This window comes from Haemaphysalis longicornis, unplaced genomic scaffold (genome assembly GCF_048455015.1).
Source record: "Haemaphysalis longicornis isolate Haplotype H1 unplaced genomic scaffold, Haemaphysalis longicornis Haplotype H1 scaffold_1, whole genome shotgun sequence".
Classification (NCBI taxonomy): domain Eukaryota; kingdom Metazoa; phylum Arthropoda; class Arachnida; order Ixodida; family Ixodidae; genus Haemaphysalis; species Haemaphysalis longicornis.
Window position 1 is genome coordinate 201,011,822 of NW_027526203.1, and position 72,089 is coordinate 201,083,910.

The following is a 72,089-nucleotide window of genomic DNA, read 5'->3' on the forward strand; positions in this document are numbered from 1 at the left end:
TCATAGTGTTGTTCTATCCAGTTCTAGATGCAGCTACAGCAACTGTTTGCAATACTGGACCCATGAGTGAGCGTCTATAGGGAGACAGGTTGAGCAGACACAGGAAGAGTTGGTGAGAGTAAGGAGGGAATTTATTCTGCCGAAAGCAAGTGCAAAATTCAGTTTCACTCATCCATAAAAAAGCACTCGCCGCAGCCACGCGTTGCAATACTAAATCAGCAAAGCATTGTCAAGTATAACAAAAGCAAGAGTGCGAACTTACCATGAAGGTTTTAGAACTTTTGAGGGATAGAGGAGAGCAAATATGCGTATTTCATTTATTGTAGTGTTAACGCGCCGACGCAACGCAGGCGACAAGGCGCGCCATATTGGAGAGGTCCGGATTAATTTGCCCACCTGGGATTCTTTAACGTGCGCTAAACATCGCACACACGGGTGTTTCTGCGCACCTCCATCCGAAAAGCTCCCACCGTCACCGAGAATTGAACCCGACCCGCGACCTCGTGCTCCGCAGCGCAACGCCTTAGCCACTGAGCCACCCCGGCGGGTTAGCAAATAAGCGTACTATGCAGTGGTAATGTGTGCAGGCATCAGCAGTCCCATGAGTGTATTTATCGTTCAATGCAAGAGTGACTGTCGATATATTGGTACCAGGATTTAGCTTGTGGCTGCCTAACTGAATTACCATTTTTGAAACAAGGATACCAATGGACGCAGAGTGCGTTATACAGAAACCAACAAAATGGTTACTGTAAGTGGTGAACACCTGTACGCTAGGCTACGTTAAAAAAAAAAACATTAAAAGAACCACTAAAAAGCTTACAGCTGTAGAGTGGAGTTCTTTCAACCAGCACGTGCCAGCACAATGTAAACAGCGGAAGAATATCTGATTAACAAATAACAGAAGCTTCTCAAAACAGCGAACACACCGCATGGCAATATAAAGCTGCAGTGAAGAGCAGAGGGTGGATAAAATCTGAAACTTGGTAACAGCCAGAAGTAGGTGACGCAGCCGCTAGCCCGTCGATCAGAATCTTTTGAGACGTTCTACCTGTGCAAGATGGGAGAAGGCATCTTAAATTTTTCAGCAGATTAGGTGCAGGTATATCATCACCATCATCAGCAGCAGCCTATTTACGCCCACTGCAGGGCAAAGGCCTCTCCCATTAATCTCCAATTACTCCGGTCCTGTGCTAACTGCTACCAATTTATCCCCGCAAACTTCTTGATCTCATCTGCCCATCTAACTTTCTGCCGCCCCCTGCAACGCTTGCCTTCTCTAGGGATCCACTCTGTTACCCTTAATGAGCAACGGTTATCTTGCCTTCGCATTACATGCCCTGCCCACGTCCATTTCTTCTTAATTTCTACTGATATGTCCTTAACACGCGTTTGTTCCCTGACCCACTCCACTCTCTTCTTGTCCCTTAATGTTACACCTATCATCTTCCGCTCCATTTTCCGCTGAATCGTTGTGAAGTTAAGTTGAACACCTCTTAGTGAGCCAAGTTTCTGCCCCGTAGGTGAGTACCGGTAAGATGCAGCTGTCATACACTTTCTTCTTCAGGCACAATGGTAGGCTGCCATTCATTATCTGAGAATGCCGGCCGAATGCACTCCACCCCATTAGTATCCTTCTAATTATCTCTGCCCCATGGTTGGGATCCGGAGTCACTACTTGGCCTAAGTATGTATGCTCGCTAACCACTCCACTGCCTCACCATCTATCTCAAACCGCTGTGCTGTCTCGAGTTTATTGAACATTACTTTAGTTTTCTGCATATTAATGTTCAGGCACACGATTCTACTCTGCCTGTCCAGTGCGGTAAGCATGCTTTGCAATTCATCCCCCGAGTTACTTAGCAAGGCAACGTCATCCGCAAATCGGAGGTTACTCAGGTATTCTCCATAAACCCTTACGCCCACCTGATCCCAATCTAATGTTCTGAATACCTCTTGTGAACATGCTGTGAATAACATTAGAGAGATTGTGTCTCCTTGTCTCCAGCTATATCACAGGGTCATAAACAATGCACTCCAGCCACAGCACAGGATGTCCCTTTTAAGCGACATTCGCACGGTAAAAGTGGATCTCCTGCTTGACGCCTTCATACATATGTTTGTATGATGTTTCACAATTGTATGATGTTTCACAATTTTCACAAAATTCTGAGTGCCGGTAAACTGCTCTCCACTGCTTCAGTTTTAACGACGTGGCGTCTCTTTGCCTGTCTTAGCAAAAAGCGACGGTCATCTGTGAGGTTGCGGTGAATGACGTACGAATACCTTTTTGTCGTGCGGCCTGATGAGGTATCTTGCATCGCACGTTCATCGTTCTCAGCAAATAAAATTAACATTTGTTCACAGAAACGGCTTAAGGTGCTTCAGATATAAAACAGGCATAAAACAATACACGAATTGTAAAACAAACAAACAAAGAACCCGGTGAAGCACCCGGTCAATAGAGATTTTTAGTATAGGGTACGGGCGTTAGCGGAACGGAATGCAGCGGCGCAGCGGAACGCAGCGGCGCGATGCGGGAAACGAGTTTTAGTAAACAGGAACTGTCGCGCTTCGCAAACGTTCGTTAATTATGGTGGCGCCGTCTGCGAGAGAAAAGGCGAAGCACTTCGCGTGTGGCTACCTGAAATCATTCGAAACCAAGCAAATTCATCGGACAATTCGTGCGCTTCGCGAGATCCGTGTATCCGTGAGCGTTCTACATTCCGCGTATCCGTTGTTGACCTGCTTCTGTGTGCTGATTGCTGAACTGCTTCTTCGACGCCACCTGTACGTGTGCGCGAATCGTTGGCCACTTCGGTTATGTCTTGAAATGATTTGCACTTAATATTTCTGTTAACAGGTTTGCGTCGTCGCCTGGCGAAAAATGAAGGCGCTGTGTTTTCTCCGTTCCCGTCGCAATGTTGCCCTTTGAAGCGGGTCTCGCGCTCCAGATCTCGCGACAGCGGCTTGCAAGTTCCACAACGTACGTTCCATATTTTGTGGAAATAGCGCACGTATCATGATCGTACGCTAAGCACAAAAGTAAGTAGCAGTGCAGCGACGTAAGGAAATAACGTACGCTATTTCTTTACTTAGTGCTCCGTACGATTATTAAACTCTCTATTAAAACGTAGTCTACGGATCAGCGACAAACAGCGGTGGTGCCTATGTTCGAGTGGGCCGTTGTCGCTCCTTTGAGGCACCGAAGTAAACGATCAGCTGTTACTCAGTGCAGACGAAGCGCCCTTTCTAGATTTTGCCAGCATGTCGACCGCACGCCGAGTAAGGCGACAGCAGTGAGGCGTTTGAGCAGAAATGAAGAACCAACATGGTTGCTTACTTGGGGTTATATGACGTGCTGCTTCCCTAATGTTAGTTTTAAAAAACGAAATTAAACACATTACAGGCGCCCTGCTTCAGCCGCACGCCATTTCCGATTCGCAGGCAAAAAAAAAAAAAAATTACGCTTTTCCGCCGAATCGGCCGAATCGCCAGCTCCGCTAAACTCAGCCGTTTGGGTAGTTTACAAGTTTATTCCCTTCTAACAAAAAGATTATTCTAAGTTTCAATATAAAATAATTATAAAGTACAAGTTGTGTACACGACTAATAAATATTACACTCTTCAATATTACTGCGAAGCAGTATATGTCTAACCCCCCCAGTTTTCATTCCGGTGAAGCCGGTTTACTCGGCGCCACTCCGGGGCTTCTCCTCGCCACCGCTGGCCTCTGTTTCACTAGTATTTTTCCATCGCCTCCACCGATGCCTCTTTGACAAGTTGGGCATTTGGCTGATAACAGCAGTAGTTCCGTTAACAGATAATTGCGAAGAATAAACAAGCGCGGATGGGCGTAGAAACAACTGAAACCCGCTGCCGCCGCCGAACATGGAGCAGCCGCCATTCCGTTCAAATTCTACCTCGTCCAGTTGCTGCGAATCCCTTCCGCTTGAAGAGCAACTTGCCCAGTTGGAAAGCTGGTATGAGCCCATAACTTATCTTCAGGAGCTTGGAAGTCCTTCCGAACACATTTTCGCCGGCGTCTTTCACGCCTAAGCATGCGATATCACCGCTTGCCCGTTTATGCGTGCACCGTTTGGGGTGGAAGGAGGGGGGCGCGCACACGCAGCTTGGCTTCATGCCGCTACCGATTAAAGGCCGGTTGGGCTGGTTGGGAGATTTAAACGCCGAAATGACATGGCCCAATGCGCTTTGTCGGCTGTCCTCCTTAATCGAGTGGTTCGGGTCTGGGTTGATGTGTTACACAGACAGTTAACATTCCCTGTCTGTTAACAGACAGTAAGGATGAGAAACGGACAGCCACATGTTTCTACGCGAGAATAGAGCTCAAGGGCTCCAGGTTTTAAATCGTTATGAGACGGATTCACGCCGTTCGTTTGGAGGAATGAGAGCTATAATTGAAGAAGCGTCGGCCTGAACAGAAGCGCGTTAGGGCGCGAAGACAACGGAATGCTGCTGCCACCGCCATTACCGCTCCAAGTTCCAGCTCGCCGAGTAGCGGCGAATACCTCCCGGATGAACAGCAACTTGCCCGCTTGGAACACCGGCGTCAGCCAATATCACTTCAGATTAAGGACTTTCAGAGGAACATTTTCGATTGCGTCTGTTACTTTTAAGCACGCGCACATGACCGGTTGCCGCGTTATGCGTGCACGGGTTTGTAGTGGAGAATAATGGGAGGGGGGAGGGAGGTGTGCACGCGAGGCTATAGGTTTCATGCCCGTACTGATGAATGACCTGTCCGTTGTGCTGGCGCGAAGTTTAAACACTGACGTCAAACGGAGCAATGGGACCTGTCCGGTGTCGTTAGTGGTAAAGCGGATTTTGTTGGTGTGTTACATAAACTGTAAAATGCTTACGACGCGGGAGGGACACAGGCAGCTTCATGTTAGTCCACAAGAACAACGCTTGAGTCCTTCGAATGTTCATTCAGCTAATTGCCTAGATAGTATGCTCCATCCCAACTTACAAACAAATGTGTTTTGTTTCGTGCACTCCGTGTACTGCGTCCAGCTTCGCAGGTCATCCTTCTTCATTGAGTGAAATGGCACCAATTTTTATTGATAGCTTTTGTATTTCTAAAAAAAGGAAACTTGAGTCAATTGAAGATGACAGCTGGGTCAAGCCAAGTTTCAAAATCACGTATCCTCCAGGCATGGCCGCCTTCCTGGGGGGCTGAAGCCGCATTCGGCGGCTGTAATAGATATTAGCGGCAGTACTGCCCCTCTAGCGTATATTAGTATGAAACTATGGCACGGAGCAAGAATAATACAGGAGGGGAAACGAGGCTTCCTAGCCCGGCCAGATAATGTCACAAGCGCTCGTGATAGGTTAAGCTAGCGGCATCTGCCGCGGGTGAAGATCGCTATTTCACTGCGCAGACGCGGAATGAATTGTGGTCGCTCGCCTGCGCTTATAGCGATGGCCCGTTTCGCCTCTTGCTCCGTGAACAATGGTGAACACCAACATCTGAACAAGACATCTAGTGTCATGTTATAACGGTCGGTCTGTGCAATCTGCTCTAACGTCAAAAGGAGGCGCTTTTCTAACCACTGAAATAACATCTGTAGGCGGCTGCAGAGTCAACATTGCGACCGAGTCTCGAGCGTTTGCTAACACGGCGGAACAGAAGAATTTACATGTTAAAAGGAAGATAATATGCTTGGGACTAGATGAAGACAAAAATTTTGGTCTGCCTCTGCATCTGGCCCTGCCCAGTAAAACGTCAACTAAGAATATATTCGACATCATAAAGGGATTGAACGTGGGTCGCGAGTCTACGCGTCTAACGCGCTACCTGCCAGCTACTAAAGCTCGTTCCTGGAGGTAAGACAAGAGTTGACATAAAGCGTGTGTCGCCGAGGTCATATCGCGCGCCAGGTGGACGTGATGGCACGTGAGTAAAATGGGTGCACGTCTGCTATGAAGAAATTTGATTGGGTAATATGTACCGTGAAATGTTGCCAGCTTGTCTAATTCGCGCCCAGATGCGAAGAAACAAAAGCAAAGAAAAAGATGTAAGCACACCGTAACAGTGAAATAGTCTTCGATAAGTATCACCACGGGAAGGCGAACTTAATTCCGCTCATTTTATGCGCAGAAGCAACACCTGGACTACGAGGCACGCCTTAGTGGAAGGCTTCTAGTTAATTTTGACCACCTGGAGACATTTACGTGCTCCGAAATCTCGACACACGGGTGTTTTTACTTTCCTCCGCCATCCGAAAAGCGGCAGTCGCGGCTGGAAATCCAACACAAGTCCTTGGGCTCAGCACCATAACGCCTTAGCGACTGAGCCATCGCAGCGGGTCCGGAAGCTGTAATGCTTTCGCATTGAAATGTACAAAAAAATGCCCCCAGTATTTTGACAACAAATTAAAAAAAAAATAACTGGTTAAAATGCGATTTGGGATACCGGTGAGATAAAAGCGAACACTAAAACAAAACACATCGGCTCGAGCTATTCTAAGCAGAACTAAACAAAAACTGAAATATGAATAGGACTATCGTCGTGGGAGGAGGACAGGGAAGGAGGAGAGCATGACAGGCGGGAAACATTCGGCTTCCAGAAGCCCTATGATTAAAGGCTAGCATAGAGGAAGTAACTTCAAGGCTATCGAGGGTACGAAAAGTAGATTAGAATGCTGGTGGACGAAAAGCAGAGAGGGGAATATTGCCTGGGACAGTCACCACCTGTAACAGAAAAAAAAGTATTTTGTGCCTAATGAGCTTTCTGAGCCTGCCCTAAGCAGCACTAGTATTAAACCAAGAGTATAAAACATAGGTGTATTAGTCCTTTTCGGTAATATGACATGTCATCACCCCGCTACAAATGGGAAACCAATAGCAATCAGGAATCATCATCAGGGGGCAGGGATAGAGAGGAGAGGGAGTCGCGTTGCAGTGGTGGCAGAAGCATGTCGTCTTTCGACATTTGCAGTGAAACAAGCAGACAGAGAATTGTTTAATACCCGGTTATCGTACCGGGGAACGTAGGGGATATTTGGCGGGTACATCGAATTTAACAGAGGACGAGTGAACTAGCCGCGCACGTACTTTTTCGCGCTAAATAGAAATGGGAGCGATCCCTGCGTGTGGGCGCTACGGAATATATGATGCAATCCTGTCACGCGCTTCCACTTTTACGAATGTCAGCTATTTGTTACGCACAGCGACTGCTCGCACGCCTGCAACGCTCTGCTGTAAGCAACAAAATGGCATGGTCAACGTGGCAAACATTTTTAAGAACTTAGCAGGGAATGAAGAGTAGTATATTGTACTAGTGGAAAGAAAGAAATCAAGGCTTTTTCCTAAGAGAAAGATGGTTAAAACGCGAAGCTTTCTCTAATGCAACCTGACTCAAAGTCAAAGTCCAAAATACAAACTGTTTCGACCTTGCTGGAAATGCGCAATCGGGACGGACGTCGGCTTTTTGATGGGTGCGAAAAGCAAAAACGTGTTTGTGTACGAGATTTCGGCGCACGGTAAGGATCCCCAGGTGGTCAAAATTAATCCGGAGCCCTCCACTACGCCGCGCCTCATCGCCTGCGTTGCGTCGGCGCGTTAAACCCTACAATCAATCAATGAATCGATCAAGATTTAAGGTATGTACGGGCTCATCACTATCTGGTGTCTCGTTGGCTGGGTAGGCACGTTCTATCAGATTAGTGTTAGACTGAGTGCTAAGCGTATACGCCAAAATTATGATTAGAGTGCGGAATGTTTTCCAAGTCTGTAGAAAAATAAATCCCTTTAGTTGCACATAACTCTCAATTGATATGCTATAAAATTATTTATGCCCCTGCCAGGCGTCAGAAGTATTAGTTTCAGGGTAGTTGCACACAATTTCTTCTGTTAAGAAATGATTTCAAGTTCTTATTTTTCAAGTCAATGGTTAGTTAAGCCATCTCTGCAAGAACGTTTGGTATTTAGTTCTTTTTATTTTCAGCCTGATATTCTTATATTTTTTCAGTTATAATTAAAGAAACACTTTACTTCGAAGTTTCAAAGCCATGAAAGAAATTTTAAGTTCATTTATTATAACTGTCACGTATTTAAATAATTAAAAGATATCGGTATTTCACAGAAAAGAAACATTTGTAAACCAAATTTTCTCCGAAAAATGGGCCGCTAAATTTAAGAGCAGAATTCTGCGTGGGCAGAAATGTCTTCGTCTGCTGTTTTTTTTTTCACTTTTATTTGTTCCAAGGTGGCTATCCTGGTGCTTAAATAGCTATTCTGAAATGATTCTCTGTTTTTTTTTAATATTAGCGATATTGGTCGCGAACACACATTTTGCGTTAACTAAGAACATATTGCGGTGGCTATAAGCTGCAACCGAACAGAAAACAAATTTGAGGGATGATCAAATTATATAATTCGGAGACAGAGAACGGGCCCACGGTTGGAAGTCTATATTAGCGGCTTTCCAATCTCTAGTGGGCACTAAATGTGTGATGCGTACATCAAAGGCAAAGATGATGATGATAAGTGCGCGCCTCCACTACCGCTAGAGTGACGATTATTATAATACGCATAGTAACACGACCTCCGATGTAATCGCACTGGGTTTTCCTGCTGCATGGACACCCACATCATCTGAGTGGGAGGAACGTTTTCAGTACGCTTGGCTTAAAAAACTGAAATCAGAGGCCACAACGACGTAGAGAATTTTTAATGACACCTTCATCTTGAATAACAGACATATAATACCACTTGATACGCAATATATATATATACAACATTCACAGTGGCCACAGCTGCAAATGCAAAAGCTGGGACCAAACTTTTGCCTCCGGATTTCTCAAAACGGCCTGAAGCTCCAATTCTAGATGATATGAAAGTTTACAGTGATTTAAAAAAAAAGAACACGAAGGATGGTCAGGACCTCTCTAAATGCCACTTGCTGCCTTTTTATGATGTTGGTGCAGAAACGCGGCAGAAGGACCCCGTGCGTGGCTTCCCCCACAACTCCCAGTTTGAAGACATGAATGCGGTTTCCAAAGATTAGCATGTGTGATTGTGTTGACAAAATTACTATTATCATCATATAATCACATCTATGCCGGAAATTACTGACAGACGCAAGAGCTGTGCATGAGGTGTGGTTGAAGGCCAACAAAAAAGAATTCTCAGGCTTTGATAATAGCATACGACTGTGTCGGGCGTACGTCGCATGGAAAATATGAAAATGGCCATAACGTATAGAGGAAACAGTAATTAGTTTGAAAATTGCGCTTCAGGAACATTTGGAATGCAAGCAAGTAAACCGCGCACTCATTCACCTCTGCTAAGTGCACTGAGGATTTTAATTTCGGATATGAAATCGCAGTCGCGTCTAGTTTATGATCTCACGTGAATATTGACTGTGATGCGTTAATAAACGGGTAGGCTGCCCTGATAATGAGCAAATGAACTCCGGAATTCCCGTGCTACTTTAAAACTATGAGTCCAATTACTTGAGAAGGAATGACATTCTTTTGCCACAGAAGATGTACCCCTCCGGCTTGAAAGTACTTTTATAGCCTGGATTCAACACTAACGCACCCCCCCCCCCCCCCGAAGATACATTAAAAATGTTGTAGATGGTGATAGTAGCGATGTCGTAACCGATCTTGGAAGCGCTATTTTTCCAAAATGCACACAGCTGGTAATAATGAGCTACCTGGCGCCTAACCAATATTGTGAAAACTTGTGCAATGTGGGAAATCATGGCTTCCCACGCTGTTTGCCGTGCGACCGGGCTTTCATATTTATACAACTCTTAAAAAACACTTTTTAACATATGAACTGGGACGTATGAGGTATTTTAAGATCTATATATTTCATACACTATTTATATGTATATTTATATACATGCATACATGTGTCTGGTGCGAAATAACTTATTGCCTAGATATTTCATACGAAGGCAACGTGATCCTATAAGCGCGCTATTTTGGTCTTCAGTTCCTATACATGACAGTGCACTAGAGTTAGAGCACAACTTCATTTTGACAGCACATACTGCATGACCAGAAGTCGCCAAGACTTGACAAGAAAGTTGGCACAACCGATTCAGGTAATATGGTTGCTGAGCCACACGCCATAGGAATGCAACATTAAAAATGCAATACACTGTGCTAACAACCCTTATTTGGCGAAGTCTCTCAGTATATTATGGATATTATTTGTCTTAATACAATACGCCACTCTCTCACAGGAACACGTACACGCAGTCACTGAAACACATACTGTTGCATACAGTGCAAAATTAAGCTTATCAATAGTTCAGTATTCATATGCATAAATGAAACCAATCGTATGTAGCGGCCAAAGCGACATTTGAAACAATGATGCTCATATGAAGAAATCAAGTGTGGTGCCTGTAAATAACAATATTCCTGCTTAATTAAGTGGGATTTCAAACAAAAAAATATTATAGCGTGAAAAATTGGTATATGTAACATTAATGCTATTCTGCGTATATACTTTGCAACTACACATCCGAAGAACTTATAATTGACGCAATGAACCAAATTCGACGCATGATGACAACCCGAATACGATTTCACTCAGAAATCCTGTCTGCAGAATGCTGTACAATAATCCCTCTGCATGATGATACAGCGAAGATAAATTTTTGCATGATCACATGGTGAGTTGTCCTGCTTTTAAGTTGCTCGGTCAGTCGTAGCGATTTGTCCTTGAAGCAATCCGCGGCGGATCAGAACTTCAAAGGGGTCTCACACACTAAGCACGTTGCCGCTCTTCATCTAGTGAAACTGCCTTGAGGCTGCGATTCGTAATAAACACCAAATGCCCACAAAGTGATAAAAATAAAGGATGCTTTGAGATAATGGTGTTGCTGGAATCTTTGTCACTCGTCTTAAAACTTTTGCAAACTCTGTCTGAAATATGGCTTTTGTTCGCAAGGCGGAGAATTGCTGCGGCTGCTTCTCGGTGCATACATAAGACATTGCAATCTCACCTTCCGTCAAATGCAAACAATTATTAGCTGTGGGAAATTACTCCGAACTTTTTTTTATTCCTAATCCCAAAGCTGCATCTTTATCACTTCAATTTGGTATAATTTATAAGCACAGGGTATTCAAGAAGTCACACAGTAATTGATCTACGGCACTTGCTTTTCCAAGTTATCTTCTTATAAGTACTTTCATGACTTCTCAAGTAACTACCGTTAAATTATGACGTGCCTGTAAGGTTTAGGGGAAAATTTGAGGCCACATTTCCTGACATCGCACTACGGAACATTCCTGGTGGTGGAAACTTTGCTTTTTACTTCTAAAAGAGTGAGCTGCACGTATTTTTCTGTTCATGTCAGTATCTGAGAACTTGTGCCGAAATCTTCAAAATGTTCACCATGCAGTTGGTGACACTTCTCAGCGACGGTAATTAAACGCACGGGCATCGGTGGGGCACGGGGATTGAATCGCTCGCGCTGTCGTCCGCACAAGGCAAAAAAAGTGCTAGCTAAATCGCTTCACAATTGATCGGGCTTATCAAAGCGAATGAGAGCGTACACTACACGTAACGTCGTATGAAGTGTAGATGTGAGGACCAGTTCGGTGAATTTCACTTCGTAGACACACCACCGCGAGGCGTTGGAAGAGCCATGTCATAGGACGGCTGGTGGCAACAGACTATGAAACAATGCTGCGTTGAAGACAGAGGGCTGTTTTTCTGCGAAAGCGGCCCGGTTCTAGAGGCGGCACTTGGACTCCGAGAGCACGTGGTGCTGTGAGGAGGCCAGGATGACACAGATGTTGTCGCGGACAGTGCGCTCGGAGTGCAGGGAGTCCGCGGTTCCCTCTTTCTTCGCGGCTGCCTCCACCCGCCGAGCAGCGGGTGCCAAAAGAAGCTTCTCAAGCGACGCAACGGGCGCCTCGCACAGCAGGTACAGCAGGTAGGCCAACAGGAACGACATCGTCAGACATCCGAAGAAGTCCTTCACCTGCGCCCGACCCGGGACAGCGAGCGATTAGACGTCATCCCATTATGAAACTGCCGCCCCTAGCCACATGTGATACAACGATGTCCAGCACTGAGTCGGGGGAAACCATCTACTACGTTAAGGCGCACCAAAGTGCTTCGGTGGTTAAGCCCAAAGTAATCAAAACACTACGGTGGATCACGAGTGCTTGTACAAATTCGATGTTTTTCAATTTTAGCGCGTTCAACGCGCCGACGCTACACCTGGGCTGTGAGGGACTCCGAAATAATTTCTACATTTGTACCTTTAACGTGCGCTGAAATCTCGACACCCGGGCGTTTTCGTTTTTTGCCTCAACCTGAAAGCGCCCACTGAAGCCGGGAACGAACCGTGTTCTTACGAGGGTTGGTAACATACGAGTGTAATAAAGAAAATGATAGCGGACCTTGACTTGAGGGAGGCGCGGAGGGCATACATTGTGAAAGTGATCAGTCTGGCGGAGCAGGTATGAACCAAGCAAGACGGAATTCACAGTAAGGTGTGCAAGCATTTAGTCATTCTAGTCCCTTACCGCGCCTTAGTATGGGCCATGTGTCCATGCAGAGTAATTCGTTTTTTTTTTTTCAACCAGGCCGATTTCGCGCAGTTTTGTTTCCTCGATAGTAGACAATCCGCCAAATCTGTATCAATCCGGCTGGCTTTGGCCAACCTCTGGCCAATGCATGGCATAGGTATGCGCCATGGATGGTCTTTTTTTTTGCACAAGCTGAAACTTCAGATATAACTGGCTACCTGCTCTGCTTCTCGAGTTTATGGTTATGGGTTGACGCAAACTGTACGAACCATGATAAACTATTCTTCCGCATACTCAAATTTACAATGACGTAAGACTTTACTCTAAAACCCAAAAATTTCATGCGTCTCAGCAAAGGAGTTGTAAGCCAGTTCTTATGGTCTACTGTATACCCTAAGCTGTGAGACGTATGTTCCATAATTAGCAAATCGGGGCTAGAAGTGTCTGCGCTCACGCCTGTACGCACAAGAATGTCGAGATCTATTAGGCACTGCTAAAGGACTTGTATCGCTAAAACAACATAAAACGATGTGTTTAACTAGCATCTTAGGCAGGAACTCCTGGGCCATGAAATTCTTGTTCAAGAATTGTTTTTTACAAAAAACTTCTGACGACTTTTTAGTTCCAATTTTCAATAATACTCATTCAAAGTGCTTGGAGCCTTAAGCGTTGCAAGCATATTGCACGTTCAAATTACTTCAAAATAATTAATATCAACGGACGTTCACGTGCCTCTACACAGGCCGTACTTTACACGCTGCTCTACACCAATTACAACACTGTCCCAGCAGCGCTTTCTACCACTGTGCATATGTGTATGACACGCTGGCCTGGAAAGCACCTGGGAGTAATGATTGGTCAACACATTAAGCTTGTGTAGGGAGCGGCGCCAGTTCAGTGCCCAGCAGCAGCGGCCGTTGGACCGAGGCTGTGACAGTGTAGCCCTATCGCTGTCAGGGTACAACCAGTGGTTGAAGAACTCTTGTATGCCATAGTCATTTGCTTAATTATGTTGCAATTTGTCTTTTTTCCCTTTCAATGCTGTGTATCCAGTGAATACAGTCGAAAAACAGAACTATCGTGTACAGGACGTTAGGTGCACGTTAGCAAAGCCCCCGTTGTCTGATATACTTTACAACTTCCTTATGTGGTGGGTCTTCTATGGCAGGCATTCACCTAGTACTTTTGGAGCGGCATATTGAAATGACTCCATAAAAATACTGCTCCCCCGCTTTTCTGATGGAGGCGAAAAACAAAAACGCCCGTGTGTACGAGATTTCGGCGCCCGTTAAAGATCCCCAGGTGGTCAAAATTAATCCGTAGCCCTCCACTACGGCGCGCCTCATCGCCTGCGTTGCGTCGGCCTATGAGACCCTACAATCAATCAATCAGAATACTGCTCCCAACAAATGAGTCGGGATAATTGTACGGAGCGATATGAATCTCCGAGATACAGCAAATAAATAAATAAATAAATAAATAAATAAATAAATAAATAAATAAATAAATAAATAAATAAACTATGAGAATCAACGAGAAAGAGCCTCGTCTGGCAGGCTTGAAGGGCATACCAGATTGAAGTGCTGCAGCGAGAGTCGTTCTCGCAGGATGCCAGCGCGGATGAGGTAGAGCGGCGAGTGTATGAGGTAGGCGCCGTATGAGAGCCGGCTGAGGGGAATCAGAGGCTTCCACGACAGTAGCCTATTTGCGAAACCTGCGGCGATGTACATACCAGCCATGCATACATACATATCGGTAAATGTTTTGCGCCCCAATCTGAATTCGGTAGATTCCGCTCACCCCTACCATGACGTTCAGCTTGAACCTTGAATGCTGAAAACAGCAGTCATCTTTTCCAGCTTACTATCTCGGTCTGTAAAAGTTCACAAGCTAGCTAACTGCACGGGGGAGATAATATGCGAAATTAAAAGATACATTGAAGGCTGTTATGATTGTAGCTGTAGCGCGGCTCATTAAGCCGCCCAGATCACAGCATCGCTATGGTCGCCCAATAAATTAACCCCAGTTTAGTCCGAAAATTCCCAGACATTTCGGCCTATTTCACTTAAAAAAGTGTCTCAACTTTTACACAGTGACACGCCTGTTTTTTATGGAATATGTTGAGGGATACTTCTCAATACAATCAATAAAAATGCAAACATTTCACCATACGACAACGCACGATGTTTCTTTGTTCGGTAAACAGCAGAAGAGTGAGTTTATACATGCCTCTGTGATTATTTTAAGGCTGTGAAAAGGTATTTGATTATGTTATAACGTGGAATATGAAACAAAAAGGTAATCTCAGTAGGAGCCTTCCATACCTGCAATAAATGCTTCACCTTACACCTGGCTTGTTGTTCTCTAATATTGCAATAAAACCCGGATTATATTCCAAAATAAGTTCAGCGAGTACCGACAGGAGTCTCGTCACTTCTCGAAGGTAAGATATAGGCAATTTGTCTACTGGTAACACACAACTCTATGCAAATGGCCGGGTGTTTTGTTTACACCTCAAGCAATAAGTGGAAATCCAGCTTCCGTCACTGAAGGAATAATCAGACAGAATCCACCACCACTGTTTGACCAGCCAAATTCACAAACTTTTCAATAGTATGTGTTGTTTTTGGTTGGCTGCCACATTCACCAACACTAATAGAATAAGGGAAGTGATATCATAAAATGGAAGGCGAGGTAAACATCCACCATGTTACAAAGGGTTCTTAGTAAAGAACAGTTCAGAGAATCTCGCCTTGATCTTATACGGTTAAGGCGAGGTTCACCAAACGGTTCTACGGAATAAAAACTATTTTTGTTTTGTATGAGCGTTCTCGCTTCAGTGGACAGGAAATTCTCATCCGACAGCCTGAGAACCCGTGGGCAATGAGTCCGGCCTAGTATACTTTATACTTGGAGTTAAGAAACTCTTAGGTATAGATTTCTGGCACAAGGAGACCTTCAGTTTATAACACTTTGGTGCTCAATCTCTAAGCACAAACCATACAAATTTGCGAACAAGCCAGCCATACGTGTGAAAGGAACAATTTTTGTCCCCGTCGTTGCAGCTTTAGTATTCCAATAGGTCTTGTACAACACAAACCACCTGTCTGTTCACTTGTTGCCTTAGTGCGCTTCTTTCTAGCGCCATACATACACGCACAGCGCAACGGCAGGCTCACATCAGTCGAAAGCGGAGTGAAGCTCACCTCCTCGGCCAGAGGCGCAGGCAAAGCTGACCCAAGAAAGGGACAGCGCCCATGCCACCTTGCTGAATCCAGCGTATAGGACGGCGTCGGCTCCCACCCAGGAATCGCCGCGAATCCACTTGAAGGGTCCGAAGACCACCAGCAGCGCCAGCAGCGTGGACAGCGCCCAAAGTGCGGTCCGCAACCAGCGCGGAAGCTTCAGGCCGGCGTGAGCGCTCACAGCGTAGCCCAGCATGATGCCCACCGCGTACGAGGTGATGTGCACGTACGGCCGGTAGTAGATGAACTTCATCATGTCCAGAGTCTTACTGCCCGCGAGAGGAATACACAGGGACAAATCAAACTGCGCGCACACGCTTCGAGGAACCGCGTGGACACGGACCCCTACAATTGATTAACTCGTTGACTAATCATAGGTGGCTGATTGGGACAGCGTAAGTAAATGAAAAAAGATGGCGCCCAGCGTTGCTGAAGAAATGAAAGGCATTCGTTGGCCAAATGATTTGGCTGAAGCATACCTTTGAGGGATCGTTAATTTGCCTCAATTCAAAGTGCCTTGGTCTGTGTGGTATGAACAGAAGTAATGTTTCGTGCACCCCTTCTCTACACGACTCAAGTTCGAATTGGGTTATACACGCGGTAGCTACACAGCTACAACTGCGTCATTAGGCACGTTGTGGTGGATAGTTACGGAATTTTTTATCTCTTTGAGATCTTCAAATTGTGCCGAGGCCTCGGCACGTGGACGTGTTTTATTTTACCCTATATTATAAAAATGGCCGCAGTGGTCAGCAACTGACCACGTGACCTCTGACCCAGTAGCAAACGGCTTAGCCCCTGAGCCACCACGGCTAATCACTACTCAACATGACCATGTCTAGAGAACGTTAACGTTGACCGCGAAAGAAAACGCCATGTACGAACTCCGATCAAATGAATTTCTAAATTAATACGGATGATGAAATTTTGCATGCTTAGTGTATTATAGTGGCTGCAAAGCGTGATGTAATTATTTAGGGCAATTGCATTAGAACCTGAATTACCATATGTTCATGTGGCTGCGAGGATACCCGACGGTTGCAGTGCCACTCCTGGGTTAATGGTGCCCGGAAATTCATCCCCACTGGCAAGCATACTATATACATCTCGTCCCTCCAAAATTACGAACTTAGTTTTGAGACGGAGATTCCTGAGCCTAGATTTTTCGGTTTTATTTTAACTTGATTTCTCTAGACTTTAACTGTATTTATCGGTTTCACGTATAACTAAAGGATGATCGCTTCTTTCACCTTCCTTACGCACGTGTCTTATGCCCCAAACGTGCCCATGGTTTTTGCGATGAAAAAATTCACCTGAGTCCATCACCCCATCGATGCTAATAAGTAGAATAATTTGTTAGGGCTGTTTCCTTATTCTCTCCTTCGTAGGAATTTTGGTACCGGAAATCTTTCCGCTACCACACGGTCGTCATGGGCTTAATTAAGATTTAAAAAATAACGCCAAGTCGATTTACAAACAAGTAGCCGGGGTTCGCCATGATAAGCTGCTTGATAAGCTTGATAAGATTCGTGAACAGCGTGGTATCAATGACCCGATCCTTTGCCAATGGTAAGAAGTACACAATGTTCACAGTAAATGTGCCACTAGCTCTATTTCTTCCCGACCCTCAAGTTGGTACTTTCAGCCTAGGCTCACTGTTCCCAATTTAGTTTGCAGGAAAAATAAAGCATACGAGTTTGCGGCAACTAAGATACAAGTTTGTTTGGGAGTTTTCGAGTTTCATACCAGTTTGTTCGCGGGAACTAAAGAACTGCTTTGATTTGCGTTAAGAGGAAAACACTTTATAACGATCCACCACAAAGCAAACCACCATTATGTAGCTGAGCAGAACGGCCATGTGCAAGAATGGCCATCCACAATCCCCTCATATATGATTGTAAAACTGCTCACTCTAGCTCTGGCTGGCCGTACAATGGTAGTGGTTGATAGGAGTTTATGTAAGCAAGGATGCTGACAGCCGTCGACGTGGCCATCACCAGAGCACCCGCCAGGACGAGGCCGATCCTTGGATGGCTGCGAAAGAAATGCACAATAGAGATGTGCTCTTTGTGTAGAACTGAAATCACACTATCTGGTAATGCTTTATTTACCTCAGCATGATGACAGGAATGATCCAGATGAACATGTAGATTTGCCAGTCGACGCTTACGTACCAACTGTGCTGGAGACACTGCGCAGCCAACATGCAAAATGTTACGGCCCAAAATAGCATGACTCGACAATCCTTCAGAAAAAAAGACAAGAAAGGGAAAGGGTATAAATGTTGTACGGTAAGAAAGTATTTAGTACTTTTTGATCGGTCACGAGTAGAATAAGGCGAAAAGTTCATTGACTCAGTGGAATTTCTTACCTGGGACTTCCTCAAAGCCAGCGCCTATGAGACGTAGCAGCTTGAAAGATGGCAAAATATAAGCCTCTACTGACCTTTTCTTATGTTGATACGTATTTAACTGATCCCATTCATGTCCACCACCCAATGCACAGCATCAAAGCACTTCGGCTCTACTTTGGGTGTCGGTTATGTTATAAAAATATCTGGATATCATTCCGAAGATTCCCCAAATGATGCAAAGCTTGTATTCGTTAAATCACTAAAAGAATACTGCGAGCGATCATTTATTTGTGTCTTTTTAAACAAAGTGAGTTTGCAGACATCAGTAGCGTTACTTCTTTACAGTACGTCTCACTGAAGACCGCTGTTCTGAATCACCGTATCCATAGGTGAACGTCGGCGTTAGTCACCACGCAATAGCCCCACGCGACACACGCGATGTTTTCTAGATGCCGCTGGAGACATTTCGAAAGTACGCAGCGTATAGGTCCCCTGCAACACTGTCGATAAATTATTTAATTCTCTCCTTCGTGCTTCGAACGCCGTCGAAAGCTGTCGTTATCGCGGGCACACAGCTGCACCGCGTGGTCTCCTCGGTGCATCAGATACCTTGTCACACTTTAACATAATACTTCAACAGAATCAACAGCTGGGCTAGTTGGTATCCATCCATCCTAAACAGTGCTTGACCACACGACAACGAGGAAGAGGGGACACAAGACGGCGCTGACTCTCAACTAAACTTTATTCGTAAGAAAACACACCTATATACAATCATACACCACTCGTGTCTCAAAACGTCATCCCTACACAGCGGTGCGCCAACAATGGTATCGTAGCCCACTACCCCCCCCCCCAAAAAAAAAACACAACAACCTAAGGCATCGTCTTTGACAGGAAAGCAAATCCCTTATCGTTCAGTGTCACCGAAGCAAGGATAATTCACTACCCTTCCCTTTTTATATGAAACGCTTCCGCCAACTCTGTTGTCAACTCATCCTTATGGCGCGAAAGAATACACGTGTCCTTATACAATGGGTTGCATTTTTCTTGACTGTTTTCCCCGTGAGCCTTCTTTGGCGCCATAACGATGAATTGACAAGAGAGTTGGCGGAAGCGTTTCATGTGAGAAAAAGTGAAGGGAAGTGCATTAGCCATTCTTCTGTGAAACTGTACGAGAAGAAATTTGCTTTCCTGTCAAAGACGATGCCGTAGGTTGTGTTTTTGGGGGGAGTGGGCTACGATAAGATTGTTGGCGCAGCGGTGTGTAGTGATGGCGTTTTGAGACACGTGTGGTGTATGATTGTATATATGTGTGTTTTCTTCCGAATAAAGATTTAGCTGAGAGTCAGCGCCGTCTTGTGCCCCTTTTCCTCGTTGTCCTGTTGCCAAGCGCTGTTTAGGAAGGTAAGATAATACTGTGGTCCAGCTTCACCACAATGTCCTCTGTTGAATATTACATGCAGCCAAGAATGGAATTTTGGTGAATGAGAATTTCGAGCACGAGATTTGACCCGAAAGTTTGGTCTGATTCAAGCAAGACATTTGGCTGGGCACAGTGTAATGACGGTAATCACATTTTTTGTCAAATTTCATCCACGTTGCTGTCATTTGCAGTCTCTTTGTTGGAGGAATGGATTACTCCTTCAGGTGCATTGTGGTAAGATTAAACCACGGGATTTTCATAGAGTGATCGTTTATGCTTTGTTTTAGTTCGATCTTCATTACAATGGCTGTAAAATACGTTTATGCTGTACGATAAGGAGCCCGGCCAATAGCCCCGGTATGACTTGAGTGATGTCATTCAAGTTCGCAAACAAGGCCCAGAGCAAGAAAGAGAAAAAAACAGGAATTCTGAAAGTTATGTTATGCGAGTGAGCTGTAATATTTGTTTGAAATCATTTATGCTCGTCTGAGTACATGTTGAATGCGCTGTAAAAGCATTTGCGGTTTGGGAAAATGCCGGAAATAGCGCTGCAAAAGGCATTCGAGAATCTCGCCTGACGGCATTATATTTGCAGCTTCCACACGCTTTTGAGTAGTGTTAATACGGGGAATTAGAAACAACATTTCGTATTTTAGTCATACGCGGACGAATTCTTGGAATCTTCGAGAAACCAGAAATGAACGTCGCTGTCAATGTGCGAGTGAACGTGCTTTAAATGGCTGCGTTAATTTAACTTCACGTGGGTGTATATTACGGCGGTCATATGTGACGTCGTTTTTTTTTTCAGTGTAGTAACATTCGAGCAAGAGGTACAGCGGTTTTCTTCATCCTTGCGGTTCCCATTGTATTCTATGCGCTCAGTTCGGCTTTAAGAGAACAAATCCAGAAACTCGGTGCCAAAAGAGCACCAAGGATTCTCTAAGATTTGCTTCGCGCCTAAAAACTGTGGCTAGCGCATATCCGCTTAAATCAGTTATGTAAATGGGTTCGCTGCTAAAGCTCTTGCGAGTATTTTTTTTTAATTATCCAAGCTAAATGAACGTTTGTTCTTTTAAACGTTTCCACATCCTTCTTCATGACTTAAGTCTGGCTTCATGTTCAACCCCTGATGTGATTGAACTGCCTCTTGTAACTACATCGAAATTCGTTCTGATGCATGAAGCTTTCCCAGAACCTGAACACTAGGCTACAAGGCGATTCTTATACTGTCAAAAACGGTCGATGCACGGGAAGTAAAGCAACCAAAGCACTAGACTACACGTAAAATCTTCTACTGTCAGGAGCAATTGATGAACGTGAGGTAAAGTATTCCCTTTACACCCCTTGCACCTTAAAGTGCTTCTCTTTGAGACGGTGGGGATGGGTGTGGGGGCTCTGCATACCTCTGTCTACTTACACGGAGTTTTATCGGAAAGATGATGTCTCGCCTGAAGTGGTTTTGTTCTCTAACAACTTGCCTTGGACTGCCTTACATGAAACGCTTTCTACGTAAAAATTCCAGCATCAAACCTAGTCGTCACTGGCACGATGAGAGGACACTTTTAGGCCGTAGTACCCTCAAAGAAAGTGAGGTCCACACTCCGGCGGTAAAAAAATGTTGCGAGTTCAGACAGGTGCAACCTTTCCTTGGAGCTGTAAAAATTTGCAGAATGTTCGTAATTATCCTCGACAATATAATTTTTATAACATAATTGAGATGAGAACGTGGCTTCCCAGCTTCAATTCTTTTTTCTCTTGCAGGGTTTGTTCCTAGGGGTACAAGAAGGAATACGAGAAAAGTGCATGTCACATGAAAAAGGCAAGAAAGATTCAAAGATATCGTCTGTTTTATCTTTCTAAATACAGGCGCACAAATCTCACGACTTCACGTACAATGACAAATGTGATTACATAGCACTGCCTGAAATGACAGAACACTCTCGTAGAATGTTGTGCTCTTTCTCTCTGATCCCCACAAAATTTTTCTTTTTACTGGCGACATGGAAACAGAATAGAACGAAACCGAAACAACGACTGCTTGACCAAAGCCGATTCAATCAAGAAGGTGGACGTTGGGCAGCAAGCCCTGCTCCTCTGTGTTTCTAGCTTGGCGTTTTCTGCCCATTTGGAAAGTCTTTCCGTAACATATTTTGGATCTTGTCTGTATAAAGTTATGGCTCCGTGACTTCTGTGACGAAACGTTATAAGACTGGCGAACCAGAAGTTACGTCCTGCAACCTCAAGAGCTCACTAATTTCTTGTGTCGACGCAAAGTATAATAGTCACACGGCATTACGGTATTTTTTACCATTTAAGTCGGCGCAATGCAACCACAGCAATGTCATGTATGACACCCAGATGTGACAAACAGGTGTTTAGACACATAAGGCGTTCCAAAGTATCTCGAGCTTAAATGGTAAATCAAAAACCCTTCGTTAATAGAAGGCTCTGTTTTGACTGTTACATTTCCTTTGGAGCCTAACACGTCAATGTGGCATGCCGTTTTGCTACACTCTACCATGCGAAACTCATTGTGGGGTGATGGGGCGGAATACAATACATAGTGTATCAATTTTTATTTTGAATAATGACGACGCCGGTTATTAGCTTACGGGCACTGGGTCAATGCGGATAAGAATACCAGATCGGAAATGTCAAAGTGTAGCAGAAATAAGGATGAGTACTACGGTAGGGTACCCCATTTCTGTAAGAATATTCTGGGCTTTTTTTTAATTCTAATGTATTGATAGCAGTGAAAATAATTTGCCTAATGTTAGTAGTTTATCGTGTAATGATATCTTTTGGCGGAAGTTCATGTTCTCGACGGCTGATCGGAGTTAGAGAATATAAATAGCATTCAAAAAGGATGGAACGATTAGTTTTAAGGTGTGTTTGCCCTTGGAAATACCAATATGTAGTGATAATGAACTTCCTGGCCATATCATAGTTTCTACGACTTAAAAGCCACTATATTTGCAGGATCATAATTTATGTGCCTTTGGTTAAACTAAGTGCATTAGTCATCAGTTTGAGTTTGCTTCATCATGTCCTGTTCCCTCCACTCTTCGCACCACGACCATCCGAGATACTCGGGAAGTTGTCGCCCGAATCGCTAGGAATGAGTGAGAATGATAAAGATGAGCGTCTCAGTGAAACACATTTTAATTGCAGATTCGAGGGCGAACCGAGGAATGTGTCAATAAAACGACACGAAATGCACGACATTTGCCGAGGGGGAAACCCCGCGGTATTTTCAACCCAGCGCGTCTTAACACCGAGCCAATTCAAGAGCAGGCCTTAGCATGCATGGTATAGGGCTACAAGGGCTCAATTCTCTAGACGGGCGTCGTTGTGAGGCGACGCGGCAGTGGCATGCAAATGGATGTATTGTTTGGGTTGGACCGTCGCTTGGACGGGCGGAAAAAGGGTGGAAATCCCAGTGAGGAGCACTGCAATTAGGGCGCAAAGCGATGCGCACTGCCCCGTGTAGTTTTGCTCGCCGCTTTGCGCCTTGTTACAGTGCTCCTCCCTGGAATTTTCACCATTTTCCCGCTCCTCCAACCACGCCCACACCGAAAAATATATGCATTTGCATGCCACTACCGCGTCGCTTCGAAACAATGCCCGTCTCTTAAAGAATTCGGCCCCAGGTCTATAAGTATGGCTGCTGCTTTTGAAAATGCAGGATGTTCCAAAGTTGCAGAGTAACAAAGCGTGCTTGCCATGTCGAGGAGGTCGCTCCAGTTGTTGATGTGGATAAGCGTCCTCCACCAATTGCGCGTGCAGGTGGCGAAGATGGAGGGATGGTGCTCTTTGGCCAGTGGCCCGTCCACGACCAGCGGAATCAGCAGCCACACTCCGACGAGGAACATGAGGGGCGCTGTCAACCTGCGATGAGCCTCGCCTCGTTCAGCGACTTCGGCGGTGCGCTCAAATTCGCTGTCCCCACTTGTAAAGACTAAACCGATTTGAAGGACTGAATGCACTAAATAAACATACCGCTACTATGTGTCTACAGCCCTGGTGATGTAAGCAGTGGACGTAAACTGAACGAATTAGAAAAGTAATATTGAGTAGGGTCATGAAGACGAAACAGAACTGGTTTCAATTCCCAAGAGCGAGCCTTTTGTTAACTCGCTTAACCCAATTCGAGCCCGAAGACCTTCGTAACAGAAAAGACAACATATATTTAAAAACTCTCAAATTTTCTCCTACACGACGCCAGTAGTTACAAATAGGGATACTAAAACAAAGTTTTAAAACGAAAACTAGAGGCACCGCTGCCTTCGCACAGTCATGTTTCTTGGTGGTGGATTTGATTGGCTGCCGCCAACTGCACAAAGAAATTGTTCTAAAGCAGTAAGGACCGGGAGAAAATGTGGCTGGTGAATATACACTGCTTCAACTGATATATGTTCGTATCGTCTACATTAATTTTTTAAAGTTCGTGTTAAAATTGGCTTTATTCTGGGGCTAAGCAGTCGTTTCAGTGCACAAAATTTTGTGCTGATGGACCCTTGAAGATAACAATATTCACATGAAAGAGAAGTGAATATCCAGAAAAAAATCATAAAACAAAACGGTGCCAGAAGCAGCCTTGCACAAAAAAGCAACTTGTAGCACGAAATGAACACAAAAGTGTCAATGTGCCTCGCCGGGCATATCCTGAAAACAAGTTTTCATAAATAAGCTCCTTTGTGCTAAAAGTACATCAAAAACAACTTCATACGGCGAGAGTGTGTTATTGTAAGCAAGAAGTGAAATTAAATTAAGTTTATACACATGTGAAGGGCCACCGCGTCGAGCATACAACAGCCGAAAGCGTTACTTGGGAATTAGCAATTATAATCATTTGCAGAGTCGCTCACATCAACGAATGTCGAAAATAGGAGTTTACTTTAGCGGGAGCTTTTTTTGAAGGCATGGAAATGACGCGAAAATATTAGGTGCTCAAATCTGGTCGCGGTTTGCTTTAGTAGGCACGCGCTGGCAATCACCATCTTTACCTTATGTATCTTCTCACAAGCAGCAGAGTAACAGGCAGCCAGAGTTTTCCTTTGTGATTCCTCAAGTGTCTTGCAATGTTGAAGCTGAGCAGGAACCCACTGGAAGTATGCCAAAAAACGTACGAGTGAAATTGCCCTTTGTTTAAGCCTCCGCGAATGATTTCAACGTGTTTTCCATAGTTTTCGCGCGTTGACACAAAATTCCTTTCTGCACAGGTAACTTTTAGCACACGATGTGCTTGCCCTTAAAGGGATGGTTTTTGATTTGGTGATAAAACGAAAGCAGTTAAATGTTTTGATTTACAGGGTTCGGCCGAGTGCGCTGGCGGGAAAGGGGGTACACTCTAACACAATCCTGTGCTTCATTTTCACCGCAATGGCCTAGATTCCCCAGTGCATGCCGCCGACGATTTGAGTAAAAAGCTATCACAACGTGTAGGCATGACATCTTGCATTGCGCAGTGCCGCAACGCGGATCACATGAATAGTGCGCATCACTTTGGCGGCCGCTACTATAGTTTGGCGGCGGCGATGGCGACGGCGTTGTAACCGAGTGAGTGAAGGCAGAACGAAAGCGGCGGAGGAAAGTGTGGCGAAAGTGTGAGGGCGATGGCAGTATGCTGAGCCCGCACGAGACGTTCGTCGGAGCGTCTGGCGAATGTGTGAGGGTGATTATGAGGGAGATTACGCTGCTATGGCGCAATATCTCACTGCCTCCCCCTCATACTTACACCATGCGGCCCTCCACCAGTCGTGGCTCATCCGAACCACGTGACATTTGCGCAGGAGGTTCAAACACAATTTGCAATAACATGCTCGGCGGTGGCAGCGGGCTGCGAGATAACGGCAGAGTAGCGCGCTCCGCCGTGCGTTCACTGATCACGGGCAGATATGCACCGTGACCGAGAAGACTGCAGTTCGCGCTACGCACCAATTTCGTATTAGGGAGTATAGTAATCGTCAGTGATTTTTAGCCAATTTACATAGGCACGTTGCTGTGCTTCACCGACTTTGCATTTCAGGCTGCATGGACTGGTAAATGGAGCCCATTGTGCTGAAGCTGGACCATGGCATGGCCAGCTAATGTACGTTATAATTACAGGCATTCGTTATAAGTTCTTTATAAAGAAGAACTAGCATTAGAATATTTACGATACACTCGTCTTCAATTAAAAGAAGAAAGATAAGCGACTGTTTCATTTTAAACGCATATTTATCCGTTGCAAAGTAATCAGTTAGAACAACTCCAGGATTGCGCAGTGAAGTACGTCGCTCTCGTTTTAATATGGAGCAAGCCGTTTCAGGGGCGTTTAATTATTTCGTGCGCCTCGAGGTAGCGCTCTATGCCCCAAAACATCGTTTGGATTCATACAAGCTACTTACAGTAACAGCGTTATTATATTGATCCGTATTGCAGGCCGCTAACTCAGAAAATCGAGCATGGATAAAAGGCAATGAAGTAGCAAGGATTGCCCTAAGTTATGTAGTGGAACAACGGTGCAGTAACGACCAAAAGTTTACGGACCAGAAAAGCGAAAATTTGAGGATTCCGCTCTCGCATGGAAGCGCGACGGTGAATGTGCGCGTGCTTATATATATATATATATATATATATATATATATATATATGACAACTGAAGAGTGACTAAACATAGTTCGGCACCCATAAATTAGCTTCCTGGCCGTCATGGTGATGACAGACTTCCTGAAATTTGCAATCCCGTGTTCCCTATCGTTTACTCATGACTATACATGCTTCTCATCCTCCACGTCCATGCCAAACGTAGTCAAATGACTATAAATCGGTCACGGTCAGCTAATTCTGCTGCTCGCGCTGTGGCTGCTATTTATCTTTTCTGTTTGTGGGCACTGATCGTTTCGCGTCTCTTATGAACACAGCTCGACAGATGCGGTGGCGCCCAACATTGCGTTTCACGCAACGGTCATATCACCTCATGAAGAGGAACGTCTGAACGGACGGGTAGGCGTTCCCGATGAGGCACCAGAAGAAGTTCTTCCCGAACCGCACAATACGCAGCAACTCCCCCACAGCCGTTGGTTCGACAGTGAGGTAGCTGTGTCCTAGGATGACCCAGCTGGCGCTGAAAAACCGCAGGCCATGCAGGAAACGCAACCGCCAGGCGTCGCTGCCCCGCTCTGCGCGGACGTTCAGCAGCTTCTCGGTGTTGGCCACCGCGCTGAACGAGAGCACCACCTTGAAGAAGGTGCCTGCACCGAGAGAAACACATTAGCAGAATGTATAAGCAATGTCCAGACGAGCAAAAGAAATTTTTGAAGCAATGAGATGCGACCTCAGTAGTAGTTTGTGGAGCGACACCGAAGATCACATTATGGTTTCGGTTCCGATACACTGCCTGGTTAGCGTGATTGGAAGGCTACATCATGGTATGCCCGCTTCACGCCACTGTGTATATGAGTGCTGTTCATATGGCCCCTACCCCATTGTACTGCTTTACGAAACGCCCTAGGAAACGTTAAATACAGCTAAAGTCAGTTTTAGAAAAATTGACCTACTATCACCCCCAACAAGATAGCGGTATGGGCAGACCGACATTAGCTCTGCACAAGGCTTTGTCAGAACCTGTATCTGCGATCTTCGTTGTTGAGTGGGCTCAGTCGCCCTTAACAAGGGTACAAGAAATAACTACAATAACAACGACCAAACAAGAAGACGAAGTGAGCAAAAGGGTCGTTGCGCATTGTTACATTCGGGAACGCTTCCCTGAACCACTTCGGCGCCTCCTTCATGTGAAGTAGCATGGTGGTCGAGCGGTCAGCAAAAGTTGCTGCCTTGGTAATGAAGACAAGAAGCCGGAGGCAAGCTTAACTGGTTTACTGCATGGCGAGAGGTGAGCCGAAGCAATACAAGAACAATACTTTTACAGGCGAGATTACAGCAGAACTCGACAGGGCGACAGCATGGATTCGCTGCTGCAAAACGAATTGAACTATCCACCGAGAGGGTAGGTTTTTATACACAAAGCCGTAACGGCTGCGCGGCTTCCGCAGTGCTTCTGTGCAAACTCCCGAAAATAGTACAGACACCCTACGCTCTGTCCGAGAAATGGTGCTGAGGACATCTCGGCGGTGGAGTCCGCTTCTCCGGGGCAAGTCTCAACATGAATAGGCGTTTGCAGCTGCCGATGTTGAGTCACCGACAGCGAGGCGCCCGCGCGCCGACCGTTCTCCGCCATGCCTTAACCTGTCCGAAGCAGCTTTCTTACACAGCACCGGAGCACTCCTCAACTTGCACCACGCGCGAACATGGTTGCGGTGCACTGAATCGTAACAATATGCAAGGGCGAAATGGCTACACGCGGGCGTGAGTGCGTTTGTACGTTATAAGTAGTATGTAAATAGGGTTGTTATTACCGGTGCGTATTAATTGCCTCCTTCCTCTAAAGAGCTCTTCACCTTCGATGCAGAAAATGCCATCATCCTCTCGTACGCACCTCCAAACACACCTATCCTCTACGGCCCCCGTTCTCCTTCCCCCGAATTTTCTCATCCCTCCAGTCCATCGAGTAAATGGCCTATCCCTACTTTTAGTCTCACCACTCGGTAGCCACTCTGCTTAGTCTGCTACTGTGGTCGCCCACTGGTTGCTCTTTTGTTGCGTTACATGTCCAGTTATAACACACTTTTTCTCTTCATTGAGGTGAAAGCCTTGGATGCTTCACCAGGCGCCGAAAAAAAATCGTCGCCGTCGTCCACCCACACAAATGTACCAAAATTGCCGTCGTTATATAGAGAAAATAAAGAAACAGTCCGTGACATGCTATGCGACGTGAGTAGAAAAGGTGCACGTGGAGGAGAGCTTTGAGTGTGGGGAAGCTGCTCCGGCATGCTCGCCTGCCGGAGTAATTTGCGTCAGAAGACGAAAAAGCGTGAGCGAAGAACGGCACGCAAACGCGATGTAGCAGTTAAGGATTCTTTGATCATCTCTAGACATTCGCTTTCAAAGCAGGTATGCAGATTTAGGTTACCGAGGAATTTTTTCGAGCTAGGATATCTTCCCCCCGAATCGTTTCTTTTGTCCAAGGCGCTTGTTTCTGTGGTCAGACGTTACTCCTGTCATCATTCGTTCCATGGCCCGTTGTAGCTATTTTTTGAGATTTTTAGTAAGGCGTGAACTTTCTACCGCATCCCTCATAACCGGCAGTACGCATTGGTTATGTGCATTGCTGTCTAGTGACAGAGGTATCGTACTATTCATATTTGTGATGCTGGCTGAGGGCACACCAGTCTACACCAATTCCGTGACAGCTTTCTTTCTAGTCATCGGGATGAGCACTGACAACCTATCCAAAGGAGTTATATTCTCCCACTCCTTAGAGCATTAATTACTTGGCATAACCACGGTGCTTCCTGCATATCGGTTTACATTACTTCAAATTGATTGATATTTATCTTTACCCTCGGGGCTACCTTTCTGGATGCAGGCCCTGAAGTGTTTTTATCGAGTGTTCTCCAGACTCACTGAACAAGACACTGCAGTCCGACAACCTCAAGTGGCTCAGATATGCTCCGTTTACTGATACACCTGACTTTTCCTAGACAACCTTCCTGAATACTTATTTCAAACAGGCTGTAAATAAATTTGGTGAGATAGTGTTTGCCTGTGTCCCTCTCGTCTTGACGGCAAAGTTTTCACAGTCCTGAAAGATTATGTTGCCCCTACATTCCTAGTGCATTCCAAGGATCTTGGGTAGCCATCCTCTATTCTGACGCCTTCAATGCTTCCAGTACTGGGCCAGTGTCTGTAAAATTATACGCTTTTTCTCAGTCTTCAAATGTCATGTACAGAAGTTTATCGCACTCCGCGGATTTTTTCATTATTTGACTGATGACGTGGATTGGATCAATTGCTGAGTGTCCTCCTGTAATAAATCAAGCCTGTTCTCTCGGTTGGTGGATACCTAGGCTGCCGCATATGCGGTTTAATCTTTTTACACGACTTGTGTAACCGAGAGTAGGATACAATACGTACAAAGATATAAGTGTGCGATGATTTCGGATGTTTTAGCGGCACGCGGGAAAGTTTGTGCGCGCGAGCGGTCAGTTTGCAACGTCTGGCAGCCAAAAACACTGTGACAGCCACGAATAATGCAACGCTGTTCTTTGATGAAGTGGTAAAACAAGCGTGACTCTAAATAGACCCTCTTGGTCAGACGGAAAACAAATGCTAAACAAAAACACAGGACGAGGAGTGGATGGGACAAGACATTGTCCCGTCCACTCCTCGTCCTGTGTTTTTATTTAGCGCTTGTTTTCCTTCTGACGATGAACCAACACGCCCAAACCTTTTCCCTTCTGAAGACCCTCTTGGGACGGCATATCGTAATTTTATGGAAATACAGTAATCCCTCATTATAACGAAATCCCTTTACTCGAAATATCGCTTTATTTGAAATACCGTCTGGTCCCAACCCATACGCATGCATTTTAGGCCGCATTACTCGAAGCCCGCTTAGAGCGAAGTGGCGAGCGGAGGCGTCACCGAGTGGCGCCGACCCAGCGGCGAGTCAGGCGGTCAATATAGCGGGTTAACAGCTGGTGTTTCCCCAACGATTTTGTCGAGCTGGTCATGCTCGATTTGCGCCATCCGACTTAGGACAAACGGTCCAAATGCGTGGTAGGGTGATTGAATTTTGTTCCTAGAGATTCGTCGATGGCGTGGACACGACGGTGCGCGAACGCTGACACTCGAAGCGTAGAATTAGAAGTGTTGTAGAAAGCGGGGCACCGAAAAACTCGTTTTGCAAACTTTACGGCTGCCCACCTCGAAAAAAAATTGCCCAGTAATCATGCAAAGCCCCTAATGCAAAACCGGTCAGTTTTCATGATTGTGCTCTGTACCCACAATGAGCGGTTAATCGTTTCTGACCTCAACAAACACAACCTCAGATTCGAGCCGTGGAATTTGCGGCGCTTTCCAGCGCGAAACTCTCGTAGCATTCCGTGACCCCTACCCCTCCCCCACCCCGTATAAAAGTGGCCACTAACTTCCCCTCCTCATTCGTTCTGCAGTCTGCGAGGCGTTCTGACGCCAGTCACTGCTTGGTCAAATTGGAGAGGGAGTTGCTCGCGCCCGGCAACAGCATGAAACAGCCGAAGCTCACTGCCTTTTTTGCTCCTGAATACAGTTTTGCTTCACTGAATACGTTGTGTTTTGATACCTCACAGTTCTGGTGGATTTAAAGCTCATGTACTTTAGTATTCTCCAGTGGTCGCTTATATCAAAATATCGCTTATAACGAAATTTGTCGCCGTCCCGCTGACTTCGTTATAACGAGGAATTACTGTATACAGTACTTTTAAAAAATAGCAGTTACGTTGTTCGTGAACATATCATGGTGTTTCGAAACAAAAAAAATGACCGACGATTATACTGCCCCAGCCGGGGTATATCCTGCTAAAGCTCATTTTCTTATGGCAAATTAACCATTTTCAAATGACAAGTCGGGCATTGCTTGTTTGACCGCTTGCTAAAAAAGTGCTTCGGAGTCGCGGTGTCATTTGAGAGTGGGGATGTGCTATGTAGGTATGCCTCGGGGTGTGTGCAAGCACGATGTCCTTACAAATACCTCCGTACGCCCTTTTCGGTCAACCCACAATGTTATGCTTTGCGTGTGCGGTCATCATTCTGGCACGACGAATCTCTTACTTAGACGTTTCTAGCGACGATCCCTACTGCCTTTCTCTATTCCACAGACATGGAAGTGGGCGTCGTTGCGTATATGGCCAGGCGGTAGTGTCTGGAGCAACGCGCGCGGTGCAGCCGTCACATGCAACACTTTGCTCGTAAAGAACAACCAGCCGGCACAGAATAGTCGGTAAAACCTCAGCTTCACATTAGAGAGGGATCAGGTTCGACGCAACTCTGGCCCATGTTGTTTCACTAATTCAGAAGAGGCTTCACAAAGTCAGAGGAGAAATCCGGTTTGCTTGGCTGGCAGTGCTATCGCACTAAACCAAATGTTGCACTGTTTTTGAGATCCCGCAAAACCCGCTAACTATACCCTACGTAAACCACTTTCTGTTTCACTCAGCATGTCCTAGGTTAGGATTCGGCAACCTTCTGAGGTGGAGGCCAGAGTTTCATGTAGGCGATACGGCGGGGGCAGGACGGCAAATCGAGAGTTGGGGTCGGCGAGTTGACAATAATATTTCATCGGCAATAATCGCGCTTATTGCGAAAATGGGGGACAATGCCAACTAGAAGCGATATTTCTTTTTTTTTCCTGTCTAACTCTTTTTGGTGTAAAACTGCCACGTTGGCCTTCAGGTTGGAAGTGACAAGGGGAGGAGTGGAATTCGGACGTCGTCCGGGGAGGCCGCATAATACTTCCCTTGGGCCGCAGGTTGCCGACCCTTGCTCTAGGTTATCAGAAATTTCTAGCCCGTCAGGGTAGTATATTTGATTTTGTTCTACATTCATTGCAGTGCGCGGTATCTAAAAAAATGCAATCTAGAGAAAACCCCATTTTTAAAGAAAATCGTAAATTAGAAGCCGTCTCATATTTTAACCACTCACTTCGAGCTGTCTGCGTGTAAGGAAAGGGTGAAGGTACACATGGATTGATTCAGGCCCAGACGAGCAAACGAGGCACGCCTGGATCCCTCAACCACGCGTCCATGTGATGTGCTACATCGTCCGCTGTTCATTATATCTTGCAGCCCTTCCTTTATTTTTTAGTCTGTCGTTGGTTTGCGCGGCCCGTAAAAGGATAAGAAAACTTACCAGTGTTGTGGAGGTCGTGTCCAGCTTCTTTGCCGTACTTGCGCAGGTAGATATCAGTCAGCGAACCGACAATCACGAAAGATATGCAGGAGGCCATGAAATACCTGCGTCCGCCCGCAAAGACAAGAACACCACGTGAAAAATGATTTTCTTGCGATCATTTTTATCAATGCAAATGGAGTTCCCCCGTATAGCTTTTTTTTTTTTAATTTTGTGAAAGGTTATGTGTAAGGACTTACATGAGGGCTTTTTCCGTAGCAGTAAGTGGTGTCTTTTCCTTAATCACGCATCCTTTGACGGTGGCGTCAAAGCCGTGTTGACCAACCACTGTGGGGAATGTGCGAAGAAAAAGAGTGATATTTACAACTAGCCCGAAGACGATGCACCCTTGCGGGGCATAAGTATGCACGCGTCTCGCCAGTTACCTCTACCGCGTAATACTTGGCGAAGATGACCCCTAGCGTACATTACACGGTACATGCTTGCACAGAAAAGGGCAGTGAAATGTGCGCCAGTGTGCAACCGGCTTCTGAGGAGTGTTTCAAGGATTTTTCTTCAAGTTTACAAAAAAGAACTACCTTGGCAACTAAGCTTTCTCTTAGGACGTAGTAATGGGTGAGCATCACTTCTCTCTGAGAAGTATCCCCGGGTTATGTCGCTTATTTTTGTGTCGCTTATTTTTGTGTTGAATGTGAAATGTTAGGAAACAAGCCAGCCGACACACACCGCCCATATTTCTCCCTTTTCATCATCAGACTCTTTCTTTCTACAATTTCTCTTTGCGCCTTTGTCTTCTTCGTCCTATAAATGTGACTTAGATCCTTGACCAGTTACCTTTGTTAGGCGTATGCTCAGCCGTATTGCTACGTATCGTTAACCGTACATGAGCGAATTTTCATGCAGAGTCGCTGCTGGATGTATAATATGATACAAAATAGGAGCATTTAAATCCAAGTTATATGTGCTCTAACAAGAACTGCAAATGTATTATAAAATTTGAAGAACCTGCTATACCGTTGACTCTCGTTATTTCAATCCTTTTTGGGACTGCTTAAGGTTGAAATGCACAGCTGAAATGCACAGTTGCAATGCACAGCTTTATACAATTATCGGGCCCTCAAGAGGACCAAATTAAATTGTAAAAGTGAATTAATGAACGTCTTAATAACAGAAATCTACTGTGCAAACCTAGTCATCAGAAAAAAATACAGTATCAATTCTGAGCTTTAAAGGGGACATGAAACCAGATACAAGTTTGTTTTAATGAAAAGATTCGGTCTTTTATAGTACCCCAACGCTTTTCCGGGCGCTGACAATGCTTTATTTACTGAGAAATTAAACAATTTTAGCCAAAATTTAAGTCTGCAGCTGCATTGTGTGTCTGACGACGTCATCAATGACGAATTCAGGGCAGATACCTAAAACAAAAGATTGTTGACTGCGGCTGCCCCTATGGACGGGTACCCCTTTCGTTAACTCAGGCAATTGCCCGCTCTCGTAGATGGCGCAGCGATACCCCTCAAGGACCGCTGTTTTCACTGGGTTTGTTTTTTACCGGACTTAAGCTGTCATATTTTTGACAGGATTAATAGTAATTGTTTCCTGAAAGATTGGCCATGACTCAACAAACAGGGACATATTAATGGCCGTCCCGCTTAAGTAACTTCCCCAGTTTCGTGTGCCAAACTCATTTTGGAGTTCTAGTGCGAATAAAAAGATATAAAGATTACGATTCAGACAGGAAGGAGATTTCCTCTACCGTTTATGTGATTAACCGAAAAATACTGATTTTGAAGTGGCGGACGCGAGACCAATTAACGTTGCAGGTATTGCCCCCGCACTGGCAAGCCATCAGTGAGGTAACAGTGTATAACAAATTAGTAACATTACATGCTAGGGACAGAGAGTTGGAAACAACTACGGCATTTAATTAACACTCACTCAACAAACACAACTTTCAAAGTAAGAAAATTGACCCGTACACGCCTACAAAAGTTACTGAATTTGATTTCTGTATGGCGTCATAACAATGAAGAATTTCTAGGTCTGAGATTATGTATTTCCTAATGGCGGCAACAACAATGATGAAGGTTGTTTTTGATTGATTTACTGTAGGGTGTAAAGCGCCGCCGCAACGCAGGCGATGAGGCGCGCCGTAGTGGAGGGCTCCTCGGATTAAGTTTGACCACCTGGGGATCTTTATCGTGCGCCGAAATCTCGTGCACAATGGCGTTTTTATTTTCGCCTCCATTAGAAAAGCGGCCGCCGCGGCCGGGATCCGAACCCGCGTCCTCGTGCTCAGCAGCACAACGCCTTGCCACTGAGCCACCGCGGCGGGTATGAAGGCTGTTCTCCTTCGTTCAATTGCGTTACGGTGGCTCTGTAGCTAAGGTGGCGTGCTGCTCAGCCCGAGGTCGGGAATTGGATCCCGGCCGCGGCGGCCGTTTTTCGATGTACAGAAAGCACTAAGAGGCCCATGTGTTGAGATTTTGTTGCATGTGAAAGGTCCTCAGGAGGTCAGAATAAGCTGCGGGGCGTTAAACCCCCATATAATCCTTAGTTGAATTTGCAAAAAATTTCAACCACCCCACCTGAAGTGCTGTGTACGTCAATATTACTTTGGCAGTTAATTAATTAACACGATTACATAGATGTACTGTCAGTGTCTATTGTTGAGTCAAATAATTATGTAGATGGGAGATGTAAAATACGCAGAGAATGGGATCTAAACTACATCTCCGAAGAATGCCATTATTCAGAAACATAACTTCGGTGATCATTTTATTGAACAGCAAAATTTGGCATGTCGTTTTCGTTAGCTTTGAATAACTGCAATGGCAACAACTTCGGTGTCAAATGGTGCGAGTTTTCCAAGACTTTCATGTTTGAAATGTTCTTTAGTACATGGTTCCTAAAGTCGAAAGATTTAGGTGGGAAAGAACTAATGCGCAATATAAATGGCCATAATCTTGTAATCTCTCATTCCTATTGGGGCCAGATCACTGAGGTAACTAGGTCGTAGACTGGAGTAACTGTACGCTAAAGTCAATTTTGTTACAGAAGTAATAAGGTGGATGGTCGATAACCTTTCAATAAGTTTGATGTAGAGCGGGAGAATTGTTCTGGAATGATTGCTAATTATTATTACTCAACCCATTTTCCAAGCACTTACTGTTTCCTACCTTCTTTAGACGGCGTCCCAATACACAGATTTCAATTGAAGTGTTAATGAGGTGACCATTAACATGCCCGATTCTGTCGGACAACTTTTATCTCACTGGATGAAATATGGTCTAGTACAGCGCCAGTATCCTTTAGATCTATTTGTTGGAAGAAAACTTCGCCGGCTGATGTTTTATGCAGATAAAAGTATAACAGGAGCACCGCGAATGGCATGAAGTGGCACTGCGCTGTTGAATGAGTTTGCAGTATCAGTACAAAAAGAGTGCATGTTTGCACCACCATAACTATGACTGGGGCACGATTCTGTGCAGATAGGGTTAATTACTAGTAGCAGTACCACTATTTCTAGTATTTGAAAGCTGCATGACCAATGACTGCCTGAGAAATATGTGCAGCCCCCGAGGGCTTTCGTGCTGTTTCGGAAGGGCCGGTATGGCCTTCTCCTTTATATCATTTGTAAGCTGCCTTGCTCGTCCTGTTTTTATGAGCTCTTTCCCTACAAAAACAACTCCATGCCGACAGCATATTTTTGGACTAGGTAATTTTTAAACAGCATAGCTAGAAGTTAGTAAAGAGAGAAATGACTTTGGAGAGGTCGCAATAGCCGGAGCGACTCTAAGCAACACCTCTTATGCATTTCACACTTAATCTGCGCCGTCAAGGTATATTTCATTTGTGGGCTTGGCCCTGTAACAAGTGGGAGGAAGTAAAGAACAATGTTTTGTTGTTCACCGTCAAACTTAAGTAAAAAATTGTTTCGCAGGAAGTTGTAAAAAAATTGAGGGCACCTAAGCCTGTTTAGTTGCTTTTAAGGCAAAATCCCAGTGAAATATTGTGACGGGTACACACATCCACCCGTCAACAAGGCAGCCACTCTTTTTTATCGTCCTTAATCTGTCCTAATCCGCTTTAATCCCATTTAATTCACCGTAATCTACCTTAATCCATACCATTCCACCTTCATCCAGTTTAAGCAACACTAATCCCTTCTTAATTTATTTCAATCTATCTCAGCACTCATTCATGCATCTTACCCTACCTTCACACATCTTAAGTCGCCTTAATTCATGTAAATCTAGCTTAATCATATCATATTATTCATTTCTGTCAATCACTAATCAATAATTATTGCATCTTAATTCTCCTCGATCCACCTTACCACCCTACAACCATCACAATCAATAACGAATCAATCATGAATAAACGTTGTCGATCATTAAACATCTCTTACACACGGCTCGCAAGGTTTAGAACACCTCTGGCGTTTCTGAGGCTTTTCTACAGTTCGTGTCGACACTATGGTCATGCGAAGTCCAACTTTCAATTAGACATACAAGACTTTCGCCTTAATGCTACATTACTTTGAGGCTCCTTGATCTCTGCGCCTTAGCGCAAGGTTTGTCTACGTATATGAATTAAGTACGCACGTTGTTCTTAAAACAACAGGTTCCTTACAAGTCTCTTCCTTGAATATTTTATTTTCTTAAAATTATTTCAGAAATCTCCAGTGCATTTTCTACTTCACGCTTGCAGCCACAAGGCAGCTCACTTGTGCAAGAAGTAACTAGAGAATGGCGATTTATTGCCGTTCATGTGCGGTTCCGCCCACATACGTACATTGATCCTTAAGGCGTGCATTGTTTAGCGTGATAGACATGCAACATATATATTAGGCATTTAACCGGATTTTTATAGCTGGTAACCCGCACTACAGCGAGTTCACAAAATAACGATGACCAGAGAAGAAAACGACAGAACTAACGCTGTCTCAGGTAGCCAAAATTAGCCATTGTGCATCTCCTTTTTCTTCGCTTTACAGCTAAGATGACTGGTTGCCTGCCGGTGTTCTCAAACCGACTTGCTTAAAAAGAAGTGACCGCGTACTCACATGACCCGACGAGGAACTGGAACTCTCGCGCAGAGCACGCCGAAGGAATGCATACCCCAAGGCGGAGGCCGTGTGCCATGTCGTTGTACATGAACTTGAAGAAGTCGAGCCTTGCCTGCGAATATAACAGAAATAATACACGGGGTAGGAGGTATTATAACTACTACGCAGGACCTGATCTATGTCATATCACTAGGCTGTGATGTGTTAAAATCCTCCCGCAAATTAGGTTTGAAGCCAACCTCTTTCTCGTACTCACTAGACAATTTCCTGGGGCAAACCCGTGAATGTTACGTCAACAACATGATGAATGGCGAGCTTTCTGCGTGAGTGCACAGTCCGAAAAGTCCCAAAACATCACAGCGAAGGAGCACATAGCGAGAGCGTTGATATGCATGAGGGCACGCAAAGTGTTATAGAAGGAAAAAGGTTTGGGCGTGTTGGTTCATAGTCACACAGAAAACAAGCGCTATATAAAAAACAGTATTTTCACCGCTCGGGCCTGACAAAAGAAATTGGGGAAGAGGCAGAGATAGCAAGGTCTGGGGATCAATGCATCAGCAGGCCGTCTGTAGCCTTATCGAAACTTGATTTGCATTTCTTGTCGTAGGCGGTACGTCACTGTTTTTCTTGTTTCACCCACCATTTTGATGTTTCCCTTTCCTTCCTCCTCTCTTCATGCTAGCCAGACGTGTTTATAAGCACTGGTTATGCAATAAACATTTTGTTGAAAGTTTAGCGCTTGTCCCGTCCACGCCTCGGCCTGTGTTTTTTATATAGCGCTTGTTTTCCAAAAGTGTTATAGATTCGGCTAAATGGGCTGAACTGCTGAAGGGCAGTGCAGCACTGGTTTCTTCAGTTCACTATAGCGCAGCTCGCGGCGCCCCCACTTTGTTCCTTATTTACAAGGTGGAGAGCATAGACTTGTTACAGAAAAACAATTATTATCGGTAGCCGCCATTTCAAGGCAGGCAGTCTCAGTTGTCTCGTTAATACCCCCTGCCCTAATTTTGATAACGTGGGAAGAGTGACGGCTCCCTGCGTACGCCAGGGCTACGAAACCTTAAAGCATTGTACTCAGAATGGTTGAGTACCTCAAAGGAACCCCAAGGGATGATGATGTCTGCAAAATGGTGATCCGAAAAAGGGATAAGAAAGTTTAGGTCAATGCGCTTCCTTGCTTTCGGTTGTATTTCGTTGTGTGCGAAAGTAACAGTTTACTTAGAAATCTGTGAAAGGAAAGAGAGTGCTGTACATGAAATATATTTAGTGACTCTGAAAAGCATTAGGGTAAATTTAGTGGCGCCAAATCGTGTGAAATAAGCTCGCATTGCACCAAACGTCAAGGCGTGAGGGAAAGGCGGAATTTTACTGTGGTCAATTTAAATTGGAGCAATTTTTTTCTAAGGTTTAACATGCTGTTTTAAACGTTTTATAGTTCATGAGTAATGTTTTGAGTATTACCGAATGGAAATTGAAATAATTGTTAATTTTTTATGCACATCTCGGTGCTGCCACTACAACGTGTGTAGAACACTCCAGGATCAAAGTTCCGCTGGATGTTTTCAAAAGCACTAGATTGGCTACATTTTCCGACTACTTCATATTATGGGAAAATATTTAAAAAGTTTAAAAAATCACGGACTCACAGCAAGTGCTGTATCACTAAACAATGGAAACGTTCTCCAAATTCAGGCACTGCACAGCGCAAGGGCGATTTTACCTAGTTTAGCCAAGCTTATAAGTGATTAGAAGCTGCCAACCACAGGCAAAGACAATATATTAATGCTGAGCCTGCTCTTCAAAAATTTATGTCCGCGTTACGATAACGTCCCGGTGGTGGCACAGGCGCGGCTTTCACTTCGCGTCTTTCTTCAGCCGTCAATATCTTTTTTAGAGCGAAAGCTTTCTTAGTGGGATCGATGGTGTTCTGTCAAAAAGCGAATGCATTTCCCCATAAACCGTTTGGTCGACCGAAAAGCTCTGATAAGATCTCTTGACACACGGAGCGTGCGTGAAACCGGGCTTCCATTGTGTCAAAATGGTTATATCAAAACCGGGAAAAAGGAAACCACGTATCGGTATAAATTTAGATCTTTTGTAGGTGCGTTTATTTAGTGCACGGAAAATCGTCGCATGCGTTCGTTCTTCGTTTGGGATTTTGGTATTTGAAGGTTTGAGGATCGATTGGGCGCACTTTCAGGGAAGGTTAGACTCACTTTGAGCTTTCGCGCTTCTATGAACTGTGTTTAAGAATGGATGGTAATTTTGTCATTGGGCCTGCCTACTTGTCTCTTGCCTTGTTCGCTCACCGCAGCTGTTTCCTTTACAGGGGTGAGGGAAATGAAACCGTAAATGCGTAAAACGAAATATGGCGCTAGTAATCTGTAACGTAGCAGGCGTGTCCCGAAGAGTGTGCGGAGGGTTCATTGGGTGGCAGCGAAGGGCAGATGCAGAGACACCGTTCCGGGAACAGTGTAAAAATGGCAGCCCACTACCAATTTGCACCAGGGAGAAACAGATATGTGTCATAGGATTTTGCATGGTTAAGGTGTGAAACACTTTGAAATTCATCGCAAAATGAATGTCGAGTATGACTATGTACGTGCCTCCCGGCATCAAATCTAGTCATGAAATAAGAAGTCCGCAAATGGTGCGACGTCCGTGGCCGATACCCCTCCGTTCCCTTGAAGAGGTACGCCATGCGGTGCGCGAGTGTCTGCGCACACTTCCAACGAACCCTTTTCACGCACTTTATAAGCATTGGCAAACTCGCATTAAAGGCTGTATCGTCAGAATCATACTGACACCACTTTTAACGTAAACGTCGCTCAAATAAGCTATATAATTAGGAAGAAATGGAATGGCCATGAGACTAACTAGCTCATTTCCCCCATTAAAACATATGATGTAATATGTACAGCCATGCGATTGGCTGAGACCTGCAAAAGCAAACGCAAGTTAGGCGCGGCTTAGAAGCTTGCAGAATGAGCTATTTTCACTTCAATGTAATGCATATTCATTTTATAGCAGTAAGAATAGCTGGGGAAAAAAATGGAAGGTATGAAAGTACACGTAAACATAGAAACACCAGTGTGTACTGCTGTTGGTACTGCGCACACTGTGACTGTTATGGCTGCACAGCAGCCCGGCATTTTTCGGTTGTCTCAGACGATCACTGGCCGATTGGCGTAAGCAACATTGTCTTACGTCGCTTTGTTTTCCGAGCATACACCATGTTTCACGAAACGATAACTTTCTACCGTAACAAAGTCAAGCCACGTGCAAATATGGTCGAAAACAAAGCAAAGGCGGACAGCGTTCCGGCGCAGTATGGTGGCGCCATCTATGAGGACTGAGGTAAACAAGTTTCCGCAGACCTCTGCCGAATAAACAGCGCACTAACGTTCGCTTGAAAACCTGTCCACTTTACGTCGTTGCAGGCGTCACGAAACACAAGATTTGGCGGGAGAATCAAAATGTTATCTTTAATTCATTAATTTGTAAGTGAATAAATCATCGTTTGCTGTCGGACAAGTGCTGGGGACACAATAAAACACCAAATGTATTGGTTAAAACAAACGTGTATTTTGTCTACATGGCCCCTTTTAAGCGCGGGTGAGATAATATTGAAATATAATGCAGCTTCGTGCGGCAGGGTACAATAAGGGATCTTTCTAAAATACTTAAGGTTTTCATATGTGCCACCCGCATTTTGAAAGGTGCCAATATGTTCGCGCAGTGGTGAGACGAGTGAACATGCGCACCTCTCTGTTCCGTGTCATGATCATGCATCGTCCCATGAGGGAATTGCTTTGCTTGTCAGCGCCCCCCCCCCCCCCCCCCCTTCCCGCAACATAGAGGATGTCCGCTGCCAAGTATCAACGTAACCATGCAGACGCGTGACGTAGTCATACGGCGGTTACTTCTAAAACACCGAACAAGGAGAGCGCAAGAGAAAGCGAACACCACGACTTGCAGCGGTCTCTCGCCGTGGCAGCCTATTTCTGCGCAAGACAGAACTGAGATGCGGAGAAGGTGCCCTTTCCTGCCCTCTCTTGCCGTGCTTCTTGGCCGGACGTTGCCTCGGCGTGGAAGCTACTCGTACGATGGTCCCGTACATCCTTTGACCGCCCGACACAATGATGCACGTAAGACTTCTCAGCTTTATTTATTTTAACTGCAAGAATAATAGAGGTGGAGACTCCGGGAATGAATTTGTAAAGCCGCTGTCAGGACACAATTAGATGACCGAAAGTATGAAACAAAGAATTCAAAAGTACAATATCTTATTTATAGATTGGTGGTTCGGCCGTCGGACCAGTGACTCAATAATGCCGCAGCCATACATGGCTCTGAGAAACTTTATTTGCAGCGACATCTACACTTCGTTTTTCAAGTGATTGTCTGTTTAGAAACTGCCAAAGAAGCCGATTCGGCTCTTCTTTATGATAATAATCTGCGGTGCTAGCCCTCCGTCTATGCCATTTAGTTTGCTCCGGTAGAGTACGACTTATTAGCTTTTAGTTCAGCTTAGACTGCGTTGTTGATTCTCGATGTTTAAACTTTACTTTTTTGGAATAAAAGTTAATTCTACTATTTACCTGTGTTCTTACATTTTGAACCTTTTTTTTTTAATGCGTTCGCGCAAAAAATATAAGGGAAATGTTTCTATGGAGAAAAAGAAACGTGCTCTAACGTGACTACGTGACCACACTGAGTTAATTCCTCGCTGGAAGGAATTGGGAAAGTCATAACTTTTATGAGACTTGATTTCGTACGCACCTAAACGCGCCCAGCGTCTCCCATAAAGTTGATGTTTAACATAATGTATCCGTATGTATCACATTTTCACCCTGCAGTCGCGTGTGCCTGTAGGTTACCATGGGGGATGCACTCACGCCATCGTAGACCTCTTCGTGCAGTCGCCGCACGATGTTCTCGAAGAACGGCAGCCGCCGCGGCTGCAGATACAGGGTGCAGTACTGGCCCGAGAAGTGCACTCCCCCATCTGCGTCGCGGGCAGCTGTGGAGAGGCACTGGTCGTACGTGCCCAAATCGTTGAACGTGCCCGAAATGAGGCCACCGGGTGGACGGGAGTTCGCGTCAAGCACTGCGTAAAAACAAAATGGCACTTAGTTCTCTGCACTTATAGTGCTCTATTGCGCTTGGCGTTCAACGTGAGTGCAAACGAAACGACGTACATAGTATTCTTGCATTTAGACTAAAATGCAATGCCGGGGTGAAAGTAGCGTCTGAATGCATACTCTTGATGTACAGTGGCCAGCAAAAACAAAAGCTGCAGTCTTAGAATTCAAGAAGCAGTTTCAAGGGTGAGAAGTAAACTCCAACCGCTGGCGTACAAGGCGTATTGAAAATTTTCCACAATTATTTTTTGTTCACCTAAGACAAATTATTTGATAAACAAAATGGAGAGTATACACCAAAGAATAGACTAGGCATCGTCGCCAACATGCCAGGCTAATCTAGCGAGGTTACCGTGCAGTCTCTGACTTTAACGTATTTGCAAAACCAGGTAGCTAAGTTATACATGTGAAGAATATTTAAGTGAATCCCAACTGGTCGGTTAGAGTCGCTGAATTCACTGACGAATTGGAATTGGAACATTGTGTTCGGTAAAATGGCGATCACTTTAACTCTAACCTTAACACACTAAATCTCTGTATGGGTTATCACCAGTTGGCCGCTATGGTAAATTTACATTCATGCAAAGTGTCATGAAGCTGGTCGTTAGAAGTGCTTTCAATTGAAGTTTGAACACTACGCTTCCCACCGCTGACGTGAATGCGTCTCTGCATTCGCGTCAGTGATGGGAAATATAGTACCTATTTTTCAGAGAATCGAGTTGTACAGACACCTGTAAGTAGCATAGCCATTGAAGTTAGTTGATGCCGACCATCCCAACTGCAATACACCTGCTTGCTCATCATACCCAAATGCTCCCGAAACACTTTTTTGACATTTTCCCAACATCTGAAACATCTTAAACGCCACGAAATGTCCGACTGAAATGTTGCTGCTCTAGGAACATTATAGAACTAACAGACTTGCTCAGAAGAATTGAGTATCCGCGGTAAATAAGAGGGAAACAAAACATTGCCGAGACTAAAAGAGGCAGTGGCTGCGGCGCCGAGCAAATCAGAGTGCTGTTCTGTGCTGTCGATACATTTAGCTTTTAGTATACTACCAGGCACAAAGCAGTGAGAGTGAGGGAGATAGAGGGAGTGAGGGCCTCTATAAGCTTCATCCAACCACTTTTGTGTGGGCCTGTGCAGCCGGTTGCTTGTGGTACCGCATAATAGGAGCAATTGGTCGTCTCTCCGGCCGCCACCCTTTCCTGAAATAAATTGAGCTTCGAGAACAGTTTCCTCCAATAAGGCAAAAGAAAAACAGAATTTCGTAACCACGTAATCATTCGTAATTGGCTGCATACCCACCGCAGAACTAAGAGGCACACAAGCAATTTGACGAGCATGTAGCCTTTCATATTAACTCGTAATCAACTTCGTGAGAGTATCCGATTCGGCTTTGATCGTGGACCAAGATTTTCGCCTTTCTTCAGGTCTTCGCGTACTCGTGCACTGTGAGTGCCCGAGTATGCGAAGACATGTGGACTCAGTTGCGCGCCGCAGAAGTCGGAACTTCGCGTAATCCAACCAGGGAAGCCCCGCAAGCAGCCCCCACCAGACATCCGCATCCAAATTGACGGCACCAAAGTCACGCCGACGGACACATGTAGATGCCTCGGTCTCCTAATACAAGACAATGGCAAAGCACACGCCGCCGTCAACAAGATCAAAACCAGCGTGGAGAAGATCCTAGCCATGCTGATAAGGGTTTCAACTAGAAACAGAGGACTGAAGGAAGACGACGCCCTCAGACTGGTGCAGACATTCATTACATCCAGGATAACACATTCGGCCCCGTATCTCAATCTAAACAAGACGCAAAAGAATACACTCAATACCATCATCAGAAAGGCCACCAAGCAAGCCCTCGGCCTACCCATCTATTCGTGGACCCAGCGCCTTCAAGCCATGGGGGCACACAACACAGTCGACGAACACATAGAAGCCCACCTGTCTAACCAGCGACTCCGCCTGAGCCCGACAAATCATGGCCGCGTGGTGCTGGATAAGATAGGGTGGCGCAAGGGGAGAGCAACAATCAAGAGGTCCATCCCAACTGAATGGATGACGACAATCACCACCAAGCCCTTACCCCGGAACACATTGATTGATTGATTGATTGATTGTGGGGTTTAACGCGCCGACGCAACGCAGGCGATGAGGCGAGCCGTAGTGGAGGGCTCCGGATTAATTTTGACCACCTGGGGATCTTTATCGTGCGCCGAAATCTCGTACACACGGGCGTTTTTGCTTTTCGCCTCCATCAGAAAAGCGGCCGCCGTGGCCGGGAAATGAACCCGCGACCTCGTGCTCAGCAGCGCAAACCCCGGAACACGACGCCGGGGAAAAATGATGGCAGGAGAGAAGCCAGAGATCAGGCGATTAATTCCAAAATGCAGCGTCAACGTGGATGCGTCCCTCGTCAATGGCAGCAGCAAAGCAGCGGCGGTGGTAACTGACAAAACAGCGCTGCAGTCAACACCAGAGAGCCAGCGACAGCAGAGGAAGTGGCCATAGCCCTGGCGCTCGTCCAACCGGGCGCCAGGGTGGTGGTCACCGACTCCAAAAGAGCTTACGGCGGCTACAGGAAAGGGGTGATCTCCTCAGAGGCAGCCGCGATATTAACGAAGAACAGGGCACCGGGGCGAGCCGTAGAGCTGGTATGGGTGCCTGCCCAACAGAGGTGGCGGGCAACGTCATAGCCGATTATCATACCCGAGCGATGACCCTCCGGGCAGGGCCGGACACCCACACCACCGACCCGGTGCTCACGTATAGAGAGATTACCTCCGAGTATAGGGATGATCGGCGCACCCTCCCTGAGCTGCACCGCACCCTGAGTAGGGAACAACAAACGATCATCAGGCGCATTCAGGCGGGTTCACTTACATACCCTGTCCTGATGAATAAATTCTATCCAAAAACCGAAAAGGACACTTGTCCATTTGGCATTGCACAAATAACATAGGCACTCTCGCACACATCCTGACGGAGTGCACTTTACTCAAGCCCCCTATACCCCCCCTCCTCCACCCTAGACTACCCCACCCCATGAGCGATGGGAGACCTTACGGTCCAGCCCCGCCCTGCCGATCCAGCTCGCGCTGGCGGCCAGGGGCCAGGAGCTGCTGGCCGTATATGGGTCCCGAAACCAGGGAACCGCCCCGTCCGACGTCTGAGAGGACGCCGTCATTTTATTTGAGCTCAATTAACGTTTTCTGCTACTACTACTACTTTGTGGAAGAAGAACTAGCATCCCAGTTTACCACTTCTTCCCGTGGAAATCCATATCTGGGCAAACGCAATACATTAATTTTTATTGCCCACAAGGGGACTACTGTTCTAACCGCTATGAGCACTGTGCGTCAGAAGTGTTTGCCTCTTACCCACGTATGCGTCATTACCGCACTGTACGAGACAGACTGATTGTCATCGTATACTATAGCGTGAGCCGTTAAACGCGATTGCAGGAGCAGTGAAATGAATATTCATTTATAATATTCAGCCCGTATCCAAGTACAAAAAGACTGAAATACAAGCAAAGACAGGCGACAGACGGAGATATTGACACACCGTTCTCAGCTGCCGTGCCAACAAAAAACGTCAAAAACTTCATAATTCCTAACATTCATCCTCAGTATATCCTTTCACTGCGTAGGCACGCTTTGGAGACAATTTTGAAGACCCTACGAACGTTAGCTGCGGTTCCGTCCACTGAAGTTGAAAAACTGGGAAAGGCGGCTGTCTAGGACATCGCGGGACATCGATCACAGTACCGCCATTCGTTGAAGCAGTCGCAAAGGGCAGATGTAGAAATTTTGTGGGAGCAATTGTGTTATCTCGATGATCTACGTGTTGTCACTTGTAGGGATCACACGGCTAGTACAGCTTCAAAAGTCTCAGTTTGAGCCAGGATGTCTCTTACATGAGTTCGTGCCCTAATCTAATCTATGACGCGCATTTCTCACCCCCAAGCGTTAGTACTATCACCGTTATTTTAATGGCTCATTCGACTGACCCGATGTTTCTTTTCAAGTAGCTTAGCAATGCCTCAAATTCATTCCCCAAATTATCGCCACGGGCACCCATTGGTTGTATGCCATTGTTTTAACAACGGAGCTGCTGTTGCTAGCCGTAATGTGTGGCGCGTCATGGTATGTTCAGACTCCCGACGCAATAGCCATATCGTGCACTATAGACGCAAAAAAAAAAGCGTTTCCCGCAGTTAGGTTGGCTGAGACATGAAATGACGTCATTGTGAAAAAGATATTACGACCGTCGTGACAACAATCTGAACCCGGCGTAACGCGTAACGCATTAAAAATACCAAGAAAATCCCGAGCGCTTGTGCGCGCGTGCCTCACGGCGACCACCGAGCGTCCCCGGAACGCGCATGCCTTCGGCAATAAAAAAAAACCTGGCCAAAACCCCGATGACCACCTGGCATTTCCTATAAACCAACAACGCCACAGCTGGCGCAACAACTCGGAACCTCGACGCAACTCCACGAGCCCCTGCATGCGTCGTGCACGTACCCGCCGCCGCTGCGCCCCAGCTACCGTCAAGCGCTACCACGCATGCAATGCTTGGCTTGAGGAACACGACAATATCGACTCATGTGGCGGTGACTACTATTAGCACAGTGCAAGTCGACGACAGAACAGGTAAATAAACCATTTCAAACTTGTACAACTGCGTGGTGATCTGTCCTTCAGTGCTCACGTAGAAATAAATCATGCAGCTTCGCTATGGTTCAAGCCTGGCCTGACTTAGTGCAAGCCTTGCCAGTTATTTAGTGGCGGCGGGGACCTGCTCCTCGTTGCTTGAGAGTCCTTGCCATCGCAATACAGCGCGTACTAACCTATGTTTGACTTTTCCTCCGTTGTTTGGATCAGCGCTGACAACTTCTTGAACGTGCTGTATTCACCCACCTTTTCTAGAGTTTAGTGAACTAGGCTGAAAGGGATGTTGTTGGCACGCCTGTTGGGTATACTCGACATTTAGCATTAAAGGTGCCATGAAGACCAAATACAAGTTCCGCTTACTCAAAAGATTGCTTCGTTGGAATAACTCATACCACGTTTACCGCAGACTGCAGTCCAACAAACTATACAATGTGGAAAACAGAAAATTGGCAGGCGACTCCCAGTAAGCGTATTTGCACGATTGTAACGCGGAACCCCCCACCCCCCCGACCCCCATTTATTTATTTTTATTTTTTATTTTTGCTAAAAGCAGCCTTGAAATTTCGGTGCGCGCTACAATCTGGCTCAAAAACAAAGTCGGCTTCAAAGCGACCAGCAGCATTGACATGGACACGAACTACTCTCAAATTACAACTCATTCTAATCCAAAACAATACATTAATATGACGTAAGTTTTGGTGTACCCATTCTTGAATGGTGCACCTATTTTTGAATCGTGCACTGATTCTTGGCCAGCCGTTGCACGTGTTTCTGCTTCCGCAATTAGAACATTGTTTCAGTCGTTGCTGATCCAAAGAGGTACCCCTATGAAGCGTCCATTAAGCGCAAACTATTTTTACTTGTCGACAACGAGGGAACCGGGCAGCATCATGAACATTGGGCGTTGCGCGACACGAGCACGCCACTGACGTTCTCGTGTCGCGCTAAAGCAGAGCTAAACTTTTTTAGTCTTCCCCGTGCAAATTTTATTGCCAGCAGGAGTTGGATAAGAAAATTTATTAGGAAGAAGGAATTTTTTGCCGCAGTTGCATGCGTCAAATAAAATGTCTTCTGCCAAGTACGTGTTACAATGGGCATCAAATATTTTTTAACAGTGGAGCTGTTTCGGCCGAGCTATATCCGCTTGTCGCAGAAAAAAACTTTGACGTGTTAGGGAAAGTGACGAGAAGGCAAGAATCTCAAGAGCAGGGGTTGGGAGTGCAGGTCTCAATAAAACGTGTGGTTAGGGAGGTCCCGGGAATCGAACTCGGTACCTTTACGCCGTGAAATCTGCAACCTAAGCACTGGGCCACCCCAAAGGACCGAGGGGAACGGGGCCAGCAGCGACGGGGAACGATAACATGGGAAGCCAATTGGAAAGAAAAGAATGTTTACCGGGGTCGGAATCAAACCTGGATCCCCCGCGTTATGATTGAGCTGTCGTGGCATTCCCCGCGCGCACAGCATTTCGTTTGGTTTCGTAGCGCGGGCGTTGGCTTTGGACCTGGCCTCGGGTTCTAGCACGTGCTAACGGGGTCCACTTCGGGAGACACGTGAAAGCCTGCCGACGAAACAATCCGGCCCTGCCAGTCTTGGAGAATTCTCAGCGGCAAGTTCTGGAATAAATGAGGTTCCACAGCCTGGTCTCTGACAAAGGTAGAGGGCCGCGAGCTCTGCTGTTTCTCCAGCCTTGCACCAATAGTGCAAGTTGCGCCAATTTTTTTGGAATTTTCCTAAGTAAACTTATGTGCGCGTTACAATCCGGGGCGCGTCAGCGTCGTGCGCATAGGGTAGGTTCACCCACTAGAATTATCACGCATTGTTGCATGCATTTGTGCGGTTGGCTAAGGCCAACACGATCAAATGGCAATTAAATAGGAGTTACGCGCTTGCAAAACGAGATGTTTGTACTCGACATTTTCCGCATAATATTTGTATCGCAGTGAAAACGGCGAGGTAAAGAAAAGAAGTTTTGAACGAACACCTAATCATGTACGCAGATTATCGTACAGAACTACCATCGGCTGACACTGGGACGCCGCACTGCCGGGCAGACGACTTTCTGTCACGACACCAACCAAGCTAGCATAAGCGGAACTGCCACTGACCGGACCATGTTTGCCGAGTCCTACCCAATGCTTCAGGAAACGACCAACTATGGAAAATGCCCTTAACGTGCTAATGGGTGACGTAATCTGCTTTTTATCACGAAGTTTGGTAGTCATCAGTGCAGTCATCAGCAAATTAAGTCCAAAAAATCACAGGAACGGTTGGTGTCACGTTGAAAATACTCGCAGTAAGCAGTCTTCACGCAGCGCGGGAAAACAGACGGCAGCGGTGACAAGACGCAGGGGAAACTTGCGTTGTCATTGTTAAGTTGTACCCAAGTACAGAGTGGGGCATAAAAGAAAAAAAAAAGAACACGTCTGCCTCGAGGGTGCAAACCCAAAGCAGCAGGCATACACGCAAATTTCGCCTGAACGATAGTCAATAAAGCTATTGTTAGCCATCAAACCATCACCGACCATTCGTAGTTTGTCCCAAGGACGCGGGTTCGATTCCCGGCCGCGGCCGCCGCTTTCCTGATGGAGGCAAAAAGCGAAAACGGCTGTGTGTTCGAGATTTCGGCGCCCATTAAAGATCCCCAGGTTGTCAAAATTTATCCGGGGCCCTCCACTGCGGCGCACCTCATAGTCTGTGCGGTACTTTAAACATCACAATCAATCAATCAATCAATCAATCAATCAATCAATCAATCAATCAATCAATCAATCAATCAATCAATCAATCAATCAATCAATCAATCAATCAATCAATTCGTAGTTTGGTCGAGATACGAAAGCGAAGCTTTCTATTCCTCACTGATGTCGACCATTCCGCCACCAAAGGGCACTGCAGGAAAGCCAACTTCACACAATGGGTTTCACAATACAACAATAATTGTAAGCGAGGACACATCAAGCGGCTCAAGAAAAAAAAAACGCTTCTCATGGTCGCAATCGAAACTGGGTCCCTCGAGTTGTGACGCCGACGTCTATCCGATTGCGCCATTTCGACACATTCGAAGAGGTTTGGATTTAAAGCGAATTAAGCTCTCTTGGTCTCACTGATGGCGACCGTTCCGTCAACAAAACTCTGTGAAGCCCTACAACCCCAACGAGAGCTCGAAGGGATCCGTCGCGATAAAGCTGAGTGTTTGAACCACCGTTGTCGTTGGACTAAGGGGCGTAAGTTTTTTTAACCAGGCCCAGGAACCGCTGCCAAAACGAAACACCTCCCGTCTCGCTATTTCAAGTTTCACAATTTTCTCAATTATTGCTTTTGCGGCAAGGCCCCTTGGAACCTACTCAGCTGGCCGACGAATGGCGACAGCAGCACCAAAAACAGTGCGCGGCAATGTACAGTTTACGGAGGTGTACACTCGGAGCACTTAAAATGCTTTTCGCTTGTTAGTTCCAATGGTTATCGAAGAAAAAATATTACAGCTTTTTTTTTTCACTTGTCGCCGAAATTTAATTGGATTACTGTTGTCATCAAGTAAACTGACAGCCGTACAACTTTCCGCCGCATTGCATGAGCCCTCATCTTGCAAGTGAGGCCATAACAGGAATGTTATCAGCATTGCGTTGCTTGACAAAGTAACGGAATTTTCTGATCAGAAGTCCTAAACTCGAACGAAGTGCATCGGCTATTTTTATTCTTTCTATTAGAAGCCGCATTTAAACATGGGTTATTCTTTTTAATACGAGAGTTGCCTGACAGTAACTGTCAAAGAATATTGAATGTCTGGAAGCTTTGCAAAGTACTAATTGAAAGCGGTTTCTTCCGCTCAACTGTATTTATTGAAATATAACACAATTTCCGCTGCATCCATGATTTACAATCGCCCCAGCCAGAGGAAAAACCCGCACTGGCTTAATAGACTTCAAATAAGGGGGGGGGGGCATTAGATTAGGTCACTCACTCCTAAGAACTGTACCTACGTTGTACAACGACAAACACATAACGGATGTTCTGAATTTTGCGCAATGACAAATGCGTAACCATGCAGAGCTTCATTTTACGGGTTACATTTTAAGTCCATTTATTCACTTTTTGGAAACAATGCTTGTTTCTCAATGTTCCCGGCTTCTCTCAATGCATCCAAATTTAACTGTGGAAAGGCGACAACACTTATTTTTATTAGGGCACTTCAAAACCTGTTACATCACATTCCGCGCCTAGAACTCAATGTATAGCAGCGGGAAGTTAAGCTAGGTGTATTAGGAATAGATGCCTTTAACCACGACTTCAGAACGACGAACTTTTTGCGCTGCAATTGCGTTCTCAGACGACGACGTTCTTTTCTTCATATGCTGATATGAGCAGTGGCGCAGCGGAAGCTTGCAATAATAGACCGGTGCTAGCCATACTACACCTACCCAGTTTATATCAAATTTGACAAACAAACCTCAATCACTCTGAATAGTCCTCGCGCGATCGAGCCAAAATAACATGTTCGCAATCCCTGACCAATCTTTGAATAGATGTAGGCTGAATATTTTCGTTTTTCCCTTAGAAACGAACTAGAGTCTGCGATAATTGCTACTAGCGTAGTTAAACACCCAACAGAAATTATACAAGTACGTTATTGCTCTTCAAAGGCATTTATTTCGAACGCTGAAAGTATATGAAATTATTGCATTTACAGAATAGTCTTAACACTCTTTATTCGCATGCGTTGTACATTTTGTATATCGAATTACCGCTTATATCGAACTATTTACAGATAGGAAGCCTCTGTGCTGATTTTCGGGCCTGCACGTTGCCGAGATGGCCGAAACGGGGGCTCGATTGTTTGGTGAAGTAAAAGGGAATGAATGTTGACTCGATCGCAAATCACCTGAAAGTCAGCAGCGGGCGCCATTCTGATACCGCAGCGTTTCAGGCAAGCGAACGTCGTTCACACTCTCTGCAGCGCAGCAAAATTTGATTCGCACTGGGCCGAGGACAAATGTCTCACTTTTCCTCCTACGTGCCTTGAAGCTGGGCGCCCGCTTACAAGACACCTCTGCAGGCGCCAGTCCAGCGACCCACAGCCGTCACTGCCCGCGCACCTTTCCTTAGAGGCACACTGCGGGCTTCGCTTTCCAGCGTTTGTCAAGTTAATTTTAGCGGGGAGGAAGTTCTGGCGGGCTCCGAGACCGTCTTGGCGCAGGCCGCCACCGGATGCAGATTACGGAAGTTACGCGCGCTCCTGAAAAGCGCGGAAGTCGGGCGGTGGTAGAAGAAAAAAATGGTTGGCGGTGGCAGGTGAGATAAAGGACTCGCGTAACCAGAAACGACATGTAGCCGGATTATATGAGGAAGGTGGCCGAACGGCGACAAAAACGACGAGATAACGATGTTTGCCTGTTTGTTCCGGTTATGCGATTTGCTTACGTAAGCGTGCGTGCGCATTGCTGCGCTTTGGCGGTCAAGAGGAACTGTCGCGCTGGCGCAATCCGTTTACACAACCATCCCCACTATGGGACGGAATTTTTTTCCCCAGTTCGGGATGAGGTAAGTGGCGAGCTAAGCCGATCGCAAGAAAAGAAACAAAGCAACACCATGGGCCTATACGCTTCCATGGTCCTCGTGGGAGCTGAATCGAGAGCCCGCTAGAGCTGTGACTGAGTCATATCCTACAATATATTACTCGGTCAGTCGTATTTTGTGCCAAGTTTCTGCATAAATGCCGAGTTATGCTGAGTTTCTGCAAATCATGAATAAGGGGTTGTGGAAACGAAAGAAGAAATACATGAAGATATTTGCTCATCGGAAGCTTATTGTGTATAAGAAATAAGAGTCGAGTAGATCAGTATCAAGACGAGCGCTTTTGGCGCATTGCGCTCATGGTGTTGTTGAGATGCTAACAGGCGGCGTATTATCGTTATCAATTAACGCATTACCCGGTTATCCGGTTACCCCCAATGGGTAACCGAATAACCGGTTGCATCATGTTTCATCATGTGAGTAGCAAACTGTTTCGCGAGGTAAGCGATATAAGGGCGACTGTCGGCGTAATTACCGTTGTAGCTGCGAGGGAATGAACCAGATGAAAAACATACGCGGCTGACCAAATACGGCACTGCCTCCGTTTATTCGGCCTTCACAATGTCGCTTAAATCAGTCGTCGTCATTTTATGTTTCTGCGTGACCATTTTACCGACGCCGCACCCGAGCGATCACCTTAAGGCGTCTCGACAAACAGCCATTATTTCCGATAGAGAATGCGCCAAGGACTTCTTTTATCACGTATTCAAAGCTATGTCTGGGAAGTAATGTACCACGATGAAAGAAAGGGCTAACCGCGAAGCATTGGACCGCCTATGTTTTTTCACCACATTGTTCCTTCACGACAACAATCTCGAAAAGTCATCGTTCGGTTAAGCAGCGTCCATTTCCCTGCACATCGCCGGCTTGAAAATGATCGCGACTCGTGGTGCCCGCGCAACGCCTCCCACTGCCCTTCAGACGCCGCGCGTGGGTAATCCCTTCTGAAAAGGGGTCACGGTTCGCAAAGGTCGTCTGTTCTGTCATGCGTAACGACGCAGGCAGCCATGGCGGAAAGGGTTTCGCAACCCGTCGAGCGCCGTCCGGACAGCAGCACATCTTCCCCCTTTTGCCGATTTATGTACGTTCTTATTCGCAGTGTTCTCCTCTATTCCACTTTCTTTTCTCTCGCTCCGAACGAAAGAGTGAACGATCGCTTTGAGCAAACGGGCCGATTCAACCGTACACGGCACATCCCAGTTGCGGCTCGGATGGACGTCTCCTGCCCTCGGCGCATGCGGGCAGGGTGTATACCTGTCCGCCACTTTCCGGCTCGAAAGAACGGAAGGACTCGATGCGCAATCGTGCAACCGATAAAGCTGCACGTCTGGGGTTTATTTTAGAACTTCCTCTATGGTCATGCGCTGCTTGGGTCGGAGATTGAGCGCAAGAGAGAAACACGTGCGTCCGAGTGCGGTTGATTGCGAGGCTCTCAGGATGCGCGCTTGGTCTGCAAATACTCCGAGCACACGTGCCTTGCGACCGAATGTTAATGACTACCTCGTCTGCCAACGGCCCTTGCCCTCAGCGTGTGGCTGTCAAGTGTGGAAACGCGTGATTTGCGTTGGAACGGTGAGCCCAATGTGAATACGGGGTACGGAGTCGAGAGCCCATGCGTAAAAGTGCAGTTATCGCACAAGGCGTTCGGATGCCTGAAACCAACCTCCACGAGGTGAATGTTTAATCGCACGTAATACCCATTTCGGGAAGAGTAGGCGCTGTCAAAATATAACCGCACTTGCACGGAATGTTCCTGTTATATTTTCCGCCCGACACAACAAAACAGGGGCAATTAGTAAACGTTTGGCAGAGCTCCGCAGCTTGCGCCTTTGTTCAGTAACCGCACTGAGTGGGGGCGAGTTTCGAGTTTCGTGGGTCTGCGCTGGCTACATGCAAAAAACGGCGTCATATTTTTCAACGCATTGGGCACAGCATCGAAATAACGGTATCAGCCTCGCCCTCATCGAAAAATTCTGGAGCATTTGTTTTTAATTTAGAATGAAAAGAGCACTAGTTAGGAAAATGAATTCCTAACTGTTTACTTTTTACGCGTGCTCGTTTCATGTATCCTGCCAAACATGTAGCACGCTTGTCAAAAAGACCTGCTATAAAGCAACAAACTTTTACTTAGCGGGCGGCTCATGGGTTTAATTTGGATGTGCATAGATAAAATTCTTATTGAATAGTTTTTTCGATAGTTGACGAACTTCGACTTCGTGGTCTACCCTGACAGAAAATGTCAGCTGCTGCAAAAATGTTTTGTAAATACTTATGAATACGGTAATGGCACGGATGCACGCCCTGCCAGCTAGTTGTTAAGGTGCTGGGGTGATCTTGGCAAATAGGTTGAGCTTAGACTAAGCTTCCTTAGCTCGCCTTAGACTTCTGGGCAGTAAAGGTTCGCCGTGGCAGGCATTCGCACTAGTAAACTTCCTTGGTTTCATTTCAGACGTTTCAAAATAAAGCGGAGTTATCACCCACCCAATCACTGCACATAATTTGGGCTAGGACAAACACATAACAAGATTCAGAAGCGGTCAAAATATAGGAAATCAAGGCCCTCTGTCTTGGTCCGGCATCCCAACTTGACGTTAAGAACTCTCTCACACTACCACATAGTGACCTTCAAATGCCCAGTGTCACGACATCAGAATCCTACAATTTCTCAGGGGGAATATTGCCTATAGGGTTCACGAAAGGGGAAAAGGTCCGCTACTCCCACAGTCGGCTACTGTTACTCCAGAAGAGAAGATGAAGGAAAAAATTTACTCGCTACAGATTAGGCCATTTGTATTCACTGACCTCTTTATAGGGCTCAGAAGCGCGGGATAATGGCACCCTTGCATTGAGCGCGCACTGCGATTTCCTCTCGACGGGGCGAAGAACAGTACAAGCCGTAATGGCTTGCAGCGCCAGGTTTCGTTTCTCAAGCCACTTTGTCCTGACATTGAGGCTGGAGCCGGTATTGAGGAAAGTAGCTCGAGCACACGTTGACGCAAAGCCTGGCATTGACCGCCCGTTGCTGGCAACGCGCGTATGTAAACACGACTTCGTGCGAATTGGGACGCGTACCGGCAAGTGGCACGCCCGTTCAGTGCGGCAGCGCGGGGTTGCGTAATGACGGGAGAGCCCACATTAGCCCGCGCATGGTGAGAAGTATGCGAAGCTTCTTGGTTTGCCCTTGGGAAAAGCCTCCTACGACGCGGAGGGTACGACCCCTACAATCCCTTTCTGGGCATATTCTTCGTGGCTCGAGGTTGGCCTCACAGATGCTCTCTTCGAATCGTGATTATGAGCTGGCTGCGCACCTGCTCGAAAATTAGAGCGGATAGACAGGCCAAAAACACGGGCATAAGAGCGAGATGCCTACATATAGCGTCTACAATGATTATATTTGAAGTGCTGAATGAGAGACAGCCATACGCGTGTGTGAAATGCGCATAAGGTGCGAATAAACAATAATGTCGCATTACACAACCATCACACAACGACGTTGCATGGATCCCGAGCTTTGTGTTTCATATCAAATGCGCTTAAATGAGCACATTTCCGGTTGTGTTTCCGACCGATGCTACGTACAGCATCGGTTGAATGAATTTCGGACACATTAAGCGGTATAATCTGACTCTACGGTCAGGAAGATTCCAAAGTGAAGCCCAGACTATGATAATATTTTGATAGCTGGCATCTATCTAAAATACCCAACACTACTGCGTAAAGGTTTAGGCGTTCTAATTCTGTCCACTGATAATATAGCGGCCAGAAATAGCGCTGTCCACGGGTTTAAACTGGCAGCCGAATTCCCTCTCACACTGCTCGAACTTAAGTGTCTGACATTTTGCCCCGAGGAGTAACCGTCGTGCATTCCACCATCAACCCATTCCAGCACTAGGTGCCAGCCTCACCCCCTCCCCCCTCCACAAAAAAAAGGGAGGTGAGTTTGGTAAATTGTTAAATTGGTTAGAATTTGCAGAGCTCAAACTTGAGGAGAGTGATGCTGACATGAAGTCCATGTAGGTTGTAAAATACACCAGGTTTCCCATCGCAAGTGGTAAACTTTGGGCCCTTTCGCATCTACTTCGCACAAGTTGGGCCACGTACGTTTGTGATAACATTCGTGCTTCAGATAGTTCTTCTAACAAAAAAGTTGAAATATTGTCATGATTAAGCATCAGATTTCTTCCACAGTTTATATCCGACCTGGAGGCTACCAAATACTCCTGAAATTCGCGAACGAGCCCTCCCGCTTTATTTCCGACGTCTGACCACGTACACAGCTGCTGTTTCAAAAATAGCTGCGGTATGCGTGGTCTCAGGCTATAGCATTCGTATGATCGTAATCGAAAGAATACATTGAGCATCGGGTATGGATACAGAGTGCCATTATCAGCAACAACAAATGAGTGGAAGCTTAACAGAAGCAACTTGAATAAAATAAAAGGCCATTAAGCAGGCTACTTACATCTGAGCGCCCACGGCTCAAACTTGCGCACTCCCATGAGCAGCCTGAAAAGGGCTGCCGAGCAGTCAGCAGTCACGTTTGAGCCGCTGCCCAAAGACGTCATGCGAGGCAAGGACTCCTGTATCAAGCGGTCCATGAGCGCGCGCAAACGGTTCTCCACGTCGGGGGCGTCGGAAGCCGCTGTTGCGCCGGCCAGTGGCACATCTCCAGCTGTCGTGTCGGTGCCCCCGCCGCTGTTGTCATCTTCGGCCACGGCACGAGACACCTGCGATGAAGTCGTGGCCATTCCCAGGCCGCCGAAGAGTAGGCACGCTGCTGCAAAGCCGGCCCCGAGCATCTTGAGCATTTTGCCCATTGCAAACAGACGGCTAGTAGGTGCGCACGCCGGGGATACTGTGAACGAACGCGCGTTGTTGTTCTCTGAGGGGTCCCCCGGAAAGGACTAGAACTCCTTTCGCCTCAATGGAGAGCAGAGGTTCCTTCCTTCATTCCTTTCGCCTTCTTACGCTAGTGTTTTGTTGTCCTTTTCGCCTTCTCTCACTCACGCACGCTCTCTCTCATCTTCCGCCGCCTGTGTCCGTCCTTCCTTCCTTCTCGAGGCCTCCTCCTCTTTCCAGTTCCTCGAGGAAGTCCGGCGGAACAACCCCGCGCCGGCCGGTCTACAAGAGCAGGAAGACTGGCGTATGCAACGGGCGGTAAGAACGGCGGGAGCAGACGATGGGCCCCCCGTATTTTGTGTGTGCGTACATCGATACCGATGACGCGAATGTGGGCAGTCTCACCGTACGCCGCCGCGGTTGCCTTTGCGTGACCGCCCGCCGGCATCCTTTGCCAGATCAGAAGCGGCTCCGCCATAAGCCATTATTAGAGGCTGGAAAGCGGTATTTAGCGTGGGATCCAGCGGTGGCATTACAAATGACAGCCGGGCCTTTGCGCCCTACGAGCTCGTAGCGCCTGTAGCTTCCTCAATCGTCAGAATAAAGAGTGCGCTTTGCTAATAGAACATTGCCCGGTAGGATCCAAGACGGCTGCATGCGCCTCGCCAGTGGCACTCTTGCTGTGAGAGTGGGCTCGTCTATTTTAGAGAGTTTCTCACTCGTCTATAGAAGGCTGTGCTTTATTCAGTACTTTACATTTGTGTGTGTGTGTGGGGGGGGTGATATGAAAATAAATCATTTAACCCAAATAAAAACGGCTACATTGCAACCCCCTTTAGAACATAATTATTCGGTTTCCTATGATCCCGGTATGAAAACACCCTACAATACCTAACAGCCGTAACAGCTGCGCATTTCAGGTGTTAAATGAATGCCGTATAGGCACATTTTCATCGTTTCCTAAACGAGCAGCTATATAACGAACAGCTCTAACAAGCAGCTATAAAAAAAACGCAATGCTTGTTGCACTGTTCGTTGCCCTAAGACAATATTATGTCATCTTAATTAGGCTTCCAACCACAATTACGGGCAGCATCTGAGCATTATTTTGGGGATTAACACACAAGGCGGCACAAACTAGCCACTATACGAAACTGCAGCCAATTCTGTGAAACGCCTTAATTTGTTTCTGGCGCACTAAAAAATGCAGCGAATTTCCGCTGACTTCGTTGGTATGTTACATAACATATCATCTGTTGGTAAGGTTTGAGCCCCCTGTGGCCTGTAGAATATGTCCTCTTCGCTCGGCGACTCAGCTACGAGCACTAAACAATTTATGTGCATGCTATAGCGTTCAGAGCCACCGTAATATTGCAAATATGAGCCAAGTTTTGTTGATGCGAATTATGGCTGTACCAACAGGACGCGGAAACAAAGAAAGAACTTTAATTACGATACATACGCTGGCACTATTAGATGTCGCCTTATGTTCATGTTACTACGCCACGCAAATGTTGGCGGTCTGAAAACGTTGAGACGGAGGAAATGCAATACCGAGCAAATGTGTATACAACTGAATTTCTGCAGCTGTATTCAAGTAACATTTGTACAGAATCGACTCTAATTTGCTCGAGACGTTCGATGAAGAACACACGCATGTACGAACTGCATGTGTGCATACATGTATCTGTAATACATACATGCATACATACATGCATACATACATACATACATACATACATACATGCATACATGCATACATGCATGCATACATGCATACATGCATACATACATGCATACATGCATACATGCATGCATACATACATACATACATACATGCATGCATACATACATACATACATACATACATACATACATACATACATACATACATACATACATACATACATACATACATACATACATACATACATACATACATACATACATACATACATACATACATACATGCATACATGCATACATACATACATGCATACATACATACATACATACATACATACATACATACATACATACATACATACATACATACATACATACATACATACATGGACTCAAGTGGCTCATAAAGACCATCAAGCGGTTCAGCTTCACCCAACGTGCTCTAATGATACAATCCATGTCGGCCACGACGTGACTTCGGTGAATGACGATGCTTTGGGATCTGCGTTTGGTCTGCGTTGGTCTCCGTTATGGTGTAGCGTCGTGGTCTGAGTTGGGCTGTCGTGCACTGCCACCATAAAGATGTATATTGGGCAATGTCCGACTGAAGTTCACATTTGTGAGTCAAATTGACTGCATGCCGCTGTTTTTCGTCGAGTTTGCTTTCGGATATGCATAGATGAGTCACTTGAGGGATTATTGGAGAAGCTGAGGAACGGTATAGTCTTAAAATATTGAACACGATGCCGCCTCCTAGAACATACCGTTTCTTATGCCGTTTCTTGCGAAACTACGCGCGGCATTTTGAGCTTGCCATTAATGTGGTTGGATACATGGTCCCTCCTCAATTATCATTATCCTCATCGGCATCCCTATTGGCATCATCATTATATTCATCATCATAATATTGATGCGGAACAGCCTATTTACGTGTATTGCAAGACAAAAGACAACCAAAAGACATCACACCATTCCTTTGTTGCGCTGCTCGAATTCACTCTTTTCCCTGAATATTCTTTTCTCATCCCAGCATATGGTTATTTGTTTTCATCTACTTCTAGTCACGTCATTCAGTAGCCCTCTGTTAACCGAATAGTCCACGTGTTGTCAGTACTCTGCATTACATCACCCCAACGCCCCATCGTTCTTCATGTCTCTTTGAACTGCCTGAAGCTTTCTGTCAAGCGTTTGCTAAGACTCTGAGCTTTTGGCCCAAAAGTCATCACTGCGAGTACGCATTGGCTGTAGAGCCTTATATTCAGGGACAAATGTAGCCTATTCATTGTTACTACACATTGCGCTCACAGCCCATATCATCCCACTCATTTGTTTCGTGTGTTATAGAACAGCGCTCATAACTTGATCAAGGAAGTTGGATTTGTATACCTCTTCTTGTGTGTTATTATCCAGGCGCAATCAGAAGCTCTTTGTGTAGGTTATGGGAAGCGTTCCCTGCAGGCTTTCTCCGTGCTCACTGAAAACGATGTAACCTGCAAATCTGTTATGGCTGAAATAATTCTGCATTTACTCCTATGCCCTACTTCTCCCACCATACATTCCCAAATATCCCTTCTAGACCGGGTATAAATAATTTCAGAGACATAGTGTCTTCTTCTCTGACGCCATTCTTGATACGAAACTTCAGAAAACTTCCAGTAGTGCCGTGGAGTCTACTGAGTCAAGAGTTCTTTTCTGATCTATAAATACAATGTAAAGAGTTTGCTGCACTGTGTATTCTACTGTTACCTGGTTGATGTTGTTAATGAGCTAGATGGTTGAGTAGCATTTTGCAAGCCCACTTCTTTGAAATAACTTCTTTGAAATAAGATCGGTTATATCTAAAATCGCTTTCGGCATTCGCGTCCTCATTAAAACCCGTTATTTTTTCCAATTGCCCCTTCTACGATCGTTATATTTATCGTTCATTCACAGCCACCTTACGTATTGTTTGTCTTCTTGGGGCAACACGTATAATACCCATCTTGCTCCGCTGCGCCGTCTTCAAAACCAAGCCGTTCGTTTACTTACATTCAGGGACTGCCGCTCTACTGTAAAACCCATCTTCCACCACCTCGGCATCCTTGCACTCTTTCTAGAACTTGATCTTAAGTTTTATATACTTACTTCCCGTTTACGGGGAATCCTGAATTTCTCCCGTCCTTTCACAGAACATGTTTGCTAAACACAAATAACACCAGATTTTCAGTGCAACATAATATACTACTTCCAACTGTCCGATCCAACTACGGAAAACAAACACTGTTATTTTCTGGTGCCCCTATCTGGAATGCCTTACCCCCTTCCCTTAAATCGTACCCCTCCCAGTACGCTTTTTATAGGTTTGTACGAAAATACATACTTGTTACACTTTCGTAATCAAAATCTGATCGCCTGTTTTTTCCCCACTCAATATCAGGTATAGATGGTACCTCGTGTTAACGGTACAAGAAAAAATATATACACGATAACTTTTTAAACTGCCTACTGCGGACATTGCACAGTATCCGAATTTACTACCATTCTATAACTGTTTATATGAATTTGTTTCTTTGTGTTCTGTTTTCCTCTGTGTGTATACGGCCTCACTAATAATATTTTTGTTTGCGTTATGGAAAGGGAGGTGCCCCTTTCAGATTTTTTCCAAGGGACCTCCTTCTGTAAAACCCTGCTTTTGTAAAAATTGTACTGAACTATTTAATAAAACAATGTTAATGTCAATGTCAAACGTTGCTTGTAAGGTAACTGCTGCTATGAGAAAAAAAACTCGCACACTACAGATATTAGGCCGATGTGTCCGTAACTCTTCCGTAAGATTTTCTGGTGCAATGTCTCCTCCAGCCTCTAGTATAGATCACCAGTAATTCAGTTGTCTCCTGCAGTTTTCTCCCCTGTCGACGCCCTCGACACAACACTATGGCATCCCATTGATTGCTTGATAGCTTGACAAGCCCTAATAACACAACTAAGGCGCCCTCACTCGACTGTAGTGTTAGATGTCGCCGTGTTCCAATTTCATAGGCGGCCAGTCCAGGCTTAAAGCTTCTTAGCAACCCCTCTAGCGCTTACTGACCCCTGCCTTGGTCAGGTGCTCTACAGCTGCTGGGCAATGAAAGCTGCGCGTTCACTACGGTTCATCTGGAGGCTGAAAGCTGAATGCTTTTCGAGGATGGCCAGATCCGGTGCTGGTGAGGGAGTGCCGTTTATGGCAGCCTTCCCATTAGGGTTGCACTTATCTCTTGGAGGCTCACGGCTATCCGGGGAGTGATATTTCGTTTCGAGGTACAAGTCTGGTACACGTCTGGCACTTGCACCGCAAGACGGTACGTTAATTAAAGATGTCGATATGGTGCGCTCCGCTCCTAAACCGACGTAAAATATACCAAAGCACTCTTTTTTGCAAAAAGAATGCATATAATTGAATTATAAGAGTACATTTCCCGGTAAAGAAATCACGGGTGAGACAGCGAGAGAGAATAAACTTTGTTTATCACCCTCCCTAGTGATCGGGGTCACTCTGGATTCCTGAGGGGTGTCCAGTCTGTCCAGTCCAGGACTTACTGGTTGTAGCAGGCCGTCCGTGCAATATTCACCATCCGAAGCTGGGACCAGGGGTCGGTGCTGGGTAGCCTTGCCGCATACTGTGAAGGGTAAGATTGGGAATAGGAGGAATTGGTTCGGGGAAGGGGGGCATGCCCAAACTTTGAGGTATAGTTTTCGTGATGTGGGGCATGCAAAGAGGCGAGTATTAGGAAGGCTCTGACCCAATATACTGCATCAGGGTGGGCAGGTCCGGTGCTGGTCCTCTCCAAAATCAGTTCGCCCCAAAATCTGAGGCTGCTGAGGCCGAAAAGAGGAACAGGGGTGTTATTCCAGAAGGCCCGAGATTGAGCGAAACTCGGGAAACAACGAGCTCTAGCGACGCCCACGTAACGTAATGATAATATTTAGAGGCGGAGTTCAAGCGCTTTAAAAAGGCAATTCATGCTATTTGCTGATTGTTGGTGTGACGTAATCGGTCCAGAGCAGCGCGTTCCAAGGAGGCGCGACTAGGGCGTGGCGCATTTTTCATTGCTGTCTGTCGTTCCATTGCTGCACCGGTGGCAAGCAAATCCAACGACATTACTTTATCGCGCTTTTATTTTAATAATCTGTATTTCACTACAAAGTTCGTTTATTTTTTTATTTTAGGCGTTCTTATGAGCTTTTTGTTTGAAATTTGCCGTCCTAAGCAGCAGTTTCTGCCCATTACTGCCGTCGGTGGCCGACAATGCAATCACGTGACTAAGGCCGACTGGCAAAAAAAGTAAGCGAGTGATGGAAACGCGCCGCATTCAAAGTACTTGCTGCTCGGTGCTATCGAAACCCTCCGTCCGCTTTCAGATACGAAATTTCCTAGAACCACTTCAGCCTGCTTACGTGATTTGAAGGCGAAAGCTTGGCGATTCTTAATAACAACTGATACATTGTACTTGCGATACTTATAGCAACTGATAATTGTACCTGCGGTAATTCTTAATTGATTTATTGCATTTGCGTATTTTTCCTCGCTTTTATTTCTTTGTCTTTCGGCATGAATTTAGGCTTTAGCCATCTCGGGTCCGGACTGCAAGACCGTGCTGTGCGACTCTAAGAGTGTAGTGCGAAACTATGCCAAGAACAGAGTATGTTGTGGGGCAGTGCGGTTGCTCGCCGCGCTGGACCTCAAGGACAGAGAAGTGTCAGTTAAGTGGTTCCCGGCCCACGCCGGGAACAAAGTCTCGGAACGTTACCAAAACCACAAAGAGACGGCGAACTCGACCGCGCGAGAGTTAACAGGCCGCGCGGCCGTAGCGAACCCGTCTGCCAAATGGTGGGGGGAGACCAAGGATAGGCTGGCCACATATAACGAAATAACGAAGCACTACAGGCTGAGCAGGAGGAGAATGGCGCCGCCCGACCCGAGTCTGACTCGGGAACAGGCGGTGGTGTTCAGACAGATGCAGACGGGTTCGCTACTGACCCCGGTTATCATGAAACACGTGTGCCCCGAACAGTACGAGGACGACACGTGCAAGGTGTGTCACAGTGCGGGAGCCACTGCGGCCCACCTGCTGTGGGACTGTACGGCAAGGCCCAGCGAAGCGGCAACAGCAACAATGATCCCGCCGTGGTGCGAGGCTACGGCGCGGAGCAACGACAAGAACGACCACCTGCAGGCCGTCCAGCTGATCCTGGTGGCCCTTGAAAGGCAGAAGCCGGTCGAAAGCCGAGAGGCTCGGCCCAATTCAGGGGCGGCTGAAGGACCTCGGGGGAAGTAGAGAGGCGGCTGCCGAGTAAAGGGTCTTTGACAGGATGACGTAGGCCCCGCCATGGTGCTCCATTAGGGACACCACAGCAGGCGATTCAATAAAGTCTTTACTCACTCACTCACTGGCCTTCGACGGGCTCCTTTTCTGCTATACCGCGCTTGCGTCAGTTTCTTCTTTTTCATTTCGTAGTGAACTCGCCAGCAAGAAGACTGGCACACAGCACAGCCTCCCTATAATCGTGGTTCTCCGCAGCTTGTTTGCACCTGTCATTCTCATGTGCCATCACGTTCACATGTCACGCATTATTCTACAACTTTTATTTTCCAATTCACAGTTTTGTGAATTTTCAAAACGGAGTCCATTCGCTCCTCAAAGCTCTCAATTGCGGGTAAGTCACCCATTTGGCCTGTGCTACGAAAAAAGGAATAGCAACAACCACAGCTTTTCAAATTTGTTTCCTTTATTTCACTTTGCTCTTCACAGCTCTTGTTCAACGAAGCTCTCCACAGTCGTTGTTTTTTTGTTTTATGGACTCTATACCTTCACTTTTCTTCTGGCGTCACGCTGTTTCTTTCTGTCTCAGTCTTACCTTCACAAGGTTTTCATGATCCGCTTCTAGCCAGACGACAAAGACGATGGACATAACTCGTTGAAATGCGTAAAGATCGCCTCCGATAATAGACACACACCGTTGATTATATACTATCCTGCGAATAAAGCTTTCGCAAGAATGGTGTGACACGAAACGCCTCAAGAAAACCGTCGGCCACGCTGACGATAAATGAAGCGCACGGTCATGCAACGCCACATCGGAAAGTTTTGCTAGCAGACGATAACGGAGGTACGTACCGCCACTCATTGGAAACCTTCTTTCCATCGAGCGGTCGCGACCGTGGTCACGACTGAAGCGAACGCTCTGGCTGCAAACGGATAAACGCATGGTAGAACCTGCGGAAGCTATGTCCGGCTAACCACCTAAAAAAAGGCGAAAAACTTGTCTGCAGTAATCCTATAGCGCACACACCGGCTGACTGTCGAGTGAGGGCGGTCGCTGGTGCGGTCGCTACCAACGCTTCCGTGGAAGGTGTCCGTCGCGTAAAACCGCAGCGCAAGCAACACTTGCTCCTCGGCAGTTATGAAGCGAAAGCCGCCTCAAAGTCGTCGCAAATGGGGTCGGGTGTCAGATGGCTGCACAGCCAATGCATAGTACTTTCGAGAGACGAAAAAGGGCTTGAAATTCCTCCACCGCTAAAGGAAAAACTCTGTCGGCATAGATATATGACTGCTACGGCGACCGCGAACCATGATCAACGCCGCAGCAGCCGCCAAAACGAGCGCCCCGAGTTCAACTCGGCCGCGCAATATCTCTCCCGAGTTTCTTCCCAGTTCTCGTGTCAATCACACACACCCAGCCCATTCATGGGCGCGGCGTAGCGACCGAAGCCCTACCCAACTATGGCTGCCATGGCGTCCAAATCGCTGATGGGGTAGAGTCGCAGCCACGAAGTCACTTGCATTAGATGCTCCGGTAGCAAAGCTTAGCAGAAAACAATGAACGAATGACGCTCCCAGGCCACCGTCGGTCAAATGCTGCCACAGTCACAGGGGGGGAGGGGGGGGGGGGAGGGAGGGGGGAGTTCGGTCCGAACGAAGTGCTCGCTTTAGTCCGTACGATAGTAGCGGTCAAGACGACAAGATTTTAATGCAAAGCTTTTTACCTCTACCCCCCAAGGGTTCTTTCGCGGCCGTTGGTGTCACCAGAAAACTCCAGCGAATAAATAAAACAATATACTGGCACCACCGGAAATCGAACCTGGACCTAATAGACTAACAAAGCGAGAGCCCGTTGTCTTACCGATTTAGCTACGAGCCCACGCGAAGACTGGGAAGACAGGTGGTGTACTCACCAAGCACATCTACGGGTTTACCCCCTGCGTTCTCGCTGAATGCCACGTGAAAGCGTCACGCGACCACTCACGCCCGTCTATCGGCCCTGTGCGCACCTTGCTCATGTGCTAAGAGATACAAAAATTAAAGGAAGCTCACACCAATGCATGGCATCTCACTTCTAGTACGCCAACGTGCTAAAGCCTGTGGCCTCCAGTGTTCTCGTAAAAAGCCACCGCTCCTTGTCGTCCGCCCTCACGCCAAACCAAGGAATACATTCAAATACTCCTTGATGGCCAGGCCATCACTCCAAGCCCCAGCATCAAGATCCTGGGCCTACATCTCGAGGCTAACACTAAGAGTGACGTCTCCTTGCAGCGCCTGAAAAACAGCATTAATCAAATCATAAACATGATCAGGCGAGTTGCCACCAAGAAGCGAGGCCTAAAGCAATCCGGTACCTTTCGATTAATTGAAGCTTTTGTCCTCTCGAGAGTTACTTACGTCAACCCCCTGTCTTCTTCTCGACAAGGAAGACATAGAGATGCTTTATATAATGATTAGAAAGCTGGTCGAGCAGGCCATTGGTCTTCTCATGAGTGCGTCCACACAGAGGCTGCTTAGCACGGGGCTCCACAACACGGTGGAAGAGCTGATAGAAGGCCATCTTTCTAACCAGAAGGTCCGACTCAGAACTGCGATGGGTAACCGCATGCTTCACCAGATTGGCTGGGCAGCCCAGAATGTCACTCCGCTTGACGTACTCCCAGACTCTTGGCTACTAAAACTAAAGATGCTCCCTTTGCTTAGAAATATGATCCCCTCACATGACGAGGGTCACCGAAAAGCACGGGCTCAAGCGCTAAACACCACCATCGGTGGGGATCATGCAGTTACCTATAGAGACGCCTCCAAACATCGAGGGCAGCAATACGCCATCATCGTGGCTACCTCCAGAACCAACCTCCTTGCGTGTACCTCGCTTAGGACCCAAGAAATGACGGCAGCAGAAGAGGCAGCCATCACCTTGGCTCTCGCTCAACCAGGGGTTCGGAGGGTCCTCATCGATTCCCAGCAAGCCTTCTGGAATTACCAGTAGGGTTGGGTGTTCTTACCTGCACTGCGCGTGCTAAAAAACCACTCCCCAAACGGTTCCATTCAGCTCATGTGGACACCCCCTCACGCTTTATTGGAGGGCAACAAATACGCCCACCCAACCAGCCTGCGCTTTTACCTCCCGTGCTATGGTGCTGCACGAAGACAGTCACCCGCTTGTCACGTTCAGGGAGATAACCCAGCATTATCGCCTTAGAGACCGTACCCAGCCCATAACCCAAATAACCCAGCATTATAGAGACCGTACCTTCGCCTTACCCTGACCTTTCCAGAGAACAACAAACTACCCTACGGCTCATACAATCCGGGCTCCTTCCCATAGCCTACGCGTCTTCACTTAATGTATCCGAATCGCTACGACGCTGAATGTAAATTTTGATCAGAAGTAGGAACACTCCGCCCCGTAATCGGGGTGTGCGACTTTAGCCCTGAGCACCCGCCTCTCTTTCCGTCAACCACCCAACAAGAGCAATGGGAGATGCTGCTGTCCAGGCCCTCTCTACCTACCCAGCTTCAGCGGGTGGACAGAACACAGGCCGCGCGGACTGCATATGGGCCCCACAGAAGAAGGAATCACACCCCAGGGCTGCACTCTGGGCCGTGGTGGTGGTGGTGGTTCAGAAATCTGAACAGAAGTATTTCTTCCTCCTCCTCCTCCTCTGCCGCAAATCTCGTCGCCTCCGTCCGCGGCGCAGAGACGGAGAAGACAGATCGTCTAACACCGGGTTGGAGCTCACTTTAATTTTATAAAAAAACTTTCCACTCTTGTGCTACACCAATACAACTCAACCAAACACCGTTCATGATTCATGCATTAATTTAACCTTAACAAGAATGTCTCTTTGAAGTAATAAATGGTGTGGTTAAGTGCATTTCGCTTCTCTCTGGTTTTGCTATTTGTAGAGCGATGTGAGTGAATTTAAGTGACGTCGCAAGGGTAATCGTTATGGGTGGCGTTTACAGCTTGCTTTACAACCACATTCACGGGGTGGATTGACGCGATTTTTTTCCATGGCAGCCGTATTCATACACAGCAAAAACACAATCGACGACAGATGACACACATTCAACGTCTAAAACGCACTCGCAAAATGGTGAATCACGCTCAGGACACGCTAAATAGGGGCGATGCTACGCCCGCCGTCGGCACGTAAACAAAGCCGGTCAGTCTGACAGTCGGGAGAAGGGTGCATTCCTTTCGCTACAGTGAACTCCCTCGCTTACTTGTTTTGGGCTTGCGCTGAGCTGCATTGGAGCCACCCTCAAACCACGTAGCAAACAGATTTCAGTGGAAGAACAGAACACCAAAGAAATCGGAGCCGCCCCGCGCTGCTTTACAGGGCGGAGCTGTAAAGGGAGGCTGGGGCCAGGCCGAAGTTTTAAAAGGAATAGCTGGGTTATCTACTTTGCATGACGGAGTGCATATTGCAACTCGATTCTAGACGGCGCTGCACGCGGATGTTCGTGCAAGCTGTGCTTTTTCAACGTGAGCGGCCTCAACTGGGCGCGCTGATAATGCTAAGCGTGCTCCGCGCTATTGCGCCGGTATCGCTGGAAGTTTATTGGATGCTGCACTATCACTGCTTTGTTAACTCGAGCAGCTAGAAACTCGGGACCGAGCTATCTCGGGCCTTCTGGAATAGCGCCCCAGAGCAGTTCTTTTATCAGGTGTTCAAAATAATACTAGCACAACTATAACGTGCGGCAGAAGCAGCGCCACATTGGGCAGCATTGTCGCGATTGTGGATGCGTGCCTTTGTTTTCAGACTGCAAGATTTTGTTCAAAAGCAAGAACCAAACGACCAGGGAAATAGTGGAGGCGCTAGAAATCCACAAACCCAGAGACGGATGTATTAGTCGAGCATCAATTGCTTTATCGGCAAAGGAGATGGCTTATTTGGAAGCCCGTGGCTCGGGAAGGGGGCGATAAGTTTGTGTAGTGGGGTATCAAAAATGTTTTCCTATTTCTGATATGTATCACGTAGGTTGTCTGTTATCATGTACGCTGTTGTTATAAATGTGTGCTTCTTTCAATAAACCAGTAGTTGCAAATTAGCGCTTCGTCCTCGTGCATTCTTTGTCCTTCGTCTTTTTTGCTCTATACATCTGTTAATAATAATCACCAGTCGCCTGAAAGACAGCCTCTAACTCCGTGATGCTACTACAAAAAAATATAGAAAAGAAATATCAAACAAACCGCAAGCGAAAAAAATTAGCGCCAATCCACCCTGTGAATGTGTTTGGAAAGCAAAGCTGGATACGGCGCCCACAACGATTACCCATGCGACGTCACATAAATTCTCTCGCGTCGTTCTACAAATAGTGAAACCAGAGAGAAGTGAAATGCACATAACCACACCCTCTATTACTTAAAAAAGATATTGTTGGTAAGGTTAAATTAATGCATGATCCATGAACTGTGGTTGGTTGAGTTGTATTGGTGTAGCCCATGAGTGGAAACTCTTTTTTATATAAAATAAAGCTCAAACCCGGTGTTGGACGATCTCACTTCGCCGTCTCTGCCGTCGCGGACGGAGGCGACGAGGTCGGCGGCAGGGACGGAGGAGGGCAGGAGGAGGAGGTGGAGGAGAAGGAGGAGGAAATACTTCTATTCACCTTTCTCAACTGCCCAGAGTGCGGCCCAGGGGAATGGTTCTTTCTTCACTGTAGCCCATATTCCATCCGCGCCGCTTGTGCTCTGTCCAACAGGTGAAGCTGCGTAGGCAGAGAGGGGCTGGGCAGCAGCATCTCCCATTGCTATTGTTAGGTAGTTGACGGAAGGAGACGAGGGTGCTCAGTGCTAAAGTCGCACACCCAGATTATGGGGCAGAGTGTTCCTACTTCTGAGCAAAATTTACATTCAGCGTCGTAGCGATTCGGGTGCGTTAAGTGAAGACGCGTCGGGTGTGGGAAGGAGCCGGATTGTATGAGCTGTAGGGTAGTTTGTTGTTCTCTGGAAAGGTCAGGGAAAGGTGAAGGTAGGGTCTGTCTCAGAAGGCGATAATGCTGGGTTATGTCCCTGAACGAGACAACCGGGTGACTGTCCACGTGCAGCTCCACAGCACGGGAGTTAAAAGTGCAGGCTTTGTAGGCGTATTCCTTGCCCTCCATAGAAGCGTGAGCGGGTGTCCAGATGAGCTGAATGGAACCATTTGGGGAGCGGTTTCTTAGCACACGCAGTGCAGGTCGGGACACCAAACCCGACTGATAATTCCGGTAGGCTTGACTACCTTACGAACCCCTGGTTGAGTGATAGCCAAGGCGACGGCTGCCTCTTCTGCTGCCGTCAAATCTTCGGTCTTCAGTGAGGCACAAGCAAGGAGGTTGGTTCTGGAGGTAGCCACGATGATGGCGTACTGCTGCCCTTGATGTTGGGAGGCATTTGTGTAGATAACTGCATGATCCCCCCGAGGGTGGTGTTGAGCGCTTGAGCCCGTGCTTGTCGGCGACCCTCGTCGTGTGACGGGTTCATATTTTTAAGCAAAGGGAGCATCTTTAGTTCTTGTCTCCAAAAGTCAAGGAGTACATCTAGCTGAGTGACATTCTGTGCTACCCAGAAAATCTGGTGAAGGATGCGGCGATCCGCCGCAGTTCTGCTGATTTGGAGCTTCTGGATAGAAAGATGGTCCTCTGTCAGCTCTTCCACCGTGTTGTACAGCCCCGTGCTAAGCAGCCTCTCTGTGGACGCACTCATGGGAAGACCAATGGCTTGCTCAACCGCCTTTCTAATCATTATATAATGCATGTTTATGTCCTCCTTGCGGAGAAGAAGACAGGGGGTTGACGTAAGTGATTCTCGAGAGGACAAAAGCTTGAACTAATCGAAAGGTATCGGATTCCTTGAGGCCTCGCTTCTTGGTGGCAACTCGCCTGATCATGTCTACGATTTTATTGATACTGTGTTTGAGGTGCTGCAAGGATACGTCGCTCTTGGTGTCGGCCTGAAGATGTAGGCCCGGGATCTTGATGCTGGGTCTTGGAGTGATGGCCTGGCCATCAAAGAGTATTTGAATGTGTTCCTTGAGGTGTCGTTTGGCGTGAGGGCGGACGACAAGGAGCTGAGATTTTTTACGTGAAAACATTTGCGTACTAGAAGTGAGATGCTGTGGGTTGGTGGGAGCTTCCTTTAATCGCTACGTGGCATTCAGTAAGAATGCAGGGGTTAAACCCGTAGATGTGATTGGTGAGTGCACCACCTGTCTTCCCCGTGGCGTTGTGGGCTCGTAGCTAAATCGGTAAGACAACGGGCTCTCGCTTTGTTAATCTATTAGTTCCAGGTTCGATTCCTGGCGGTGCAAGGAAATTCTCTTATTTGCTCGCGGGAGGTTTCTGTTGACACCAACGGTCGCGAAAGAACCCTTGGCGGGTAGAGGTAAAAAGCTTTGCTTTAAAAAGAAAATACCTTTTGACGTAAAAAACGTAAGTCTAAAAAAGGAGAGCACTTCCGTCAGCATCCCAATTAACTTAG

The 72,089-nt window shown here is 46.4% G+C and overlaps 1 protein-coding gene across 1 annotated transcript; it reads right to left on the minus strand.

Annotated features, from left to right (window-relative positions):
* Positions 1-8,755: 8,755 nt before the first annotated feature.
* On the minus strand, positions 8,756-57,613 carry LOC144156413 (nose resistant to fluoxetine protein 6-like). The gene is made up of 13 exons (XM_077688374.1): positions 57,268-57,613; positions 42,298-42,509; positions 37,397-37,511; positions 32,565-32,652; positions 32,326-32,429; positions 26,513-26,789; positions 24,561-24,659; positions 23,277-23,442; positions 17,887-17,966; positions 17,687-17,809; positions 15,737-16,044; positions 14,102-14,244; positions 8,756-11,977 (listed from the first exon to the last, which is right to left on the minus strand). The coding sequence occupies exons 1-13, from the start codon at positions 57,611-57,613 to the stop codon at positions 11,726-11,728; spliced, it is 2,313 nt and encodes a 770-aa protein (XP_077544500.1). The 3' UTR covers positions 8,756-11,725.
* Positions 57,614-72,089: the final 14,476 nt, after the last annotated feature.

What these genes read in the sequence shown, in the direction of transcription:
- LOC144156413 (XM_077688374.1), bottom strand. Translation starts at nt 57,613, where the DNA reads ATGCTCAAGATGCTCGGGGCCGGCTTTGCAGCAGCGTGCCTACTCTTC. An exon ending in TGAGCCGTGGGCGCTCAGAT is followed by an intron (nt 42,510 to 57,267) that starts GTAAGTAGCCTG and finishes GTTTTTACGCAG; the next exon opens with TGCTTGACGCGAACTCCCGT. An exon ending in GCTACGGAAAAAGCCCTCAT is followed by an intron (nt 32,430 to 32,564) that starts GTAAGTCCTTAC and finishes GGGCGGACGCAG; the next exon opens with GTATTTCATGGCCTCCTGCA.